This window comes from Micromys minutus (assembly GCF_963924665.1).
Source record: "Micromys minutus genome assembly, chromosome: 20".
Lineage (NCBI taxonomy): Eukaryota > Metazoa > Chordata > Mammalia > Rodentia > Muridae > Micromys > Micromys minutus.
The window spans coordinates 1,986,770-2,058,858 of record NC_137955.1 but is presented as its reverse complement, the minus strand read 5'-3'; positions in this window follow the sequence as shown (position 1 = coordinate 2,058,858).

Here is a 72,089-nt window from a genome sequence, read left to right as displayed (position 1 = left end):
CTACAATAACCCTCAGAACTAAACCACACAAAGACCCTACAAGGAAAGAGATATTCAGACCAATCTCACTTATGAACATTGATGCAAAAATACTCAACAAAATCCTTGCAAACCGAATCCAAGAACATATCAAAATGATCATTCATCATGACCAAGTAGGCTTCATCCCTGGGATGCAGGGATGGTTTAACATAAGGACATCCATCAACGTAATCCACCATATAAACAAATTCAAAGACCAAAATCACATGGTCATCTCACTAGACGCTGAGAAAGCATTCGACAAAATCCAACACCCCTTCATGTTAAAAGTCCTGGAAAGAACAGGAATCCAAGGCTCATACTTAAACATAATAAAAGCAATATACCGCAAACCAACAGCCAACATCAAACTTAATGGCAAGAAACTTGAAGCAATCCTACTAAAATCAGGGACTTGACAAGGCTGCCCACTCTCCCCCTACCTATTCAACATAGTACTGGAAGTCCTGGCTGGAGCAATTAGACAGCAAAAGGAGATCAAGGGGATACAAATCGGAAAGGAAGAGTTAAAAACATCACTCTTTGCCGATGACATGATAGTGTACTTGAGTGACCCCAAAAATTCCACCAGAGAATTCCTACAGCTCATAAACAAGTTAATCAAAGTTGCTGGGTATAAAATTAACTCAAATAAATCAGTAGCCTTCCTATACTCAAAGGACAAACATGTGTAGAAAGAAATTAGGGAAAAGGTACCCTTCACAATTGTCACAAAAACTATGAAATACCTTGGTGTGACTCTAACTAAGCAAGTGAAGGACCTGTATGACAAGAACTTCAAACCTCTAAAGAAAGAAATTGAGCAAGATCCTAGAAAATGGAAATATCTCCCATGCTTATGGATTGGAAAAATCAACATCTTAAAAATGGCCATCCTACCAAAAGCAATCTACAGATTCAATGCAATCCCCATCAAAATTCCAACCCAGTTCTTCATGGAATTGGAAAGATCAATGTGCAATTTCATATAGAATAACCAAAGACCTAGAATAGCTAAATCCATCCTCAACAACAAAAAAACATCTGCGGGAATCACTATTCCTGAACTCAAGCTATATTACAAGGCAATTGTGCTGAAAACTGCATGGTACTGGTACAGAAATAGGCATGTGGATCAATGGAATAGAATAGAAGATTCAGAAATCAGCCCTCATGGATATGGTCACCTGATTTTTGACAAAGGAGCAGTCAACATTCAATAGAAAAAGGACAGCCTATTCAACAAATGGTGTTGGTCCAAGTAGCACTCATCATGCAGAAGAATGAAAAAAAAAAAAAACTTTCTTATCTCCTTGTACAAAGATCAAGTGTAAGTGGATCAAAGATCTCAACATTATACCAGGTACACTGAAACTATCAGATGAGAAAGTAGGGAAAACCTTAGAACACATAGGTACAGGAGAAAATTTCCTGAACAAAACACCAATGGCTCAAGCTTTAAGGTCAAAGATTAACAAATAGGACTTAATGAGATTGCAAAGTTTCTGTAAGGCTAAGGACATTGTCAAGAAAACAAAATGGCAACCAACAGAATGGGAAAAGATCTTTACCAACACCACATCAGATAGAGGCCTAATATCCAAGGTGTACAAGTAACTCAAAAAGCTAGATACCAGAGAATCAATAACCCTATTAATAAATGGGGTACAGAGCTAAACAAAACGTTTTCAGTTGAGGAACACCGAATGGCCGAGAAACATCTGAGGAAGTGCTCCACATCCTTAGCAATCAGGGAAATGCAAATCAAAACAACCCTGAGATTCCACCTCACACCACTCAGATTGGCCAAGATCCAAAACTCAGATGACAGCAGATGCTGGTGAGGCTTCGGAGAAAGAGGAACACTTCTCCACTGTTGGTGGGGTTGCAAGCTAATACAACCACTCTGGAAATCTGTCTGGGGATACCTCAGAATATTGGATATAGTACAACCTGAAGACCCAGCTATTCCACTTCTGGGCATATACCCCAGAGACACTTTAATACACAACAAAGTTATATGTACCACAATGTTCATAGCAGGTCTATTTATAATCGCCAGAAGCTGGAAGGAACCCAGATGTCCTTCAGAAGATGAATGGATACAAAAATTGTGGTACATATACACAATGGAATACTACTCAGCCACCAGAAACAATGACTTAACCAAATTCTTAAGAAAATGGCTGCATCTAGAGAATATCATCCTGAGTGAGATAACCCAGTCACAAAAGAACAGACATAATATGCAGTCACTGATAGTGGGATGCTAACCCCAGAGGCTTGCACTCCCCAAGAAACAACCAACAGACTGTATGAAGTCCAAGAAATAAAGAAAACAAAAAAAAAAACAAAAAAAATATTTACAAAACAAGAAAACTTTAACTATTTTCATGTTACATTTTATTTTACATGTACTTTAGTTCATTATGACTATTAAGTTTTCAAGGCATACAATCAAACCTTGAAAAATATCAAGTACTGACTAAAAAATATATTCATATAGTTTTATGTAAAAATTATGTTAAAATCTGAAAAAAAGTACTGACAAAAATGTACAATTTTAAGCAAAAAATTTTTAAAATCTGTACATTTATCTTTGTTTTGTCAAATAAAGTTGTTTAAAAAAAACAAAATAAAGGAAAAAAATGGGGTGCAAAGCTAAACACAGAATTCTCAACTGAGGAATTTTGAATGGCTGAGAAGCACGTAAAGAATTGTTCAACATCTCTAATCATCATGGAAATGCAAATCAAAACCACCCTGAGATTCCACCTCACACCATCCAGATTGGCTAAGGTTTAAAAACTCAAGTGACAGCAGATGCTAGGGAGGATGTGGAGAAAGTGGAACACTCCTCCATTGCTGGTGAGATTGCAAACTGGTACAACTAATCTCGAAATCAGTCTTGTGGTTCCACAAAAATTGGACATAGTACTACCTGAGGACTCAACTACACTACTCCTAGGCATATACCCAAAAGATAATCCAACATATAACAAGGACATATGCTCCACTGTGTTCATAACAGCTTTATTTATAATAGCCAGAAGCTAGAATGAACCCAGATGTCCATCAACTGAGGAATTGATACAGAAATTGTGGTACATTTACACAAAGGAATACTACTCAAGAATTTAAAAAAAAAGACTTCATGAAATTCCTAGGCAAATGGATGGAACTAGAAGTTCTCATTCTGACTGAGGTAACTCAATCATAATAGAACATGCATGATATGCACTCACCAATAAGAGGGCACTAGCCCAAAAATCTCAGAATACCCAAGAAATAATCACAAACCTTATGAAAGCTAAAAAGAAGGAAAGCCAGAATGTGAGCTCAGTCCTTCTTAGAAAGGAGAACAAAATACCCATTGGAAGAAATATAAATAGAGGTACAGGGATTGAAGAAAGATCATCGAGAGACTCCCTCACCTGGAAATCCATCCCGTATGTAAACACCAAATCCACGCACTATTGCTGATGCCAAGAAAGCTTACTGGCAGAAAGCTGACATGAGTGCTTCCTCAGAGGTTCATCTACTGATATAGATGAGCATGCTTGCAGCTAACCATTAGCCTGAACACAGGGAACCCGATGAAGAAGCTAGAGAAAGGACTGAGAAACTGAAAGGGTTTGCATCCCCGTGGTAAGAACAATATGATAAACCAAACCAACCTTTTAGATTTTCCAAGGACTAAAACATCAAACAATGAGTTCACATGGAGGGCCCTATAGCTCCAAGTGCCCTATGTAGCAGAGGATAGCATTGTCTGGTACCAATGGGAGGAGAGGTTTTTTTTGTCCATTGAAAGCTCCTTTTCTCACTGTAGGGCAGTGCCAAGTTGCTAAGATGGGAGAGATTGGTTCAGAGAGGGAGCACCTTCATGTAGGCAAGGGGAGGGATTGGATTGGGGAAGGGGATAACATTTGAAATGTAAATACAGAGAATATCCAAGAAAAGTAAATAAATAAAAATTAAAATATAAAAAAGTAAGCCCATGAATTTGAAAGAGAGCAAGAAGGTAAAAAGGGAAGGGTGAAAATTATATAATTACATCATATTATCATCCAAATGCTAATCAGTGGCTCTAAGAAGATTGTTCTTCCAAAGAACTAAAATTAAGCTTCCAGAACCCATATTAGACAGGTCACAGCTGCATGTATCTCCAGCTCCAGGGGATTTTGCCATCTTTTAACACACACACACACACACGCACACACACACACATGCACTCACGCATACATGCACACACACACACAAGCATGTACATGTGCACACAAACAAAAAGAGCATAACAGCACATATTTGTACAGAGACATACTCATAAAGAAAAGGATAAAGAAGTCATTTTAATGTTGGAAATAGAGGCAAATGAGAAGATCTGGTTGCTAAGAAGAAAAATTCACATTTTTCTAGCTGGAAAATTAAGTTTATAAGACAGCCCAACAAAAACATTAATTTAGGCATAATTAGAACTGAAAGGAAAATGGTAGTGCATCACAACTTGCAAAAAAATTTTTTGTACTGCAATAATAACTTTTTTTTCAGTACTTAAATATACCCCTATCTAAATGCTGGTTTCTAAATGCCAACCTTCAATAAAAGCAACCAGGGTTTCTTGGAAAAATACCTATATCCATGGCTAGGAAGAAAAGGCCCAAAGCACTGGACAAGTCTAAATTTTAAGAAATTTTCAGAAAATTTGGAGAAAAAAAAATGGAGAGGGCAGACTCTTTAATGTGAGTATCTACTTGTAAAGCAATAAACTGAGTCACTTAGCAAAAAACTTACAAAATTTTAATTCACAATGTATAAAATTTAAACTGTATCCACTATAGCATAATTCCAAATAAAAACCAGGACAAGTTCTGTGACCTTGAGTTTGTCTGTGATTTCTCAGGTATGATACTGAAAAGGTAGCAACAAAGAAAATTAGCAAGACTGCACTGCAATGAAATAAAAAAATATGTGCTTCATCAAAGATATTCAAGAAGAAAAATCAACTCTGCACAGTGAGCATAAGTCCACAAATGATATATCTGATAAGGAGATGATACCAGGAATCTATGAAAAATAGCACAAACTAATGCAAAAGGGACTAACAACCTAACTAAAAAGGTTTGCCTATTTGTGCCTGCAATAAATGAGCCAAAATGGCAGAAGAATGTTCCTAGAGATAATCAAAGGCATTAGCCAAAATACAAAATTTTATATCTCACTCACTAGGATCAACTATAATAGAGTTGGTAAAGAGCTGAGGAAGCTGAGGCCCTTGTATGTTGCTAGTTAGCACATAATGCCGGGAGATCCAGGGACACAGGACCTGCGACAAAATGATCTGAGAAGCCAGGGGGCAGAGAGATCTCTGCTGAGTGAGCAGAAAGTGCACCACTGCCCTGCTTGATCCAGGGAAACAGGAACCAGGCACTGGGCCCTCTGCTCCCAGCCAGCAGAATTTGGGTGCAGAACAGATGCTCGGAACATCTGACACCAAGAACAGCAGACATCCAGGGGCACAGGCCAAGTACAAGGAACAGGTGAGAACCAATCTCTGACGACAAGATGGCAAGAAGAAAGCATAAGAACATACCCCAGGGAAACCAAGACAACATGGCAACACTAGAACCCAGTTCTCGCATAACAGCAACTATTGAAAAGCTAAACACTCCAGAAAAAGAAGACTCAGACCTGAAATCCTACCTCAAGATGATGATAGAGATTCTTAAAAAGGAATGGGAGGAAAAGCATAAAGAATTAGAAGCTTATAAAGAAGAAACAAGAAAAACACTAAAAGAACTGAAAGAACTAGAAAAAAACAGAACCAGAAAGATGAAGAAATGGAAGAAGGAATTTAAAACCGAAATGGACACAAGAAAGAAAACACTAAAAGAGACAACCCTAGAGGTAGAAAACCAAAAAAAAAAAAAAAAATAATAATAATAATAATAATCAGGAGACACAGATGCAAGCATTTCCAAAAGACTAAAAGAAATGGAAGAGAGAATCTCAGCGACTGAACTGAAGACAACATTGAAAACATAGACAAAACAGTGAGAGAAGATGATAAAACCAAAAGTTCCTAACCCAAAATGTCCAGGAGATGCAGGACTCATTGAGAAGACCAAACCTAAGGATAATAGGAATAGAAGAGGGCGAAGAATAGCAACTAAGAGGCACAGTAAACATCTTCAAAAAAATTGAAAAGAAAACTTCCCTACCCTTAAGAATGAGATGACCTAGAAGATAAAAGAAACCTACAAAACTCCAAATAGGTTGGACAAGAAAAGAAATTCCTCCAGACACATAATAGTCAAAACACCAAGTGCCCAAAGCAAAGAAAGAATACTAAAAGCAGTAACGGAAAAAGGTCATGTAACATTAAAGACAGACCAATCAGAATCACGCCAGATTTCTCAATAGAAACTATGAAAGCTAAAAGAGCCTGGACAGACATCATACAGACCCTAAGAGAGCACAAGTGCCAGTACAAGCTGCTATACACAGCAAAACTATCAATCACCATAGATGGACAGGCTAAGATATTCCAAGACAAAAACTAAATTTACTCAATATCTGACAACAAGCCCAGCACTACAATGAATTATAAGTTGAAAACCCAATAAAATGAGGGAAACTACATCCTAGTAAAAACAAGAAAACTGCTAAGCAAGAAAACCAAAAGAAGAAATACACACAGGCACAATTCAAACTACAAAAGCAATAATAGCAAGAAACAGCAACCACTATTGCTTGATATTTGTTAGCATAAATGGACTCAACTCCAAATAAAAATACATAGCTATCAGACTGGATAAGTAAACAAAACCCAGCATTTTGCTGCATACAGGAAACTCATCTCAGAGACAAAGACAGACACTATCTCAGAATAAAAGGTTGGAAAAAAACTTCCAAGCAAACAGCCCCAAGAAGCAGGGTGGAGTGGGCATTCTAATATCGAATAAAATAAATTATCAACCAAAAGTTATCAAAAAAGATAAGGAAGGACCCTTCTTACTCATTACAGGGGAAATCTTTCAGGAGGAACTCTCAATCCTTAACATATATGCTCCAAATAAAAAAGCACCTGTATTCATAAAAGGACCCCTATTAAACCCTACAAATGTTACTTAATGAAATTGCAAAATTTCTGTAAGGCTAAGGACACTTCAAGAAAACAAACAGGAGCCAACAGAGTGGGAAAAGAACTTTACCAACCCCACATTAGATGGAGACCCACTATCTAAAGTATACAAAGAACTCAAAAAGCTAGACACCAGAGGATCAAACAACCCTATTAAAAATGGGGTACAGAGCTAAACAAATAGTTCTCAGTTGAGGAATATTCAATTGCTGAGAAACATCTAAGGAAGTGCTCCACATCATTAGCCATCAGGGAAATGCTAATCAAAACAACCCTGAGATTCCACCTCACACCAGTCAGATTAGCCAAGATCTAAAACTCAGATGACAGCACATGCTGGCAAGGATGTGGAGAGAAATGAACACTTCTGCACTGTTACTGGTTATGTAAACTTGTACAACCACTTTGGAAATCAGTCTGGCAGTTCCTCAGAAAATTGGACATAGTACTACCTGAAGATCCAGCTATTCCACTTCTGGGCATATACCCCAGAGACACTCCAATATACCTCAAAGACACATGCACCACAATGTTCATAGCTCTATTTATAATAGCCATAAGCAGGAAAGAACCCAGATGTCCTTCAGATGAATGGATACAAAAATTGTGGTACATTTACACATTGGAGTACTACCCAGCTATCAGAAACAATGACTTAAAGAAATTCTTAAGAAAATGGATGAATCTAGAGAATATCATCCTGAGTGAGATAACCCAGTCACAAAACAATAGATATAATGTGCAGTCACTGATAATGGGATACTAGCCACAGAAATCTCTGAACATCCCAGAAACAACTCACAGACTGTGTGAAGTTCAAGAAAAGAAAAAAAAAAAAAAAAAAGAAAAGAAAAGAAAAAACCATTATGCTCAATCCTTACACACCAAGAATACTTTGACTAATTCTGGGTTACATATCTTGTTTTACATGTACTTTATGCTCATTGTAACTAGTAAGACCTTAATGCACACTTTCAAACCTTTAGGGGAAAAAAGCCAAGAACTGAAAAAAATGTTCATATACCTATATGCAAAAATGCTTAAAATTTGTACATTTATCTTAGTTTTTTAAAATAAAGTTGCTCAAAAAAATAAAAAATGAATATAAAATTCTCCAGTGTTTATAGAAAGCTGTTATTCAAAAAAATCTGGAATAAATGCTTTGAATGTACAGAGTACCTCATTTGGCAGAGTGCTTGTGTGAGATACACACAATTACATTCAACCTTCAGCATTACCTAAACTGGACGTAGTGGTACATGCCTATAATCCCAGCACTCAGCAGAAGGAAGCAGGAGGATCAGAAATTCAAGGCCATTCTCAGCTACATAACAAGTTTAAGATCAACCTGTGCTACGTGAGACCCTTTCTTTAATGGGCAGAGGGTAGGAATAGATATACATTATGACATTATAAACCACAGGATAAATAGAAAACCATGAGTCCAAGGAAAGAAAAAACTTCTTTTCAGTGAAATTTTAACAGAGGAAGAGTGAGAGAATTAGAAAATGCCATTTGGTAAGCATGATAGTAAAAACTAATCCAACTAAGAAGTGCCCATAGGGAAAAATCAAAGTTTAGAGAAAAAAAAAAAAAAAAAGCCAAAACATTTCCCTCCAAAACTTACCAATCCCAGAAGGAAAATAACAGACTCTTTCGTGAAAAGATTCTGACAAACATCTTTTGAATAGAGTAACTAAAGTGTCTCAGTGTTTCTATTACTGTAACAAAGTCACCACAAGTACAGATAACTTGTGGAGAGTTTATTGGGCTTAACATCCTGATCATTATCCATCATTGAGGGAAGCCAAGGGAGGAACTCAATCAAAGCAGAAACGTGAAAACAAGAGCTGAAGTAGAGATCATAGAGAAATGCTGCTTACTGGCTTGTTCCCATGGCTTGCTCAGCCTGCTTTCTTATTTAACCCAGGACCACCTGTGTAGAAATGACACTGCCCATCAGTGGCCTTTCACATCAATTATTAATCAGGAAAATGCCCCACCAAATGAGGCTACTAGCCAGTCTTATGAAGGCACTTTCTCAGTTGAAGATCCCTCTTGCCAGATAATACTAGCCAGTAGCAGTTTGACACAAGGGTAACCAGTACACGTATTTTTATGCCAGCAATGAAACAAATAAACAAAACACACACACACACACACACACACACACACACACACACGCACGCACACACACACACACACACACACACACACACACACAGCTCCTGGCTTCACTGTCACCCATCAGAGGTATGAACTTGGCCAAATAGCTCATCTCTTTATTCTTTCTGCTTCTTTTCTGCTTTCTTCTTCCTCCTTTGAAAGAGAGACAAAACAGAACAGACAATGTCTAACTTTTTCCTGGTCTAATATTTATTAAACTCAAGTAAATATGTACCATCTTGAGCAGAATTTGGCAAGAGGAAGAGGCCAGCTTTTCTTTGGAGTTAAGAGGTTGGTGTTCTTACATAGCAATTCAGAAAGTACATAAAATGACATGTGTAGCAAGGCTTTTTAACTTGGACTCATAATAGAGAGAATGCTTGCTGAGAAAGTCCAAAATTGAGAGTTTTAAAGCAATAATAATTCCTTTTAAGGAAATACAACAATTCAAACCAGGGTAGGAAAATGATTATATGGTAATGAGTGCTTATATAAATAAGCTCCTGAAAGGTTTATTTCCACTCTCTCCCTCTCTATTTCCTTAAGCAATCTTGAGCATAACTATTTCACCTTGTGATTCCAGTCAGGATCTTATGAGTTTTTAAGGAGTGGGAAGAGCTCCAGGTCTTTCAGGTAAAGCACTCGCATTCCAGTGACTAAAATCAACTTCTATACTTAGAGAAATCTCTACTTAACCCACAGTTCCTGCTGTCTGAAGAGTAAGATTAATGTTATTTAGTTGAGCAGGATATATCAGTGCTGTAAAATAACTAAAGCCCTCACAGGGCAATTCAAATGACCAGCAACTTTATAAATAAATGCAGTCACACCAATATTCACCTGGCAGACCATCAAAAACTGAAGTCTGAGCTGATTTAAATAATTTCACTTCAGCTACAGGCCTTTGTACAAACAGGAACATATTAATCAGCTAATTAGCTATCTTTTGAGAGTTGAAGAACCAATTCCCTATATCTTTTGTTAAAATTTTTATTATCCAGTCAATATAAAGAATGAAGTTTGTGGAATTAAACTATCAGTATTTTACTGGTTGTAACCTCTAATGGTGGCAGAGACCAGAGGGTTTAGTGCAGAGATAGAGCATTTGCCTACCACGTGCAAAGCCCTGTGCCCTGTGTTCTTAGCACTGCTTCAAATAAAAGAGAAAAAGAAAACATAAGGAAGGAATATCACACAGATGGGCATGCAACTCTATTCATTATAATGTGGTTATGTTGCAACCACAGAATCATAGGTTTAATCACTAGCACTACAAATGATGATATGGGCCTATAACTCAAGCACGCATAATGTATGGGAAGGAGGCAACTTTCATACATAGTGAAGTCAAGACTAGCCTGCAATGCATGAAACCCTGAGAGAGAGAGAGAGAGAGAGAGAGAGAGAGAGAGAGAGAGAGAGAGAGAGAGAGAGAGAGAGAGAGAGAGATGGTTGCTAATGGTTTCCTTTTAAAATTATTCTTTCTGGTCCATACCCATCTACATATGTTCAGAACTAATTGGGTCATTAATCAAAAATGGGATATGAATTTGGGAGGAAACATATTAGAAGGATATGAGATTGAGTGGCAAAGATAGAGGTGGGTATGATCAAATATTATTGTATACATGTATGAATTTCTCAAAAATATGGAAAAAGTTCAAAACAATCCTAAAGTAATGATATTGTTCTTAAACCACACAAGGCTCCGTTCTTTACTCATCACTTATGCCCAGCCAATCTTAAGACCCTGTCAACTCATTCTTTTCAAACGCCTCTGGAATGAGGTCCTCTTACAGCTACCCCTTGCCTGACCCTTACCATACCCCACTTTCTTTAGCTATCAGACTTTAACAGAGAGCATCTTCTGTAGCTTGCCAAGTCTTTCAAATTCTACTCTAATATTGATGTATAATAGTCTCCCCATTTTTATGTTTGACCCAACCTCTTTCCACTCAAGAAATCCTGAAACTCATTTGGGGATCAAAAGCAGGACCTGAATATTCTCCCATAGGTCTTCTTGAGGTCCCAACTAATCCATTCATAGACATTCCTTTGTTACATATAATCCTAACTACATTCCCTGCTAGCTATCCCACATAATTCTTCATTTCCTACTCATAATAACAATCCTACTGAATTGCTAAAAAAGAACCAATAAACTGTATCTTCAAAAGCTCTCCAAGTAAAAAGCCCTGGTACCCACTGACTGGTATTCTTTCTCACAGGCTGTCATTCTTCCTCATAGGCTGGCACCCTTCCTCAGCTAGCCCTGTAGAAGATGGAATTCTCCAGAGTCGGACCCTCAGCATTCTTCTCCTTTCTATTTTTATCCCATCCCTTGATATCTTTCAGTATCATAATATCTTTACACTGTTAATCCCCAAATTTACACCTTCATCCCAGCTCTCTTCTTCTGAAATTTAGAATCAGGCTTCCAACATATACTCAGAATGTTCCCGGACATACTAAACATGGTAAGTCCAAAGATTTCCCTATTCCAATTAATTATATCACATATTAGAGTAATTACTCATGTCAAAATATTTGGTTACAGGGTGTAGAAGCACACATAAGTAATCTCATCAATTAGGAGGAAAGACAAGAGGACCTGGAGTTCAAGGTCATCTTCAACTATGCAATGAGTTAAAGATCAACCTGGGTCTCAAAGACCTCAAAGAACCTGCCTCAAGATGAAAATTTGTGGGATTTTTTTTTTATTTGCCTTTCATATTATCTCATTTAACATTTAAGTACATAATATCCCTCTATATCTCTAAATTTTAATATCCAATACTGAGCCTTTGAAATTTGCCTTGATCTAAATTATCTCCCCAAGAATTTTATAAAATACTGTTTATTTAGAGTGTCAAAGCTAAGTCAAGAAGCATAATTTGGCATGATAGTCAATTATTGAAGGCTTGATGTTGATCTAAATTCTACTTATCTCCACTTCCAAACCTGGGGATGGAATCCAAGGTACCAAACATGCTAAGCAAATGTTTTACCACTGACCTACATCCTAAGCTCCTTCTTTTACTTTGAAACAAGGTATCCGAGTGGAAACCCAGAAACACAGGCCTAGTGAGAAGGGGGTCTGACTAGCCAGGGTACAGAGAGAACTGTGCCAAGAGCTCAGAAATTGCACCCTTGACCTGCTTTGGGCCCACTGTTCCAAGCTAGCAGCTTTTGGGTGCTGAACAGGTGTTCATACCATCCACCACCAGAAAAAGCAGCGATCCAGGGATATAGGTCAGGTACAAGGGAAAGGCGAGAACTACTCACTGACGACAAGATGGCAAGAGGAAAGCAAAAGAATGTACCCCAGGGAAACCAAGACCAATTGGCAACACCATAACCCAACTCTCTCATCACAGCAAACAGCGGAATGCCAAACACTCCAGAAAAAGAAGACTCAGACTAGAAATCTTACCTGAAGACGATGATAGAGATCCATAAACAAGAATGGGAGTAAAAGAATAAAAAATTAGAAGCTTTTAAAATAGAAACAAGAAAAACACTCAAAGAACTGAAAGAAGTAGAAGAAAACAGAAAAAAAGAGATGAAGGAATGGAAGAAGAAATTTAGAATGGAAATAGACACAAAAAAGAAAAGACTAAAAAAGACAACCCTAGAGGTAGAAAACCTAAAAAAGAAATCAGGAGTCACAGAAGCAAGCATCTCCAACAGACTACAAGAGATGGAAGAGAGAATCTCGGGGACCGAAGACAACATTGAAAACAGACAAAAAAGCCAGAGAAAATGCAAAATCCAAAAAGCTTCTAACCCAAAATATCCAGAAGATCCAGGACACAATGAGAAGACCAAACCTAAGGATAATAGGAATAGAAGAAGGAGAAGAATATCAACTAAGAGGTACAGTAAATATCTTCAACAAAATCATAGAAAAAAACTTTCCTACCCTTAAGAATGAGATGACCATGAGCATAAAAGAAGCCTAGAGAACTCCAAATAGAGTGGAACAGAAAAGAAATTCCTCCTGACACATAATAGTCAAAACACCAAGTGCCTAAAGCAAAAATAGAATACTAAAAGCAGTAAGGGAAAAAGATCGTGTAACATTAAAGGCAGACCAATCAGAATCACACCTGATTTCTTAACAGAAACTATGAAAGTTAGAAGAGCCTGGACAGACATCATGCACACCCTAAGAGAGCACAAGTGCCAGCCCAAGCTGCTATACACAGCAAATCTCTCAATCACCATAGATGGAGAGACTAAGTTATTCCAAGACAAAACTAAATTTACACAATATCTGACCACAAACCCAGTACTATAACGAATTATAGGTGGAAAACCCAATACAATGAGGGGAACTACATCCTAGTAAAAACAAGAAAACTCCTAAGCAAGAAAACCAAAAGAAAAAATACACACAGGCACAATTCAACCTACAAAAGCAACAATAACAGGAAACAGCAACCACTATTCCTTGATATCTGTCAACATAAATGGACTCAACTCCCTAATAAAGAGACATAGACTCTCAGACTGGATACATGAACAAAACCAGCATTTTGCTGCATACAGGAAACTCATCTCAGAGACAAAGACAGACACTATCTCTGAGTAAAAGTTGGAAAAAAACTTTCAAGCAAACAGCCCCAAGAAACAGGCTGGAGTGGCCATTCTAATATTGAATAAAATAAATTTCCAACCAAAAGTTATCAAAAAAGATAAGAAAAGACACTCTTTAAACATTACAGGGGAAATTTGTCAGGAGGAACTCTCAATCCTTAACATATATGCTCCAAATACAAAAGCACCAATATTCATAAAAGAAACCCCACTAAAGCTCAAAAAAATACATTTTACTCCACACAATAATAGTTGGAGACTTTAGTACCCTACTCTCACCAATGTACAGAACATGGAATCAGAAACCAGACAAGAACACTGTAAAAGTAGCAGAATCTATGAACTAACTGGAATTAATAGGTATCTACAGAACATACCATCCAAAAACTAAAGAATATGCCTTCTTCTCAGCACCTCATGGCACCTTCTCAAAAACTGAGCACATAATTGGACACAGAACAAGCCTCAATAGAAATAATAAGAATGAAATACTCCCATGCATCCTATCAGATCACCATGGTCTAAGCCTGGTCTTTAATAACAACAAAGACAACAAAAAGTCCATATAACATGGAAACTAAACTATGTTCTCTTAAATAATATCAGGGTCAAAGAAGTAGTAAAGAAAGAAATAAAGGATTTTCTACAATTCAATGAAAATTAAACACAACATACCCAAACCTATGGGATGCAATGAAAGTAGTAATGAGAGGAAAACTCATAGCTCTGAGTACTTCCAAAAAGAAACTGGAGAACATACACTCGCAACCTGACAGCACAGTTCAAAGCTCTAGAACAAAAGGAGGCTGATACACAGCAGAAGAATAGACTGCAAAAAAAATCAAACTTAGGGCAGATAGAGATGAAATATAAACAAAAAGAACCATTCAAAGAATCAACTAAACCAAGAGCTGTTTCTTTGAGAAAATTAATAATATTGATAAACCTTTTACCAGACTAACTAGAGGGCAAAGAGAGCATCCAAATTAACAAAATCAGAACTGAAAGTGGAGAAATAATGACTGAAACTGAGGAAATTCAAGAAATCATTAGGTCCTACTACAAAAGGCTATACTAACAAAGCTGTAAAATCTGGAGGAAATGGATGAATTACTAGACAGATACAAGATATCAAAGTTAAACCAGGACCAGGTAAACCATCTAAATAATTCCATGACAGCTAAAGAAATAGAAGCAGTCATCAAAAGCCTCCCAACCAAAAAAGCCCAGGTCCAGATGGGTTTAGAGCAGGAATTTATCAGACATTTAATGATGACATAATACAAGTACTCTACAAACTATTACACAAAATAGAATCAGATGGAACACTACCTAACTCACTTTTTTGAGGTTACAACAACCCTTATTTCTAAACCACACAAAGACCCTACAAGGAAAGAGAAATTCAGACCAATCTCATTTATGAACATTGATGCAAAAATACTCTACAAAATCCTTGCAAACTGAATCCAAGAACACTTCAAAACAATCATTCACCATGACCAAGTAGGCTTCATCCCTGGGATGCAGGGATGGTTTAATATAAGAAAGTCCATTAAATCAATCCACCACATAAACAAAATCAAAGAAAAAAAAAAACCACATGGTCATCTCACTTAATGTTGAGAAAGCATTTGATGAAAACCAACACCCCTTCATGTCAAAAGACTTGGAAAGAACAGGAATCCAAGGCCCATACCTAAACATAATAAAAGCAATATACAGGAAACCTACAGCCAACATCAAACTTAACAATGGGTCACTTGAAGCAATCCCACTAAAATCAGGGACTCAACAAGGCTGCCCAATCTCCCACTACCTATTCAAAATAGTATTGAAAGTCCTGGCTGAAGCAATTATACAGCAAAAAAAAAAAAAAAAAAAAAAAAAAAAAAAAAAAAAAAAAAAAAAAAAAATCAAAGGGATACAAATTTAAAAGGAAGAAGTAAAAACATCTCTATTTGCAGATGACATGTTAGTGTACTTAAGCGACTCCAAAAATTCTACCAGAGATCTCCTACAGCTGATAAACAAGTTCAGCAAACTTGTTGGATATAAAATTAACTCCAACAAATCAGTACCCTTCCTATATTCAAAGGACAAACATGTGGAGAAAGAAATTAGGGAAAAGATACCCTTGACAATAATCACAAACAATATAAAATGCCTTCGTGTGACTCTAACTAAGCAAGTGAAGAACCTGTATGACAAGAACTTCAAACCTCTAAAGAAGGATATCGAGAAAGATCTCAGAAAATGTAAAGATCTCCCATGCTCATAGGATCAACATTGTAAAATTGTCCATCTTACCAAAAGCAATCTACAAATTTAATGCAATCCCCATCAATATTAAAACCCAGTTCTTCATTGAGTTGGAAAGAGAAATGTGCAATTTCGTCTGGAATATCTAAAGACCTAGAATAGTGAAATCCATCTTCAACATCAAGAAAACATCTGCAGGAATCACTATCCCTGACCTCAAGCTATATTACAACGCAATTGTGCTAATAACTGCATGGTACTGGTACAGAAATAACCAAGTGGATCAATGAAATAGAATAGAAGATCCAAAAATGAGCCCTCACATATGTGGTCACCTGATTTTTGACAAAGGAGCTGTAAACATTCAATCAGAAAAGGACAGCCTATTTAACAAATGGTGTTGGTCCAAGTAGCACTCATCATGCAGAAGAATGAAAAAAAAAACTTTTCTTATCTCCTTGTACAAAGCTCAAGTGTAAGTGGATCAAAGATCTCAACATTATACCAGGTACACTGAAACTATCAGATGAGAAAGTAGGAAAAACCTTAGAACACATAGGTACAGGAGAAAATTTCCTGAACAAAACACCAATAGCTCATGCTCTAAGATCAAAGATTGACAAATGGGACTTAATGAGATTGCAAAGTTTCTGTAAGGCTAAGGACACTGTCAAGAAACCAAAACAACAGCCAACAGATTGTAAAAGATCTTTACCAACCCCACATCTCATAGAGGCCTAATATCCAAGGTATATTAAGAACTCAAAGAGCTAGACACCAGAAAATCAAACAACCCTATTAAAAAATGGGGTACAGAGTTAAACAAAAAGTTCTCAATTGAGGAATATCTAATGGCTGAGAAACATCTAAGGAAGTCTCAACATCCTTAGCCATCAGGGAAATGCAAATAAAAACAACCCTGAGATTCCACCTCACACCAGTTAGATTGGCCAAGATCCAAAACTCAGTGGACAGCAGATGTTTGCGAGGATGTGGAGAGAAAGGAACACTTCTCCACTGTTGGTGGGGTTGTAAACTGATACAACCACTCTGGAAATCAGTCTGGCTATTCCTCAGAAATGTGAACATAGTACTACCTGAAGATCCAGCTATTCCACTTCTGAGCCTATACCCCTGAGACACTGCAATAAAAACAAAAATACATGCACCACAATGCTTATAGCAGCTCTATTTATAATAGCCATAATCGGGAAAGAACCCAGATGTCCTTCAGTAGATGAATGGATACAAAAATTGTGGTACATTTACCCAGTGGAGTACTACTCAGCTATCAGAAACAATGACTTATCGAAATTCTTATGAAAATGGATACATAGAGAGAATATCATCCTGAGTGAGATAACCCAATCACAAAACAACAGACATAATATTTAGTCAATGATAATGGGATACTAACCCCAGAAAGCTCGGAAAACCCCAGAAACAAGTCACAGACTGTGTGAAGTTCAAGAAAAAAGAAAAGAAAAGAAAAGAAAAGAAAAGAAAAGAAAAGAAAAGAAAAGAAAAGAAAAGAAAAAAACATTATGCTCAATCTTTACACACCAAGAAAACTTTGACTAATTCCCCGGGTTACTACCTGTTTTACATGTACTTTATCCTTATTGTAACTAGTAAGACCTTAATGCACACTTTTATACCTTAGGAAAAAAATAGCCACGCACTGACAAAAATGTATTTGTATACCTTATCTAAAAATGCTTAAAATTTGTTCATTTATCTCTGTTTTTTTAATAAAGCTGCCCAAAAAATAAAATAAAATAAAATAAAAAGAAACAGGTGTCCAAATAAATGTATCCAAGCTTACCTTAGATTTGTAGTCCTTATGCTTCCAGCCCTGAGTATCTGGAATCACAGGCATGTGCCACCACATGACCTTTGTTGTCTTAATAAACAACTAGGCACAATACATAGTAGAAAAGACTAGAAGTTTAAATAAAAATGTTTATTTCTGTGGGAGGTCGTGGTCTAAGAAGGATGTCTGAGTTCACCTGCTCTTCGGCCCCTCTTTTGTCTATTAAATGAAGATGTTAGACTAGATGGTTTCTGAAACCTCTTAAAGTTCTAGAAATCTGTTCAATCTGTTTGAGTAAATTATTACCTTTCTGCTCTTAAAAGTCAGGAAACTCAATATTTCCTATTTCCCTGAAGAACAATAGTCCACATGAGTGAAGGGACTCGAGAGCTCTGATTATTATTCAATGTTTCCTTTAATAGAGTTCAAGCAAGGAAAAGGTTTGGTTGCCAAGGAACTTATCTGTTGGTTCCTTGTTTTGTGTAACAGATTAAATTAGATAACCACTATTCTACTGTACATGTCCCTTCCCATGATTCATCTAAATTTAATCACATGCACACCCAATTATACAAAAGCAAGTTATGGTAAATAAAAGAGGACCCCTAAAAGTTCACTAGAGGATAGAGTCTGCCTTTTGCACATGTATCCAAAACCAATCTAGATTGACTGATCATTGCCCATAGTTCCCAAGTTGAGATGCATGAGTAGACTCTGATGGTGTTAAAAAGAGAAGAAACTCATTACATTGCTTGGAGTGTGTTTGTATGCAGCTTAATGCAGATAGGAGTCACAGTTGCTAGCAGAATGCTAGGTGCATCATGCAGAGGGTATTTATTTGAAAAGTGTTTGCATTATTCTAAAATGAATGAATACAAGCCCAAGTCAGGTGGAGACCCAGGCTACTGAGCTATTTCCTATGCTTGTCTGTTTTAGTACCTCTCTGTTGGAATTCTATATTCCTGCAGCAGTTTCACCCTTCTAAAACCTCTTACACTGGCAATACATATGGCTTCTGATGTCCTACAAACTATACACTAACCTCCTCCTGACCCAACAGAGTCAGCTTCACTAGGAGTGTTTGAAGTTGAGATTTTTGTTTTACAGTATCTAGTAGAAGACATTTGGGCACCTGGTACATGCCCTTGATTGGTGTCTTAGTGTTTTCTTGAAGTGAGGAGACATCAGGAACAAGGAAACTCTTATAAACGCAAACATTTAGTTGGAGCTTATTTACAGTTTCAGAGGTTTGGTTCATTTTCATCAAAGCAGGAATCATAGCACTGTACAAGCAGCCATGGTTCTGAGGAATAAAGAGTTTAATATCTTCATCTTAAGGAAGTCAGAAGAAAACTGTTTTCCCCAGACAGCCAGAAGGAAGGCCTCTTCTGCACTGGACAGAGCTTGAGCAGTAGAAGACCTCAAAGTCCTTTCCTATAGTGACAGACACACCTACTCCAACAAAGCCACACTTCATAATAGTGCCACTCTCGAAGGGCCAAAGAATATGAGTCTTTGAGGGACAAAACATATCCAAACCACTGCAACTAATGAAGGCACAGTAAAAACTCAGCTTATCCATCTAGAACTGCTTATTGCAAACTCAGTGCTACAAAGTAAAAGGCCAGGATGGGGTTGAAATATTATGACAAGAGGAGAGGGATATGTTCAGAATTCAAAAACCAAAGTGTCATTTACATAATCTCATTACAATTTTCAGAAAACTAAGAGAGCTGTTGGGAAAGCACTGATACCCCTAGAGGATTGGCTTAGAAAATGAATTAAAAAATCGGTTTAATTAAGACTCTAGGTATTTAAGTGAAATTACAGGTCAACACACTTATGGAAAAAGTTTGCTTTTTAAAATGCTTCAAAAGATGTTCAGAAGTAAAATTTAATTTGCAACCTTTTTTCCTGAGCTACATCAGAGCAGAATTGGCACTTGGGTAGGTTTATTACCTGAAGAACCAATGCTTTTCCTAGCCAACAGAATCAATTGGCAGAGTCTCTGAAACTCTGCCCAAAATTTCTCATAGAAGTCCCATTGGGAAAATAGAAAGCCCTTCCTGAACTGAGATTGCTAAGTATTCAGGCATCTCTCAGTCAGTGACAAAACTCAGTGAACTGACTAACATGGAAAGATCATTCATCCTTAATCCAATCCCGAGGGTTGAACCTGTAAAGTTTCTCAAAATACCATTAGAAAGACAGAAAGATCCAGACTACTTTCTGGGAAATTCTTCGGCTCCAGAGAAGAGATGGTGAGGAATGAGGAAGGAGAAAGCATACAATTGTTCCAAGGTCATAAAGGTGGTAGGCATGACCTTCCAACTGAGGCTGCTAATCCTAAGGACAAAGGCAATTGGAAATGGTACAATGGATATCTGAGAAGCCAAGGGTCTTTCCGGATAACATCCATTAGTCAAAACCAAACCAAGGCAGAGAAAGAGTTTGGGAGTTGAAGGTGACACAAAAGAGTTGAAGTCTCAAGGATACTGCCTAGAAAGTGCTCACAGTCAAAATGATCATGACCATTATTACTCTGATCAGATGTTCTAGGCTTATTTCCTTAAATTGGTGTAATCTGGAAAAAGACAATTAGAAACACCATCAGTAATAGTAACATATCTACTGTTTCTTATATGTTCTAAATATAAACATTTCTCTTCCTGTCTAAGAAATAGCAACATAGAGTAGCTCTTTTTATTGTATTTAATTAACATCTGCACACAGCTAAAAATAAAAGAAATTAACCCCCAAAAAACTCATAACAATGACAACAGCAAAAATTTAGGTAAACAAACATACTCCTCCCTTCCTTTTATTCAAGAAAGGTAATATTACTGACTCCCCAACCTCTCAACAAACATTAGACACTTTAATGCATACCACAGAAATCTCATTTTTTTCCTTCTTCCCTTGCAAAACGAACTTTTAAATTCCAATTTTCTTCAAAGTACACTGACATGTAACATTCTGAGCCATCAACAGGAAGCATAATGGAGAGTGTAATATCTATAATTAAGTATGTTTGTGTACCATACACATTACCACAAATATACCACAGAGAAAGCCCTGAAAGATTGCTGAGTCTTCAAAAGAGGTTTATCTATATGGTATTTGTCAAAAGGACAAAGATGTGCTGTAGTTCCTGTCTGAAAAATATTTTCTGAAATAATGTAAGGTCAGACATTTACCAAAGGGGGAAATTAACCATTGCTGTGCAGTAAAGTATACTGAATTTCAGCTGTAGACCTTTGCAATAACCTACCATAAAAACAGAGCATATATAAGGGCCAGCAAAATCATGTCATCTTAAATTTCACTTTTGGCACCCATTACTGAGAAAACATTAAAAAAGGAAATCTCCATACACATGTGCCCTGCTCCTACTACCTGCTCAAAATGAAGCTAGAATTTGAAACTGAAATCTCCCATGTCTTTATAATCCCTGTCTTAATGGGTTGGGTTAATATTATTCTCCTTCTCAAGCTTGTCCAATACCTCTTAACCTTGGCTGTTGGGAGATAAAAAAATTTTTTTCAGCATTCCTGCTTGTGTTAATGCTCACGTTGCTCCTAAGTTTTATGACTATAAATGTGGCATTCAATGTAATTCAGCAGAAGTGTTTACAAAAATTAGCTTAAGTTACATTCTGTAATATAGTTTTGAGGAGACCCTGAAGTCCAACTGATTCAGTCTGGAAATCAGTCTTTTTGGTCAAAGTATACCTGAGCAAATCATTTATCTCTATCTTCCTATATAGTAACCTAGTAACAGAGCATAGCTGGTAAGTGCTGGTATGGCACAAACTACAGTCATTTGGGAAGACAGAACCTTAATTGAAAAGATGTTTCCATGACACTGGCTTGTACAAAAGTCAAGAGCATTTTCTTGATTAATGCATGATGTGGAATGGCCCAGCCAACGGTGGGCAGTCCTGGATTGTATAAACAGCAAGTTAATGAGCCATGTCATCTGATGAAGTCTGCTTCAGCTCTCAACTTCATGCTCTGTCTTGAGTTTCTATCCCAACATTTCCCCAGAAATGGACTGTATATGACCTGAGCTGTAGAAGTTAAGTAAACTCTCACATTCCCAAATTGTTTCTAGTTATGATGTTTATCTCAGCAACAGAAAAAACAATCTGGAACACAAGTTTGTCAAAAATAAAATGTTCCCAGGCACGGTGGTGCACACCCTTAGTAACAGCAGTTAGGAGGCAGAAGCAGGAGGGTCTCTACTGAGTTCAAGTCCAACCTGATTATTATGGTTTTTATATGCTTGTATCAGGGAATAGTACTATTAGTAGGTATGGCCTTGTTGGAGTTGGTGTGTCACTGTGTATGTGGGCTTAACACCTTCATCCTAGCTTCCTGAAAGTCGATCTACGATAAGCAGCCTTCAGATGAAGATGTAGAACTCTCAGAATCTCCTATACCATGCCTGCCTGGATACTTTCATGCTTCCCTTGGATGATAATGGATCAAATCTCTGAACCTGTAAGCCAGTACCAATTAAATGTGTCCTGTACAATATTTGCTTTGGTCAAGATGTCTGTTCAGAGCAGGAAAACTCGAAGACAGAAGGTGGTATCAGGGACTAGGGTATTGCTGTGGATAGGCCTGACCATGCTTTTCTTTGGAGGTATGTGGATTTGGGGACCTTGTGGAAAGCAGCAGAATGTTTTCCTTTGAAATAAATGAGCTATCCTAGTATGAATAAGGAAGACATTGTCGCTGAGTGTGATTTGAACTGTGCAGACCTGGCCCAAGAGGTTTCAGTGGATAAGAATTTCAGAATGTGGCCTAGAGACTGTTTTGTGGTATTTTAGTGAAGAATGTGGCTGCTTTTTGCCCTTGTCTGAAGAATCTGCCTGAAGCTAAGGTAAGAGACTCAAATTAATCATATTTACAAAGGAGGTCTCAAAAACTTTGACAAAGAAAGTCTCATCATAGACTTTGTTGGCTGGTTTAGTCTCGTGAAGAACATTTTAAACAAGCATAGCAAGCTGAGAAAGAAAAAAATATATAAAATATATGATTCAGGTATTAATGGCATAACAGGAAGTAAAATGGAGGTGAATCCTGTGTTAGAAGAGATAACAAATTAAGGGAATGGGACTTTGGGGCAAGATTCTATCCAGCTAAATTTAGATCAAGGCATGGTGGTACACACCTTTAATCTCAGAAAATAAAGCTAAACACAGCTCCAAATTCAAGGCGAGACTGAGACAAAGCATGTTCTAGATGAAGAAAAGCTTAAATCCAGGCATGAATTTATTTCCAGGAGACAGTCATGCAGATCTCTGACTTCAAGGTCAATCTACAGAGCAATATCCAGAACAGCCAACCTTATGCATTGAAAGAGTAGGAAAAGGGGAAGCTAGTGATAATGTAATAAAACAAGGGAGCTGTGTTCCAGCTCCTGCAAGCAGCAGAACTCAGCAGTTTCAGCCATCTATCTCTGGCTTAATAGTCAAGAGGAGAAGGAAATGACTAGGGCAATTGATATTGCTTAGCTAGAGCTAAGACACTAGTAATGATTAAGAAAAGATCAGCATCACTGAGGCAAAATCTGGAAAGTGTTTTCCAAGTTCACAAAGAAGCTATGTTCCAGAAATAGCCATGGTTATACCTCCTACAGCAGCTACACATGGTAATGTATAAAAGTTACCCAGGTGGTACTGGTTTTGAAGGCATTAAGGCACCATGAAGAGCAACTGAGATTTGGCACTGCGAGAAGCCATGGAAGTCTATTCGCAAAAGTACAGCCTCAGTTGCAGTTAATAGTCCAGGACTGAAGGGGTCATGCAAAGACATTGAGGCTTGGCGCCATGAGGAGAGCCTATGAGAGGGTTTTAGTGAAGCCTAATTGTAATGGAAGACCTCAGTGTATTTCAGATGCCAGTACCATGGGATGACCATCAAGAAAAACAGCAAAGGTATAGTGTATCAATGAGAGATTAGAGTGCTAAAGTGGGCAGATCTGGAAATGTGATGCCAATTTTTGTCATCCCAGACACTGAAACAAGAAGCTTTGAAACTGAAGTTGAGTTGGAGACCCCAAGATATTAAAGATGCCAGAGCTATGGGATGCGTATTGACAAAGGCTGCTAAAAAGGTAGTGGAAGCAGCCAGGAGAAAGCAGTTTGTTTCAGTTAACACAGATGAAAAAGGAGTGGAGATCTGACAACTCCTTTGAATCAGCCATGGAGATACAGAATATGGACTTTTCCCAACTGGCTCCCTGTTTTGTTTGGGATTTATAGTTAAGTGACTGGATGAATCACAGAAGACTTTGAACTTTGAGCTTTTGACATTGTTAAGACAGTTATAGACTATGGGGACTTTTGAAATTGGACTAAATGTTTTATGCTATGTTTAGGTATGGCCCCCATAGACTCATGATTGAACAAGCCTGTGGGTTCCAGGTAGTCAAATCTTATGATTTGTATATGCTTAGCCCAGCATATATACTAGTAGCACTAGTAGAAGGCATGCCCTTGTTGGAGTAGTTGTATCACTATGTATATGGGTTTATCACCCTCATCCTATCTTCCTGGAAGTCAGTCTTCCACTATCAGCCTTCAGATGAAGACATACAGCTCTCATCTATGACTGCACAATCCCTTCTTGACAATGCCATCCTCACACCTTGATGATAATGGAGTGAACTTCTGAACCTATAAGCCAGTCCCAATTAAATGTTGTCCTTAATAAGATTTGTTTTGGTCATGGTATCTGTTCACAGCATTAAAACCCTAACTAAGACACTGATTTACACAGCAAGTTTCAAGTCAGCCAAGGTTACATAATGAGATAGTGTCTCACATAGTAAACCAAAAAATTTAATAAAAAGATAAAATACAATATAACTACCAGTTACCTGAATTATCTTGGTTTTGGAATTAGTTTCATGGAATTTCATGAAGAGTATCTTCTGTATAACAGTCACTGGCATGTGAGAAAGGGTCAGCTTATCCATAGACTCTCTAGTTACTATCACAGCTCACCATGAAGTTTTGGGTAAAACACATCTATGTACAAGATCCTCACTACCTGCCCTCATTCACATTGTTGAGGTCCAAGAGTCGTCACCCCACAAACTACACAAACACTGATCTCAGTCAGACTAGGACCATTAATTGAACATACATTCTAAGACTGGTTTACCATGGCTAAAGCTCAGAATTTGGGAGCTGAGGCTATGACTGCATTCAATTTTCTATGTCACCTTATAAAGGCAAACAAAACAAAACAAAACAAAACAAAACAAAAACACAGTGAGCACATATGCAAGTGATGGAAGTGGTTGGCCCTGACTCAAGTATTTTTTTAAACAACTTTATTTTACAAAAACAAAAATGTACAGATTTTAAGCATTTTTTGCATAAAATTATACAATACATTTTTGTCAGTACTTGTTTTTTTTTAAAGGTTTGATGGTGTGATAAAGATCCCACCAATAACAATGAGCATAAAGTACATGTAAAACAAGAATCAACCTGAAAATAGTCAAAGTTTTCTTAGTATGTAAAGATCATTTTTTTTTAACAAAGAGCAGACAGGACATGTAATACAGGGTACAACCCGGAATTTCACAATGTGTTTTTGGTGGGTAAAGATTGAGCATGACTATATTTCTCTTTTGTTTTATTTTGTTTTCAATTTTCTTGGACGACATACAGTCTGTGAGTTGTTTCTGGAGCAGTGCCAGCCTCTGGGGTTAGCATCCCATTATCAGTGAGTGCATATTATGTCTGTTCTTTTGTGACTGGGTATTCTCACTCAAGATGATATTCTCTAGATGCAGCCATTTTCTTAAGAATTTGGTTAAGTCATTGTTTCTGGTGGCTGAGTAGTATTCCATTGTGTAAATGTACCACAATTTTTGTATCCATTTGTTTTATAAGGACATCTGAGTTCTTTCCCACTTATGGCTATTATAAATAGAGTTGCTATGAATATTGTGGTGCATATAACTTTGTTGTATATTGAAGTGTCTCTGGGGTATATGCCCAGAAGTGGAATAGCTGGGTCTTCAGGTAGTACTATATCCAATTTTCTGAGGTATCGCCAGACTGATTTCCAGAGTGGTTGTATTAGTTTGCAACCCCACAAACGGTGGAGAAGTGTTCCTCTTTCTCAGCAGCCTCACCAGCGTCTGCTGTCATCTGAGTCTTGGATCTTGGCCAATCTGACTGGTGTGAGGTGGAATCTCAGGGTTGTTTTGATTTGCATTTCCCTGATGGCTAAGGATGTCCAGCACTTCCTCAGATGTTTCTCGGCCATTCGGTGTTCCTCAACTGAGAACGTTTTGTTTAGCTCTGTACCCCATTTTTTAATAGGGTTATATGATTCTCTGGGGTCTAGCTTTTTGAGTTCCTTGTATACCTTGGATATTAGGGCTCTATCTGATGCGGTGTTGGTAAAGAAATTTTCCCATTCTGTTGGTTGCCATTTTGTTTTCTTGACAATGTCCTTAGTCTAACAGAAAATTTGCAATCTCATTAAGTCCCATTTGTTAATCTTACACCTTAGAGCTTGAGCCATTGGTGTTTTGTTCAGAAAATATTCTCCTGTGCCTATGTGTTCTAAGGTTTCCCTATTTTCTCCTGTAATATTTTCAGTGTATCTGGTTTAATGTGGAGATCTTTGATCCACTTACACTTGAGCTTTGTAAAAGGAGATAAGAAAGGGTCTATTTTTATTCTTTTTTTTAAACAACTTTATTTTACAAAACAAAGATAAATGTACATATTTTAAACATTTTTTGATTAAAATTATACATTTTTTGTCAGTACTTTTTTCAGATTTTAACATAATTTTTACATAAAACTATATGAATATATTTTTTAGTCAGTACCTGATTTTTTTCAAGGTTTGATTGTATGCCTTGAAAACTTAATAGTTACAATGAGCTAAAGTACATGTAAAACAAAATATAACATGGATATAGTTAAAGGTTTCTTGTTTTGTAAATATTTTTTGTTTTGTTTTCGTTATTTCTTGGACTTCATGCATGCAGTCTGTGACTTGTTTCTGGGGGAGTGCAAGCCTCTGGGGTTAGCATCCCACTATAAGTGATGGCATATTATGTCTGTTTTTTTGTGACTGGGTTATCTCAGTCAGGATGATATTCTCTAGATGCAGCTATTTTCTTAAGAATTAGGTTAAATCATTGTTTCTGGTAGCTGAGTAGTATTCCATTGTGTATATGTACCACAATTTTTGTATGCATTCATCTTCAGAAGGACATCTGGGTTCCTTCCAGCTTCTGGCTATTATAAATAGAGCCGCTATGAACATTGAGGTGCATATATCTTTGTTGGGTATTAAAGTGTCTCTGGGGTATATGCCCAGAAGTGGAATAGCTGGGTCTTCAGGTAGTACTATATCAAATTTTCTGAGGTATCACCAGACAGATTTCCAGAGTGGTTGTATTAGTTTGCAACCCCACCAAGAGTGGAGAAGTGTTCCTCTTACTCCACAGCCTCGCCAGCATCTGCTGTCATCTGAGTTTTGGATCTTGGCCAAACTGACTGGTGTGAGGTGGAATCTCAGGGTTATTTTGATTTGCATTTCCCTGATGACTAAGGATGTCGAGCACTTCCTCAGATGTTTCTCGGCAATTCGGTGTTCCTCAACTGAAAACGTTTTGTTTAGCTCTGTACCCCATTTTTTAATAGGGTTATTTGATTCTCTGGTGTCTAGCTTTTTGAGTTTCTTGTATACATTGGATATTAGGCCTCTATCTGATGTGGTGTTGGTAAAGATCTTTTCCTATTCTGTTGGTTGCCGTTTTGTTTTCTTGACGATGCCCTTAGCCTTACAGAAACTTTGCGATCTCATTAAGCCCCATTTGTTAATCTTTGACCTTAGAGCTTGAGCCATTGGTGTTTTGTTCAGGAAATTTTCTCCTGTCACTATGTATTCTAAGGTTTTCCCTACTTTCTCATCTAATAGTTTCAGTGTATCTGGTTTAATGTGGAGATCTTTGATCCACTTACACTTGAGCTTTGTACAAGGAGATAAGAAAGGGTCTATTTTCATTCTTTTGCATACTGAGTGCCAGTTGGACCAGCACCATGTGTTGAAGAGGCTGTCCTTTTTCCATTGAATGTTTACAGCTCCTTTGTCAAAAATCAGGTGACCATATCCATGAGGGCTCATTTCTGGATCTTCTATTCTATTCCATTTATCAACATGCCTATTTCTGTACCAGTACCATGAAGTTTTCAGCACAATTGCCTTGAAATATAGCTTGAGGTCAGGGATAGTGATTCCCGCAGATGTTTTTTTGTTGTTGAGGATGGATTTCGCTATTCTAGGTCTTTTGTTATTCCATTTGAACTTGCACATTGATCTATCCAATTCCATAAAGAACTGGGTTGGAATTTTGATGGGGATTGCATTGAATCTATAGATTGCTTTTGGTAGGATGGCCATTTTAAGATGTTGAATTTTCCAATCCATGAGCATGGGAGATCTTTCCATTTTCTGAGATCCTCCTCAATTTCTTTCTTTAGAGGTTTGAAGTTCTGGTCATACAGGTCCTTCACTTGCTTAGTTAGAGTCACACCAAGATATTTCATAGTTTTTGTGACAATTGTGAATGGTACCTTTTCCCTAATTTCTTTCTCCACATGTTTGTCCTTTGAGTATAGGAAGGCTACTGATTTGTTTGAGGTAATTTTGTATCCAGCCACTTTGCTGAACTTGTTTATGAGCTGTAGGAGTTCTCTGGTGGAATTTTTGGGGTCACTCAAGTACACTATCATGTCATCGGCAAAGAGTGATATTTTTATCTCTTCCTTTCTGATTTGTATCTACTTGATCTCCTTTTGCTGTCTAATTGCTCCAGCCAAGAATTTCAGTATTATGTTGAATAGGAGAGGAAGAGTGGGCAGCTTTGTTGAGTCCCTGATTTTAGTGGGATTGCTTCAAGTTTCTCGCCATTAAGTTTGATGTTTGCTGTTGGTTTGCTGTATATTGCATTTATTATATTTAAGAATGGGCCTTGGCTTCCTGTTCTTTCCAGGACTTTTAACATGAAGGGGTGTTGGATTTTGTCAAATGCTTTCTCAGAATCTAGTGAGATGACCATGTGATTTTGGTCTTTGAGTTTGTTTATAAGGTGGATTACGTTGATGGATGTCCTTATGTTAAACCATCCCTGCATCTAAGGGATGAAGCCTACTTGGTCATGATGAATGATCATTTTGATGTGTTCTTGGATTCAGTTTACAAGGATTTTGTTGAGTATTTTTGCATCAATGTTCATAAGTGAGATTGGTCGGAAGTTCTCTTTCCTTGTAGGGTCTTTGTGTGGTTAAGGTACTAGGGTTATTGTAGCCTCAAAAAATGAGTTGGGTAATATTCCATCTGATTCTATCTTTTGGAATAGTTTGGCTAGTATTGGTGTTATATCCCCAATAAATGTCTGATAAAATTCTGCACTGAACTCGTCTGGACATGGGCTTTTTTTGGTTGGGAGGCCTTTGATGACTTCTTCTATTTCTTTAGGTGTTATAGGGTTATTTAGAAGGTTTACTTGGTCCTGGTTTAACTTTAGGATCTTTTATCTACCTAGGTATTCGTCCATTTCCTCCAGATTTTCTAATTTTGTGGAGTATAAGTTTTTGTAGTAGGATGTTATGATTTCTTGAATTTCCTCAGTTTCAGTTGTTATGTCACCACTTTCTTTTCTGATTTTGTTAATTTGGATACTCTCTCTTTGCCCTCTAGTTAGTCTGGCGAGGGGTTTATCAATCTTGTTGATTTTCTCAAAGAACTAACTCTTGGTTTTGTTGATTTTTTCAATGGTTCTTTTTGTTTCTATTTGGTCTATTTCTGCCCTAATTTTGATTATTTCTTGCCGTCAACTCTTTTTGGGTATATCTGCTTCCTTTTGTTCTAATGCTTTTAGCTGTGCTATCAGGTCGCTTATGTGATCTCTCTCCAGTTTCTTTTTGGAAGCACTTAGGGCTATGAGTTTTCCTCTCAATACTGCTTTCATTGCATCCCATAGGTTTAGGTATGTTGTGTTTTTCTTTTCGTTGAATTCTAGAAAGTCCTTAATTTCTTTCTTTATTTCTTTTTTGACCCTGCTATCCTTTAACAGAGCATTGTTTATTTTCCATGTGTATGTGGGCTTTTTGTTGTCTTTGTTGTTGTTAAAGACCAGCCATAGACCATGGTGATCTGAGAGGATGCATGGGAGTATTTCAATCTTCTTACATTGATGAAGGCTCGTTCTGTGTCCAATTATGTGGTCAATTTTCGAGAAGGTGCCATGGGGTGGTGAGAAGAAAGTGTATTCTTTTACTTTAGGATAGTATGTTCTGTATATATCTATTAATTCTAATTGTTTCAAAGTCTCTGCTGGTTTTGCAGTGTTCTTGTTCAGTTTCTGTTTCCCTGATCTGTCCATTGGTGAGAGTGGGGTATTAAAGTCTCCCACTATTATTGTGTGGGGTGAAATGTATTCTTTGAGCTTTAGTAGGGTTTCTTTTATGAAAATCGGTGCTTTTTTATTTGGAGCATATATGTTAAGGATTGAGAGTTCCTTCTGACAGATTTCCCTGGTAATGAGTAAAAAGTGTCCTTCCTTATCTTTTTTGATAACTTTTGGTTGGAAATTTACTTTATTTGATATTAGAATAGTTATTCCAGCTTGCTTCTAGGAGCTGTTTTCTTGGAAGTTTTTTTCCCACCCTTTTACTCTGAGATAGTGTCTGTCTCTGTCTCTGAGATGAGTTTCCTGTATGCAGCAAAAGGCTGGATTTTGTTTATGTATCCAGTCTGATAGTCAATGTCTCTTTATTGGGGAGTTGAGACCATTTATGTTAATAGATATCAAGGAATAGTTGTTTCTGTTTCCTGCCATTATTGCTTTTTTGGGTTGAGTTGTGTCTGTGTTTTTTTCTTCTTTTAGTTTTCTTTTTTATGAGTTTTGTTGTTTTTGCTAAGCTGTACTTTCCCTCGTTTTATTGGGTATTCCACCTATAATTCGTTGTAGTGCTGGGTTTGTGGTCAGATATTGTGTGAATTTTGATTTGTCTTGAAATATCTTCGTCTCTCCATCGATGGTGATTGATAGTTTTGCTGGGTATAGCAGCTTGGGCTGGCAATTTTGCTCTCTTAAGGAGTGCATGATGTCTGTCCAGGCTTTTCTAGCTTTCATAGTCTCTGTTGAGAAATCGGGTGTGAGTCTGATTGGTCTGCCTTTATATGTTACCTGACCTTTTTCTCTTACTGCTTTTAGTATTCTTTCTTTACTTTGGGCACTTGATGTTTTTACTATTATGTGTCGGGAGGTATTTCTTTTCTGGTCCAACCTATTTGGAGTTCTGAAGGCTTCTTTTATGCTCGTGGTCATCTCTTCTTGAGGGTAGGAAAGTTTTCTTCTATGATTTTGTTGAAGATATTTACTGTGCCTCTTAGTTGATACTCTTCTCCCTCTTCTATTTCTATCATCCTTAGGTTCAGTCTTCTCATTGTGTCTTGGATCCTGGACATTTTGGGTTAGGAGCTTTTTGTTTTTTGCATCTTCTCTGGCTGTTTTGTCTATGTTTGCAATGTTGTCTTCTGCCCCCGAGATTCTCTCTTTGATCTCTTGTAATCTATTGGAAATGCTTGCTTCTGTGACTCCTGATTTCTTTTTTTGGTGTTCTGACTCTAGCGTTATCTCTTTTAGTGTTTTCTTTATTGTGACAATTTCTGTTTTAATTTTTTTCTTCCATTCCTTTATTTTTTTGGTTCTGTTTTCCTCTAGTTCTTTGAGTTTTTTAATTTTTTTTTCTTGTTTCTTCTTTAAAAGCTTCTGAATCTTTTTGCTTTTCCTCCCTTTCTTGTTTAAGTATCTCTATCAGCATCTTGAGTTATGATTTCAGGTCTGTGTCTTCTTTTTCTGGAGTGTTTGGAATTCCGATGTTTGCTGTTATGGGAGAGCTGGGTTCTGGTGTTGCTAGATTGTCTTGGTTTCCTTGGGATATACTCTTTCTCTTTCCTCTTGCCATTTTGTTGTCAGTGATATGTTCTTGCCTTTCCCTTGTCTCTGGTCTGTGTCCCTGGTTCTCCACTGCTCCAGGTGTCAGAAGGGCCAAGCCCTGTTTTATGCCTCAGAGTTATCTGGTGTGAGCAGAAGTTCCAACGTTCTGTTTCTGGTTGCTGGATCAGGCAGTGCAGGGCAGGTCAAGTTAGGGGGAGCACTTTCCGTGTGCACTCTGCAGTGATCTTTCTGCTCCCCGGCATCCCAGGTCTCCCACCCACTAGTTGCTCAGCCTCTACGAGCCGCCGTTCCTGGTTTGGGTTTTGAAGATAAGGTTTCACATTTTTCATGCTGGCCTCAAACTCTCTAAGTAGCCCAGGGTGATATTTAACCCCTAATTCTTCTACTTCCTTATATTCCAGTATATACCAGCTCACAGGTACTGGGATAGTAACACTCCCCAACACACTTAGCATGATGTATTTTTTAGTGAAGAGAAATTTAAATTGTAGCTATAGAGAATACTTTTCCAACTTAGAAGAACTATTTGCATGTGGACATATTGCTGAGTATGAACACATCCACAGTATCATCCCAGTTAAGTTAATAAAACCTGCATACTTAAATACATATACATATTTGAGTGTTAAAAATCACCAAACAATAGTTCCCTCTGAAGAGAGAAATAAAATATAGGAAGAATGAAGTCAGGGGGTTGACTTTTTTATCCATGTTATTTAAACATTTTGAGACCAGGCTTAATGAAAGAAAGTTAACATTTTAAGGAAAACATTCTCAAGTATTATCCAATCCCCTTACCATTCTAAACTATGGAACCTCTTGCAGCTTTGACTAATCTTTACTGTTCACTGACATTTTTTGTTAAATCTACCCACATAAATATAGAGACTTGTCCTTACCTGAGAAAACTGTAGATCCTATGTCTGTGTCTGTGTCATTCTCTCTGGGGACTTTTCAGTTACAACCATGATTTTAGGTACATGATGTGCTCATTTGAATGAGAACGGGCTCCCATGAGCTCCTTTGTTTGATACTTGGTAGGCAGTAGGTGAAACTATTTAGGAATGATTAGATGTGGCACTGGGAACACACTTTGAGGGTTAAGAAGCTCATGCCATAGCTCTCTCTCTCTCCCTTGTATATGGATCAAGGCATGAGCTCTCAACTACTGATCCATTGCCATGCTTGCCGGCGTGCTGCCAGGCTCCCATCAATGATCATATTCTCTAACCCTTTAAAACTGTAAGACCCCAAAAATCCTCTCTTTGATAAGATTCTTTGGCCATGCTGTCTCTACATAATAATGGAAACATATTAAACATAGGTAAAAGACATGGTTTAGTATTTTCAGTAACAGGTCTGTATTCAGTTTAGGCTAAATGGCCTACATGTGGCATGTGAAATATGAAAGTATATGAAATCATCCCATTTCAAAATGGGAAGTAGAAACAATAAATACACTACATTGCCTGTCTCAGTTAGGGTTTTGCTGCTGTGAACAGACACCAGGACCAGGACAACTCTTATAAAAACAACATTTTTTTTTTTTACTATTTTATTTGGATATATTTTATTTACATTTCAAATGTTATCACCTTTTTCAAATTCCCCTCCATATATCCTATCCCATTTGTCTGCCCTTTGATTCTATGAGAGTGTTTACCTACCCACTCACCCCCTCCATCTCTACCATGACATTCCCTAAAATCGCAGCATCCAGCCTTGGCAGGACCAAGGGCTTCTCCTCCCATTGATGCCGGACAAGGCCTTCCTCTGCTACATGTGCATCTGGAACCATGTGCACTCTTTGGATAGTTTTTTTAATCCCTAGGAGCTCTGGTTGGTTGTTACTGTTGTTCTTATGGGGTTGCAAACCCCTTCACCTCCTTCAATTCTTTCTCTCACTCCTCCACTAAGGTCTCTGCTCTCAGTTCTATGGTTGGCTTGAGCACTGGGGCTGGCTTCCAGGTTCAGAGGTTTAGTCTATTATCACCAAAGCAGGAACATGGCAGCATCCAGGTAGGCATGGTTCAGGAAGAACTGAGAGTTCCACATCATCATCTGAAGGCTGCTAACAGAATAATAGCATCCAGACATCTAGAAGAAGGGCCTTAAAGCCCAGACCCACAATGACTCATTTAATTTTACAAGGCCTAACCTACTTTAATAAAGCCACACAAACTATTACTGCCACTCCCTGTGCCAAGCATATTTAAACCACTAAATGACCTTGCTAGATACCACTTTGCCACTAATCCTCCTGTAATAGCCATTCCTTTCACCCTAGATTTCCTGAGGTCACTCAGGTTTTAACCCATAGAAGTTCTTTCCCTCACATTTTCTGCTGTTAGGTTGCATTTATGACTCTTAGGAGACATATTACTGTTTTTAAATTCAAACATGTTAGAGTTTTAAATTCCCAAATAAATGGCATTTGCCTGACCCTTCCACTGCTTTGCTAGAACGGTGGCCTCATGGGAAGGCTTAAGTTGCTGGAATTCACTATACAATGAAGCTAGCAAATGACAGATTCATTTTCCCTTTTCATATTTATAAATCCTGGCCATACTGGTCTTCAACACATTCCTGTGGGAATCACATCAAAATTTTCAGCCCTAAGTCGGTCCTTCTTAGTTATATACCAAGTTTTATGTTGAGGGTCAGTGTACCTATGAATTAACTGGGAATACTAGATTTTTCACCTTTATATCACTTTCTGGGCCTGAATCCTTTCAAAGCAGAACACCTAAGCCAGTGCCTTCATACAAAGACAAACAGAAATGGTTCTGTTTCCACATTTAATGACAGTGGAGGACTTGTTTTGTTAACCCCATAAACACAACCAGACTGTAACCTACCTGTACATATCTGTAAAGATGACCAGTGAGTACTAGCTCATGTTCTCCAAGGTCCTCAGGCAACAGTGATTCATTCAAGTTAGGATCCATTTTACATGATAGATACAGCTTTATGCATGCCTTGTCTAAGCCTGTTACTCCAGCCCATGCATGTTCTTTCACAAAATGCACCCCCATACCACAGACTTTAACACATCCTAGAACACAGATTACTATGGATAGTGTTCTATGGCATTCCAGACCAAGTTAGTTAATTGTTCATCTAAAGATCAAAAAATTGGTCTCTACAAGCCACGACAAAAAATGGAGAGCTATCCATTATTAGGTGTGTTTTATAGTGAGTTTGCTGGAGAATGACTACCTGGAAGTCTTTCCTTAACATGGATAACCTAAAACGGGTCTGCTAAGTTTATTTAGCCCAGCTCCTACCTCTTTCTGCTGCAGAAATAAAAAAATATATATACACCAAGAAAATATGTTTCTTGCTACACACTTGACAGCTACATTATTTCCCTAGGGTTAACCCCCTGGAAGTAGAACAAGAGGCCAAATATAAGAGAAGTTAGGAGGAAAAAAACATCCCTGGGGATGTATAATAAAGTTGACTAACACATGAATAAGTAAAGCAGAAGAAGAAGAAGAAGAAGAAGAAGAAGAAGAAGAAGAAGAAGAAGAAGAAGAAGAAGAAGAAGAAGAAGAAGAATCTCATCTGAAGAACTACAGGCACCCTCCTCCAACCTGGTCAATACAAATGAATCAGCCAGGTCATTCCAGTGCAGTACCTTGGACAGAAATGAAAAGGTAGAGGGCTTAATGCTATTTTCCCATTTCCAAATGCTCTTAATCCACAATCCCTGGGTGGCTTAATCATTAACAGGCTGAAGTAATGGTATATAAAAATGATAGGCTAATTATGCTCTTTAGGTTGCCAAGGACAGAAGTAAATTAAGCTACCTCAAGTAATAATGGTTCAGGGTTCAGCTGTATATAACCATGTGTGTATCATTTTCTCTCTCTACCTATTAATCTTTACCCTTCCTTCCCCTAACCTCCCAAACTATCTGGCTAATTCTTTCCAGGAATCTCAGATCAAACTCCAGGGAAAGCCTGTTTGCCAGTGTGATCACTTATTACTCCTCAATCAGAGTAACTCTTAAAGCTTTACACCATCCTACAAACTGCAGGTGCTTATAGTACCTTACCTGTGGCCAAATCAGCAGACATCCATTATACAAACTGTTCAGGCAGCTTCGTGGGGCAAGAAGCTATAGACTAAAGCAGACTTATTATGTACTCTATGGCTCATTACAAAATATCCTCCCCCCTCAAAGATTCATAAATGAAAAATAAATGGATCACAAGAGCTGTCCTAATAAGTGGATAAATCTACTCTTGGAATCATAATTTCCTGGCGTACTGGAAGATGATGAACATTCCAGAGATGGTACCTAACTGGAAGATGTAGGTCAGTGAGGCTTGTGTTATCCAGTTGCATCTTGTCCCGAGTTCCTTTCTGGTACCTCTGCTTTCTGGTAGCCATGAGGGGAACAACTTTGTTCCATTTCACATCACAGCTGCCATGATGTTCTGCCTCACCATAGGCCCACAACCGTGGAGCAAACAACCATGTTCTAAATTCTTTGACACTGGAGAGCCAAAAGGAACCTTTCTTCCCTTACATTGTTCTCTAAGTATTTGTCACAAAAATAAGTTGTTCAATATTGAATCAGACAAGTGTTTGCCAAGCCACCACCAAATCCTTTGGAGGAAGTAGTAGAAAGAATCTAAATGTGAGATCATTTTTCCAAACATTCATCTGACAAACAAACAAATGAGATCAAAGGCTAGTGGGCTGACTCACACAGGGAGTCTTGGTAATGTTTGCCTAGTCCACACTTCTCATTCTCCATGTGGCATATTTCCTCTTATAAAGGAATGTCCGACAGGGAGTTTTGGTAAAGTATTTAGAAATCTCATTGAATACAAGCTTATATAAAAGCGCAAATTGGATCCTTTCCTTCTTCAGGATTGCAACTTGTTTTTCACCTATAATGTCCTCAAAACAGATTCCATTAGTAATCCCCAGTATCTAACACAGAAGCTAAGCAGGAGGGTGTACAAAGCTCAGGGTCTCTAAGGAAGATCAGTTGGGAATCACTGTAAGAATTGTAATGCTTTTGCTCCCAGATACACAATTTCTAGATATGGTTGCACAAATGTACAAATATGCATTGTGAAGTTGCTTAGAATAGTAAAAGATTGGAACCAAACTAAAACATCCATAACACAGAACTGATTTTTTAAAGAAAGAAAAGATTGTATTGTGTTCATGTAACATAATACCATATAGCTTTGGGCTGAGAGGGGTAAACTAGGTTCATCTATACTCACTGACTTGAAAGGGCTGTTTACAATTTGTTTGATAAAAAAGCAAGGTACAGAAGAGGAGATGATGTGCATCTATTTTGGTGGAAATTTATATACAATTGCATCCTACATTTATGCATATACATACATAGAGAAATGAATTATTTGTATATGTACAGAATTTTTTAACAACTTTATTTTAAGAAACAAAGATAAATGTACAGATTTTAAGGATTTCTTTTGCATAAAAGTATACAATACATTTTTGTCAGTATTTGTTTATTTTTTTAAAGGTTTGATAGTGTGATCAAGATCCCACTAGCTACAATTAGTGTAAAGTACATGTAAAACAAGATGCAACCTGGAAATAGTCAAAGATTTCTTGGTGTGTAAAGATTTTTTTTTTACAATGAGCAAACAGTACATGTCAAACAGTGTGCAACGCGGCATTTGTCAATGTGGTCTTGGTGGGTAAGGATTGAGCATGATTTTTTTTTGTTTGTTTGTTTGTTTAGTTTTCTTTTTATCTTGGACTTCATACAGTCTGTGAGTTGCTTCTGGTAGAGTGCCAGCATCCCACTATCAGTGACTGAATATTATGTCTGTTCTTTTGTGACTGGGTTATCTCACTCAGGATGATATTCTCTAGATGCAGCCATTTCCTTAAGAATTTGGTTAAGTCATTGTTTCTGGTTGCTGAGTAGTATTCCATTGTGTAAATGTACCACAATTTTTGTATCCATTCGTCTACTGAAAGACATCTGGGTTCATTCAAGATTCTGGCTATTATAAATAGAGCTGCTATGAACATTCTGGTGCATATATCTTTGTTGTGAATTAAAGTGTCTCTGTTGTATATGCACAGAAGTGGAATAGCTGGGACTTCAGGTAGTACTATGTCCAATTTTCTGAGGTATCGCCAGACTAATTTCCAGAGTAGTTGTATTAGTTTACAACCACACCAGCAGTGGAGAAGTGTTCCTCTTTCTCCACATCCTCGCCAGCATCTATTGTCATCTGAGTTTTGGATCTTGGCCAATCTGACTGGTGTGAGGTAAAATCTCAGGGTTGTTTTGATTTCCATTTCCCTGATGGCTAAGGATGTTCAGCACTTCCTCAGATGTTTCTCAGCCATTCGATATTCCTCAACTGAGAAGGTTTTATTTAGCTCTGTGCCCATTTTTTTAATAGGGTTGTTTGATTCTCTGATGTCTAGCTTTTTGAGTTCTTTGTATACCTTGGATTTTAGGCCTTTATCTGATGTGGAGTTGGTAAAGATCTTTTCCCATACTGTGGGTTGCCATTTTGTTTTCTTGACAATGTTTTAGCCTTACAAAAACTTTGCAATCTCATTAAGTCCCATTTGTTAATCTTTGACCTTAGAGCTTGTGCCAGTGGTGTTTTGTTCAGAAAATTTTCTCCTATGCCTATGTGTTCTATGGTTTTCCCTACTTTGTCATCTAATAGTTTCAGTGTATCTAGTTTATGTGGAGATCTTTGATCCACTTACACTTGAGCTATGTACAAGGAGAAAAGAAAGGGTCTATTTTCATTCTTTTGCATGCTGAGGGACAGTTGGACCACCACCATTTATTGAATAGGCTGTCCTTTTTCCATTGAATATTTACAGCTCTTTTGTCAAAAATCAGGTGACCATATACATGAGGGCTCATTTCTGGATCTTTTATTCTATTCCATTGATCCACATGCCTATTTCTGTACCAGTACCATGCAGTTTTCAGCACAATTGCCTTGTAATAAAGCTTGAGGTCAAGGATAGAGATTCCCACAGATGTTTTCTTGTTCTTGAGGATGGATTTCACTATTCTAGATCTTTTGCTGTTCCATATGAAATTACACATTGATCTTTCCAACTCAGTGAAGAACTGGGTTGGAATTTTGATGAGTATTGCATTGAATCTGTAGATTGCTTTTGGTAGGATGGCCATTTTTAAAATGTTATTCTTTCCAATCCATGAGCATGGGAGATCTTTCCATTTTCTGAGATCATCCTCAATTTCCTTCTTTAGAGGTTTGAAGTTCTTGTCATACAGGTCATTCACTTGCTTAGTTAAAGTGACACCAAGGTATTTCATAGATTTTGTGACAATTTTAAAGGGTACCTTTTTCCTAATTTCTTTCTCCACATGTTTGTCCTTTGAGTATAGGAAGGCTACTGATTTGTTTCAGTTAATTTTGTATCCAGCCACATTGCTGAACTTGTTTATCAGCTGTAGGAGTTCTCTGGTGGAATTTTTGGGGTCACTTAATTACACTATCATGTCATCTGCAAAGAGTGATGTTTTTAACTCTTCCTTTCCGGTTTGTATCCCCTTGATCTTCTTTTGCTGTCTAATTGCTCCGGTCAGGACTTCCAGTACTATGTTGAAAAGGTAGGGGGAGACTGGGCAGCCTTGTCAGGTACCTCATTTTAGTGGGATTGTTACAAGTTTCCCACTGTTAAGTTAAATGTTGGCCGTTGATTTGCTGTATATTGCGTTTATTATGTTTAGGTATGGACCTTGGATTCCTGTTCTTTCCAGTACTTTTAACATGAAGGGGTGTTGGATTTTGTCAAATGCTTTCTAAGCATCTAGTGAGATGACTATGTGATTTTGATCTTTGAGTTTGTTTATATGGTGTATTACATTGATGGATTTTCTTATATTAAACCATCCCTGCATCCCAGGGATGAAGCCTACTTGGTCATGATGAATGATCATTTTGATGTGTTCTTGGATTTAGTTTGCAAGTATTTTGTTGAGTATTTTTGCATCAATGTTCATAAGTGAGATTGGTCTGAATATCTCTTTCCTTGTAGGGTCTTTGTGTGGTTTAGGTATGAGTGTTATTGCAGCCTCAAAAAATGAGTTGGGTAATATTCCACCTGATTCTATCTTTTGGAATAGTTTGGCTAGTATTGGTGTTATATCCCCAATAAATGTCTGATAAAATTCTGCACTGAACTCGTCTGGACATGGGCTTTTTTTGGTTGGGAGGCTTTTGATGACTTCTTCTATTTCTTTAGGTGTTATAGGGTTATTTAGAAGGTTTACTTGGTCCAGGTTTAACTTTAGGATCTTGTACCTACCTAGGAATTTGTCCATTTCCTCCAGATTTTCCAATTTTGTGGAGTATAAATTTTTGTAGTAGGATCTGATGATTTCTTGAATTTCCTCAGTTTCAGTTGTTATGTCACCACTTTCCTTTCTGATTTTGTTAATTTGGATACTCTCTCTTTGCCCTCTAGTTAGTCTGGCGAGGGGTTTATCAATCTTGTTGATTTTCTCAAAGAACCAACTCTTGGTTTTGTTGATTTTTCAAAGGTTCTTTTTGTTTCTATTTGGTCTACATCTGCCCTAATTTTGATAATTACTTGCCGTCTACTCTTCTTGGGTATATCTGCTTCCTTTTGTTCTAGGGTTTTTAGCTGTTCTGTCAGGTTTTGATGTAAGCTCTCTTCAGTTTCTTTTTGGGAGGACATTGGTCTATGAGTTTTCCTCTCAGTACTGCTTTTCTTGCATCCCATAGGTTTGGGTATGTTTGGTTTCCGTTTTTGTAAAATTCTAGACAAACCTTAATTTCTTTCTTTATTTCTTCTTTGACCCTGCTATCGTTTAACAGAGCGTTGTTAACTTTCCATGTGTATGTGTGCTTTTTGTTGTCTTTGTGGTTGTTAAAGACCAGCAATAGACCATGGTGATCTGAGAGGATGCATGGGAGTATTTCAATCTTCTTATATCGATTGAGGCTTTTTCTGTGTCCAATTATGTTGTCAATTTTTGAGACAGTGCCATGGGGTGCTGAAAAGAAGGTGTATTCTTCTACTTTAGGAAGATATGTTCTGTATATATCTATTAATTCTAGTTGGTTTAAAGTCTCTGTTAGCTTTGCAGTGTCCATGTTCAGTTTCTGTTTCCATGATCTGTCCATTGGTGAGAGTGGGGTACTAAAGTCTTCTACTATTATTGTGTGGGGTGAAATGTATTTTTTTAGCTTTAGTAAGGTTTCTTTTATGAATGTGAGTGCTTTTTTATTTGGAGCATATATGTTAAGGATTGAGAGTTCCTCCTGACAGATTTCCCTGGTAATGAGTAAAAAGTGTCCTTCCTTATCTTTTTTGATAACTTTTGGTTGGAAATTTACTTTATTCGATATTAGAAGAGCCACTCCAGCTTGCTTCTTGGGGCTGTTTGCTTGGAAGTTTTTTTTCCACCCTTTTACTCTGACATAGTGTCTGTCTTTGTCTCTGAGATGAGTTTCCTGTATGCAGCAAAAGGCTGGATTTTGTTTATGTATCCAGTCTGATAGCCTATGTCTTCTTATTGTGGAGTTGAGTCCATTTATGTTAATAGATATCAAGGAATAGTTGTTTCTGTTTCCTGCTATTATTGCTTTTGTGGGTTGAGTTGTGTCTGTGTCTTTTTCTTTTTTTTGGTTTTCTTGTTTAGGAGTTTTCTTGTTTTTGCGAGGCTGTATTTTCCCTCATTTAATTGGATTTTCCACCTATAATTCGTTGTAGTGCTTGGTTTGTGGTCATATATTGTATAAATTTAGATTTGTCTTGAAATATCTTCATCTCTCCATCTATGGTGATTGATATTTTTGCTGGGTATAGCAGCTTGGGCTGGCACTTGTTCTCTCTTAGGGTGTGCATGATGTGTGTCCAGGCTCTTCTAGCTTTCATAGTCTCTGTTGAGATATCGGGTGTGATTCTGTTTGGCCTGCCTTTATATGTTACCTGACCTATTTCTCTTACTGCTTTTAGTATTCTTTCTTTGCTTTGGGCACTTGGTGGTTTGACTATTATGTGTCGGGAGGTATTTCTTTTCTGGTCCAACCTATTTGGAGTTCTGAAGGCTTCTTTTATGCTCGTGCTCATCTCTTCTTGAGGGTAGGGAAGTTTTCTTCTAGGATTTTGTTGAAGATATTTACTGTGCCTCTTAGTTGATACTCTTCCTTCTCTTCTATTCTTATTATTCTTTGGTTCTGTCTTCTCATTGTGTCCTGTATTTCCTGGACATTTTGGGCTAGGAGCTTTTTGTTTTTTGCATCTTCCCTGGCTGTTTTGTCTATGTTTGCAATGTTGTCTTCTGCCCCCGAGATTCTCTCTTCCATCTCTAGTAGTCTATTAGAAATGCTTGCTTCTTTGACTCCTGATTTTTTTTTTAGGTGTTCTACCTCTAGGGTTATCTCTTTTAGTGTTTTCTTTATTGTGTCAATTTCTGTTTTAAATTTCCTCTTCCATTTTTTCATCTCTTTGTTTCTGTTTTCCTCTAGTTCTTTGAGTTCTTTGAGTGTTTTTCTTGTTTCCTCTTTAAAAGCTTCTGATTCTTTTTGCTTTTCCTCTTGTTCTTGTTTAAGTATCTCTATCCCTGTCTTTAGGTATGATTTCAGGTCTTTGTCTTATTTTTCTGGAGTGTTTGGCATTCCAATGTTTGCTGTTATGGGAGAGCTGGGCTCTGCTGTTGTCAGCTTGTCTTGGTTTCCTTGGGATATACTCTTTAGCTTTCCTCTTGACATCTTGTTGTCAGTGATATGTACTTGCCTTTCCCTTGTATCTGGTCTGTGTCCCTGGATTTCCAGTGGTCCAGGTGGCAGATGGGCTGAGCCCTGTTCTGTGCACCAGAATCGCCGTCTGGAAACAGAACTTCCAATGTTGTGTTCCTGGTCCCTGGTTTGGGCAGGGTGGGAGCGTGCTTTCCTTGCACACTTCGCAGAGATCTCTCTGCTCCCTGACTGCCTAGATCTCCTACTCACCAGTCTTTAAAACTTTAGGAACTGCTGGCCCGGGTGGCAGATGGGCCGAGCTCTGTTCTGCGCCCCAGATTCGCTGGGTGAAAACAAGAGTTCCAAAGTTGTGTTCCTGGTCCCTGAATTGGGCAGTGCGGGTGCGTGCTTTCTGTGCACACTATGCAGAGATCTCTCTGCTCCCTGACTGGCTAGATCTCCTACTCACCAGTCTTTAAAACTTTAGGAACTGCTGGTCCAGGTGGCAGATGGGCTGAGCTCTCATGTGTACAAAATTTGACCAGAGGATATACCAATGAAAAAGTCTACTTGCCCAAAGAAAGGAACCTGGGAGACTGAGGAAAGAGAATATTAGAGATACTTTTATTCTGTATCCTACTGTTCCTCTAAAGTATATATTGTGTAAACAAATTCTCTTTTAAACATTAACTGGTGTGTTGGGATGTTGGTTCTGTAGATAAAATATTTGTTGCTCATGCATGAGTTCCATAGGGTAGCATACATCTATGTATGTGGCTAACAGCACCAGGGCAGAGAGTCAAGTGGATCTTGATAAGTGGCTGCTGGACAACAAACCCAGCTAAAACTGCAAGCTCTGGGTTCTGTGAGAGATATTCTCAAAATACAAGGCCAAGAGTGATAGAAGAAAAAATGTTGACATCAGTCTTGGCCTCAACATGCACTTTCATACCTATGTGTTTACGGGCACGCATGCACAGGCGCACATACACACACACACACACACACACACACATGCACTAGCACACTTGGTGAGGTTAGAGAAGGTGAGCAGAAAGTAAAGGAGAAGAGAAGTTTATTTAATTAGTTGTAAAATGAAGAAAGGGACCCATGCAGTGGCTTCCAGTATTGTGTTGTAGCTACAGTTAGAAGGCAAAACATCTGTTCCAGTGTTTGCTATGTTCTGTACTGTACATAGAGTTATCAACAAAAGAAATTAAATGTAGTATCATTGGAGTTTTGAAGAACAGTTCTAGCTCTCACCTACCCTGCTCTGTACAAACTTAGAAATCTGAAGGGCTTTCAAGCCTGCATAGTCCATTGTTTGTTTAGTCACTGGCACGCTATGAGACAGTGGAAAAAACAAGAAATATTCCCAACTCTTCCTTCAGAACACTGTCTTCAGGCAGAGGAGAAGAAAGACAGTCCTCCCAGTGGCCCCATTCACTTGGGAAACCTGATTCTTTACTACTACTACAGACACAGGCAAGGATGTCTCTCCTTATTAGAGTTCTCATTCTTGCTCTGTCTCCATACATTTTCGTGTTTGTTTTGTTTTGTATTTGTTTTGTGTTTGGTGTTTGGGTTCTTTGGGTTGGGGAGATGAGTTTGGGAGATTTTTGGGTTTTTTTGTTTTTGTTTCTTGCTCTTTGGTTTTTAAATTTTGGAGACAGGTTTTCTCTGGCACTTGTAGACCAGGCTGGCCTTGAACTCAAAGACTCACATGCCTCTGCTTCCCAAGTGCTGGGATTAAATGCATGTATCCCCACTGCCGTGCCATATTATTACCTTCTTATTCTGGGCTTGCATGCAATGGATTTAACCACAGACAGTTAATGAAGTGGATACATCATCTTTTTTTATTAAATATTTTTTGTTTACATTTCAAATAAACACTCTATTCCATCCCCTGCTTCTCTGAGAGTACTCCCCCACCCACCAACTCCTGGCTCTATGCCCTGGCATTCGCCTACACTAGTTAACTGAGCCTTCACAGGACCAAAGGCTTCTTATCCCACTGATGTTCAACAAGGCCATCCTCTGCTACATTTGCAGCTGGAGCCATGGGTCACTCCATGTGTACACTTTGGTTGATACATTATCAATTCTGAGTTTAGTCTTTCAGAGACTTAGCCAAATTCTGACTGAGACATTATATAAAATCCCAATGGCTTTTTTTGAAGACTACCTGTGGAAAGATCCAAAGAAAGAAAATGGGTCCTAAGTCTATATCCATTAGCATAAGACCCAGTCACATGAGTGAACCCATTGTAGATCTTTCAGTCCACATTGGACCACTATGGTTGAATTATTGAGTTGAGCACTTGCTCAAATTTCTGACCCACAGACATATGCATATACTTACAATGTAATGACACTAATAATATGTTTGGAGGGCATTATGTCATACAATGAAACATAACCTACACAGTCCAGCATCACTTTTAAACATACTGACACCTCCAAACTTCATTCAAAATTCAATCTAAATTACGTCAGAAAAATAATGTAACCTTGGGCTTTTCTACCCATGTCTCAAATAATGACTCAGAAACTTCTTTATGTACAATGCATAGGCCTTAGTTTGGGTTTGTTTCTAGTGTAGCTTTTAATTTATTTAACCAGTTTAAATTATTGTATGCCTGCCATTTCTTCAAGCCCAAGGTTGAATCTTTTGCCTCTATCTCCTGGACTTCCCCTCTCTGTGCCAGAATTCTCACCAACTCATTGCCCATCAGCTTTTTATTGACAGGTGATGTTTTTACACAGTGCACAAGACATTATCCTGAGAGAGAAACCATATAGCTACCCATGACTAGCATCCATGATTATTGGGAGGAAGGTAAAGCCAAGTTAGGACAACAAAATTTCTCCAGTACTTGCTTCCCATACTAGCAGATATTAAATCCCCACTAACAAAACCAAGACCACTCCTTGCCTACAAGACCTCAGGGTTCATGACCTAGTTTGCTAGCCTAACAAATATCATAATATCATCAATCTTGAAGGGTCCATTGACTGGCCACATATGCTCCAACATTCTCCCCATATCAACCCAGTACAACCATCTGGCTGTCCTTGGAATATCATCCAGAACCTTTAGCATAGCCCTTGCCCTCTGAGGCTGGGTTTACAAAAAAAAAAAAAAAAAAGTCTTAAAGAGAGGTTCCTGGACTTAACTTTCCTCAGCCCACAGAAACTGGCAGTTGGCACCCTCTGAAGCCCATGTGCCCATTCTCACCAACCCACAGGGTTGCCAAGGCCTGAAAGAGGCAGCACTGAATTTTTTTCATGTGCTACAACTCCATGAGAACACATTCTTCCTTATAATATGCAAATCTTTTGTTTGACTTTGAAACATCTTACTAACTTTTAAACATACCATCAGAAAGTCATCAGCTGCAAAAAGGAAGAAAATACCTGTTCTGAATTATAGACATGGCCTTGAGATTCAGAAAGGGACATTTGGGCTTCTAGTAAGAATGGAAGATTCAAAACGTATCATGAGGGGAAACAGTAAGGTCATCAAACACAGTTCAGCAAAAAACAGACTGACAGGCAAGCTTGGCAGAGAAGCTTCAAGCAGAGAAAAAAAAAAAAAAAGAGATGCAAAAAGGATCCCAGCCATCCTCAGCCCTCACTTTTATGAGAAAAAATTCCATTGCATAGACTTTCATCACTGTTGAGCTAGACAAAAAGAAAGAGGCAAGTTGATTGTGGATACTGTAAGAGATGTGTGCTTCTAGAAACCATAGGCGGGTGCTGTTTGGAGGGGTGACTTTCTCCTTAATCATCTGATTCATTTTTATAACCCCTCACTACGAATCAAATATTTACAAACTAGTGCCATGGTATTCTTGGATCAGGTGTATGCATTCAGACTAAGCAAGAACAATGGAGAGGGAAGGGCAGATCAGAGCCACCCAGGTCACCTGCCTGGTTGCTTGCAATGTTTCAGTGTCTTTAAGACTCTCACAAACCTCTCCATTCCCTCTGCTGTGTTCACCTGGCCTTTCTTCCATTTCTTTCTTTCTTTCTTTTTTTTTCTTTACCCCAAAGAAATAATCTAACCACTCTGGGTTCCTTTGCATACAAAATGTAACTGTTCCTTTTTCTTCTTTCAGATAAAGGCAGGCTCTGGGAGGGAGAAGGGAAAAAAAGCCCCTGGCTTCTTCAAATTAGCTCTGAAATAAAAGTCACTGCCAGATGTTATATAAAAGGTGACGTAATCCTAAAGTACTTCATTACATATGCAGCTCAGCTCTTCAGCCCAGGGGGATTTTATTACATTTTGTCGATTTCATTTTCTATACTCACATAATTTTTACATAATTTTTTCTGCCTGACAGGCAGCTTCACATTTTCACAGTAACTCATCAAGATAGCAGCGTTACAAGAGTGCAGGAAACCAGGTTAGCAGTTTACAAATACCAGCACTAACGGGTCAGATTTGTCCCGGAGATACAAATCAGAGGTAAATGGTCCATCCATGCGTGAAAGAAGCAAATCTATTTTAGAATAATAGAGAATAACAGGACACTTTTCAGCCAGCACTGTGTTTTTTCAAAGCATGTACTGAATCTTTCGCAAAAGTAGGGAAATAGAGATGTGCCCATCTAAAGTTATGCTTTCCTTTCCTTTGTTTCCCTAATAAATTCCTGGCTCGAAATGAACTAGATAGCTGTAGAACATGCATTAAGATCAAAGTTACTGCCTTTTCAGATTTCCACAAAAATTAGAAGAGGACACACCATTGGCGCCAGTGAAATATCTCAGTACCGAGATGCTTCAAGTCCAAATACTGAGAGATACTTCCTCCCACTCTCCAGGTGCTAAGAAGCATTCTTCTCCCACTCTGTTCTTGGGCTCTCGCGCCTGCACTGCCCTCTAATGGCTAAATATGGAAGTGCAGGCTGAACCCTTGCTCCTTGAGAACTAAAGATTGCTGAGAGTCATTTGCTAGAAGCTCTTGGTTCTGGTGAACTCTCTAATTCCGAGAGGAATAAGAAGATTCCTAGGACTCCTACCCCAAGAACTAGTGCTTACCTGGGCCAGAGAGATAGCTCATGGGTACACACATTTACCATCAAGGCTTAATGACTTTTAGTTCCATCCCTTGGACTCACATAGTAAAAAGATAAAATCAAATCCTTACATACAAGTTGTCCTCTGACTTCCACATTTGGGCTGTGATATATGCCTTACTACCACCCCCCAAGGCACACAATCAATAAATTAAATGTTATAGTTTTTTTCTAAAAGACTGATCTTACCAAAGTTTCATCTTCATAGGTTTCAGTTTTAAAGAAAAATTTGGTAAAACAGAACTTGATTGTTTTCAAACAGTTATTGCAAAAAAAAAAAAAAAAAAAAAAAAAAAAAATCCAGCAAGACACTTTCATTCTATATCAAAGTAGTATTTGAATTTGGGATAGGGGGAGTTATAAAAATTTTAAGAACAAACTATATTCAGCATTTCTTCAGACCCAGAGAACAGAGAAATTAACAACCATTCCTCTCCCCCAAATAAAATGTATCTAAGTTCAAAGTTTGTCTCCAAAATCAACACATTTTTTTACTTTTATAGATTTCTTATTTCATACACCAATAGTTTTTCTTCTTTCTTTATTTTATTTTAGCTTTCTATGACAATGTTTTTATTTCATTTTATGTGTATGTATATATGCTAGCATGTATGTCTGTGTGTTGCTGTAAATATTGAAATATGATTCTGTTGCTACTGGCCCCCACGGTCTTGCTCCATGGGAGCTGCTCCAGAGTGGAGGCAAGCATTCGGACTTTGTCATACTGTCTGCAAGCCACCCTCTCCATACGGTTTCCTTCCCAGGTGATTCACCCCACCTGCCCTGTAGCTTCTGGTAGATATGACTGTCCCAGGCATGTTCCTTTGCTCCACTGCCTGGCACAAACAATACGGCAAAGCTCATTAGCTTATCAAACAGGTTTATAGATTAAATTCTCAATCCACAAACCCTCTACACAATATGCTTAAAACCAATGGACAGAGATACAAACTTCCTTTCTATATGATATAATATGACCCATAGAAACTCTTAGAAATAATAACAACCTCATCAAGCTAGAGATGCCTCTGGAGAAGCATACACATCTGTCTTCATCGGCATTCCTCCCGGAATCTCCTCCTCTCCTCTACCATTTTTCTAGCTTTTTCCTGTATACCTCTCCACTGTCCAATAATGTATCCCCTTAACATCAACCTACACTGCACCACTTGTGTGCCTGGTGGTAGTAGTAACCAGAAAGGGTGTGGTATCCCCTAGAAGCAGAATTGTAAATCTTTGTAAGCCATTATGTCTGTGCTGAGAATCAAACCTGAGGCTTCTAGCTTAGCAACCACTTCACTAAACTACTGAGTGATCTCTCCAGCCCTTATTTTAACATCTTAATTATATGTGGGGGGAAATTGTAGACATGGTTTTCTGGGGAGGCCAGAAGACCACATTACATCCCCTGGAGCTAGTGTTAGGTTATGACCCACCTCACATAAGTTCTAGGAACTTAACTCTGGTCTTCTGCAAGAGCAGTATGCACTTTTAACTGCTGAGCCATCTCTCAGTGAGTCCTGAGAACTCCTTTTTAAATCAGCTTTTCATCACAGAGAAGTTATTCATGAACATAGTATATAAGTCACTCCACAATCTTGTTCCTAAACACACAGTCCAGGCAATCTCATGTCCTCCTTACCCGTGCAAATCTAAGATGCTTCTGTCATAGCTCCTTGAGTTCTGAAGCTCACATTATGTATTCCGCACCATGGAAGATGACTTCATGTGTGCACATTAACCTGTACACTCATATTCATGCCACATACATATTCTTCCCAATGGATTATAATTTTGCTAAGAGTGATCATCAATGTATATTGGATGATGAATATTAAACTTTAACAGTTCTATCATGTATTATGTCATGCTCACCTGCCCTTATTTAGAAAAACTGTTATTCTCTCTGGAAAGGAAGGCAGGAAGGCAGGGAGGCAGGGAAGGAGGCAGGGAGGTAAGCAGGTAGGGACACAGGCAGGGAGGCAGGAATAAGGCAGTGAGGCAGGAAAATGGGAAGAAAGAAAGGAAGGAAGGAAAGAAGGGAGAAATGAAGGAAAAAGGGAGGGAAGGAGAGAGGGGGGAGGGAAAGAAGGATGGAAAGAAGAATAGAAAGAAGGAAAGAAAGCAGCAGGCTGGTCTTTTTACCCACCTTTAGTTTTGTATGTTTTTGTTGCACTAATTTTTTGAGGTTACCATGGCAAAACATGTGAAACAACTAATGACTTAAGCCATTCAGGATTTATTATTCATAGCTCTGGAGATAAAAAGGCTGAGATTCACAAATCATCTGTCTCTGCTAACTCTGTAGTCTTCTCCTCACTTATTCCTAGTCTCCCCTGTTTCTCAGAAGTCCCTGGAGTTCCTCAGCTTGTTGACTGTCATGTAACATGTGTGTGTGTGCATGTGTGTACATGTGTGTGTATGTGTATATGTGTTTTCACACACATCAATATCTATATGTTTTTATACATCTCTCTCTTCTGACTTTGAGCTTCTTCTCATGCTATTATGATGTATGGCACCTTGAGATGATGACTAACTCAAGTTTTGTATAACCACATCTTAATCTGTGTCTCAATCAATAAGGTGACATTCCCCAGTTCCTAAGTTAGAACTTGAACATATTTTTGAGGGAGAGGGACATAGTTTAACCAAAACATAGATTCACTATTCACCCACAGCTCTGCCCAATCGTCTGAGTCTTCTCTAATAATTAAATATTTTCTGCTTTCTCTCCAGTTTTGTATTCTATGTCAGCTAATTTTCAGCTGACTTTTTCCTTTGTAGACTGCAGCTCATATCCTTTCAGGTTTTAAATGAAAAACAAGAAGTTATTTAATTCCAACCTGGGGTTTCTACCCCACTCTAGACCAATTAGTTCCCAGATACACAACCTTTATATTTACAGTGAGTCTTAAATAGCACAAGAGCTGAGCAGATATCTACCTTTCAAGCTATTAGAATCTACTTTCCTACAGATAACTCGCCATGTTATTACTTGCCATGTACTATGTTTTATCTGGGCTGCTCTTAAGTCCAATTGGCCAGCCCTCAGGGCCACATGTTTTATGGCTCACCTAACCCATGATGACTTTTTCTTCTCACGCTGTATCCCCCTCCCACTTTGTGGTTCACTCCAGATCTCAAGCCTGTCTTTTCTACCCAGATATTGACTGTTGGCACGTTTATTTTCCAATTATAAATAACTTGGAGGCAAAATAATGAGTCTATATGCAGACTCCAGGTCTGACCCCCTGCCCCACACTTAACATTATGATAGACAACAATACCAAACCTCAATTGCTAGTCCCTCAGCTGTTCCATTGACTCCACATAATTATGTTCCACACCAATCACTAGAGGGAGGAACTCAAAACCATGCAAAATAATACTTTAAAAGACTTAACTAAGATCCTCTTGAAGTGGAGGTAGGGCACAGATTTTTTTCTCTACAGAGAAGTACATTATTATTTTCTCACTCCAGGTTGGTTAAAGAAATTAACACAAAGGAATAGCAGAAATATGTCTCCATCTATGTTACTGCATCTGGTGCTTTATTAAGGGAGGAGGGTATTTGGTAATGGCTGAAGAATAAATAACATGCCACTTTAATATAGTTTCCTGATCCAAAAAATTGGGAGAAGGGATTATCCCAAATCTAAGATGCATATAAGTAGAAAGAAATGTCCTCCCTTTGAGACCACATGATTCCACACAGTATGATCAGAGATTCTGGTTGTTTGGTTGGTTTTTGTCTTGTTTTTAATCTACCTAGCTATATTATCAATGAACAATGTTCTTAAGAGGCTAGCAGAAGCTTCCTTCAAATTGTCTCTACACTACAGACTGATGGTCTGATATTATCTAATCCCACATAAGATGAGTTTGAGAAAAAGGCAGTATACTCAAGACAACAAAAGAAGAAAAAAACTAAAACAAACAAACAAAAAAACAAGAGTGAGGGGAGGCAGAGTCAAAACTAATCTAGACTAAGAAGAAAAAAAAGAGAATAAAACAGAATACAAGAATGGAGAAAGGAGCAGGAATTAAAAATAAATAAATAAATAGATAGATAGATAGATAGATAGATAGATAGATAGATAGATAGATAGATAGATAAAAAAAACAGAAACCCAGAGAGAGGACCAGGTGACCTCTATCAGGACTCAAGACCTGCCTGCAGACAGTTGAGCTCCCAGAACAGAGTCTCAAGTGCTCTTCCACTTGGGCCCACGGAGAAAGAATGGAGTTACTGCTACCAGAAATTACTGCCTGCCTACAAAGAGCCAAACACCCAGGAACAAACTTTGTCCTGAGGCCACAGGACCTCAGACTCATGTGAAACACAAGCTATAGTCAGAGACAACAAGATCACCTAAAATCACATATAACAAGATTGCAAGAGGAAAGTGAAAGAACCTAAGCAATAGAAACCAAGACAACCTGGCAACATCAGAACCCAGCTCTCCTACCCTAGCAAGTAGTTGATTTCCCAACATACCAGAAAAACAAGACTTAGACTTAAAATAATACTTTATAATGATGATGATAGAGATCTTCAAGATCACAAGAACAAAAGTAAACAAATAAAAGACCTTAAAAAGGAAACACCAAATCTCTCAAAGAATTACAGGAAAACACAACCAAGCAGGTAAAGAAATACAAAATGGAAATAGAAACAATAAAAAAACACAATAAGAGACAACTCTGGAGATAGAAAACCTAAGAAAGAAATCAGGAGTCATAGATGCAAACATCACCAACAGATGACAAGAGATGGAAGAGAGGATCTCAGGGGCAGTAGACAACATAAAAAACATTGACACAACAGTCAGAGAAAATACAAAAACCAAAAAACCCCTAACCCAAAACACCCAGAATTTCCAGGACACAATGAGAAGAACAAACCTAAGGATAATAGAGGTAGAAGAGGGTGAAAAGTCCCAATTAAAAGGCACAGTAAATATCTTCAACCAAATCATAGAGAATAAAAAACTTCCCTATCCTTAAGAATGGGATGACCATGAACATACAAGAAGCCTACAGAATTACCAATAGATTGAACCAGTAAAGAAATACCTCCTGACACATAATAGTCAAAACACTGAATGTTCAAAACAAAGAAAGAATCTTAAAAGCAGTAAGGGAAAAAAGACAAGTAACATATAAAGTCAGACTAATCAGAATTACACCAGACTTCTCAACAGAGACTATGAAAGCTAGAAAATCTTGGACAGAGGTCATACAGACCCTAAGAGAACACAAATGACAGCCCAGGCTGCTATGTCCAGCAAAACTGTCCATTACCATAGATGGAGAAACCAAGATATTTCAGGACAAAACCCAAATTTACACAATATCTGTCCATAAATCCACTAGTACAAAGGACAATAGATTGGGCAATACAAAACAAGGAAGAAAACTACACCTAAGGAACGGCAAATAAATAATCATGCAAGAAAACCAAGAGACAAAAAGCACATAAACATAAGTCTACCTTTAACAACAAAAATAATAAAAAACAATAATCACTATTCCTTAATATTTGTTAACATCAATGGCCTCAATTCCTCAATAAAATGACAAACTATCAGACAGGATACATAAACAGGATCCAGCATTTTGCTGCATACAGAAAACTCATCTCAGAGACAAAAACAAACACTACTTCAGAGTAAAAGGCTGAGAAAAAAAAAAAAAAAAAAAAAAAAAACCTTCCAAGCAAATAGTCTCAGGAAACAAGCTGCACTAGCTATTCTAATATTTAATAAAATAGAATTTCCAATAAAAGTTATCAAAAAAAGAAAGAACATGTTTTATTCATCACAAGAAAAATTTATCAAGATGAACTCTAAACCCTGAACAACTATATTCTGAATACGAGGTCAACGACATTCATAAAAGAAATCCTACTAAAGCTCAAAGCATATATTTCACCACACACAATGTTGATGCAAAAACACTTAATAAAACTCTTGCAAACCAAATCCAAGAACACATCAAAATAATCATTTACTATGATCAAATAGGCTTTATCCCAGTGATACAGGGATGGGTCAATATACTGAAATCCATTAATGTAATTTATCATATAAACAAACTCAAAGTAAAAAAAAAAAAAAAAAAAACGTGATCGTCTCACTACCTGCTGAAAAAACATTTGACAAAATTCAATACTTCTTCATGACAAAAGTCTTGCAAATATCGAGAATCCAAGCAATATACAGCAAACTCAGCAAACTAGTAGCCAACATCAAACTAAATGGTAAGAAACTTGAAGCAATCTCATTAAATCCAGGTATTAGACAAGACTTCTCACTCTCCCCCTACCTATTCAATATAGTACTAAAAGTTAAGGTCAGAGCCAGACAACAAAAAAAAAAAAGCCATGGGGATAAAAATGGAAAGGAAGAAGCCAAAATATTACTCTTTGCAGATTATAAAATAGTATACTTAAGTGACCCCAAAAATTTTACCAGAGAATTTTTACAGCTGATAAACAACCTCAAAAGTGGCTGAATATAAAATTATCTCAAATAAATCAACTGTCTACACAAAAAAATAAACAGGCTGAAAAAGAAATTAGAAGATTGATACACTTTACAATAGCCACAAAGAATATAAAATACCTTGGGGTGACAAGACAGTGAAGGATCTGTATGACAAAAACTTCAAATCTCTGAAGAAGAAAATTGAAGAAGACCTCAGAAGATGAAAAAAAATCTCCCATGCTCATGGACCAGAGAGATCAATGTTGTAAATTGGCCATATTACCAAAATCAATCTACAGATTCTATTCAATCCCCATAAAATTTTTAACTCAATTCTTCATAGAGTTGGGAAGTGCAATTTGCAAATTCATCTGGAATAACAAAAAAACTAGAATAGTGAAATTTTTTCTCAACAATAAAAAAACTTCCAGGGGAATGACCAACCTGACCTCATGCTATATTACAAAGCAATTATGATTTTAAAAATCATGTGATATTGGTACAGAGTTAGGCAGGTAGATCAATGGAACAGAAACGAGCCCATACACCTATGGTCACATGATCTTTGACAAAGGAGCTGAAAACATTCAATGGAAAAAGAACAGCATCTTCAACAAGTGTTGAACTGGCAGTTAGCATGCAGAAGAATGCAAATCAATCTTTTCTTATCTCTTGTACAAATCTCAAATCTAAGTGGATCAAAGACCACCACATAAAATCAAGTGCACTGAAACAATTAGAAGAAAAAGTGGGGAAGAGCTTAGAACACATAGGCATAGAGGAAATGTTCCTTAACAGAAAACCAATGGCTTATCCTCTAAGATCAATAATCAACAAATGGTACCTCATGAAATTTCAAAATTTCTGTAAGACTAAGGACACTGTCAAGAAGACAAAATGGCAGCCAACAGATTGGGAAGATATCTTTACAAATCTTACATCTAATAGAGAGCTAGAATCCAATATGCACAAAGAACTCAAAAAGTTAGACTAAAGAATCAAATAATTCTATTAAAAATGGGGTACAGAGCTAAACGAAGAATTCTCAACTGAGAAATATTAAATAACTGAGAAGCCCCTAAAGAATGCTCAACATCCCTAGTCATCAGGGAAAAGCAAATCAAAGCAACCCTGAGATTCCTCCTTACACCAGTCAGAATGGTTAAGATAAAAAACTCAGGTGACAGCAGATGCTGGCAAGAATTTGGAGAAAGAGGACCACTCCTCCACTGTTGGTGAGGTTATAAGCTGGTATATCCACACTGAAAATGAGTCTGGCAGAACTCAGAAAATTGGACATAGTACTACCTAAAGACACAGTTATTTCACTCCTGGGCATATATCCCAAAGATGCTCCAACATATAACAACACATGCTCCACAATGTTCATAGAAATCTTATTTATAATAGCCAGAAGCAGGAAAAAAAACCCACATGTCCTTCAACAGAGGAATGGATACAGAAAGTGTGGTACATTTACACAATGGAGTACTACTCAGCTATTAGAAACAATGACTTCGGTGCAGAATAGACTCTCAGGCCAACTGCCACCAGGAACAGTGAAGATCCAGGGACACAGGCCTAGTGAGACAGTGCTCCAAGTAGCCAAGTGGTCCGGAAACAAAGAGGACTGTGCCGAGTACGTGAAAAGTGCGCCCCTGGCCCCACCCCTGCATGGTTCAGGGAACCAGGAACCCTGCATTGGGCTGTCTGTTTCCAGCCAGCAGTCCTTGTGTGAAGAACAGGCACTTAGGCGATCTACAACCAGGAACAGCTCTGCAACCAGGAACAGCAGAGATCCAGGGACACAGGCCTGGCAAGAAGGCATTCTGAGTAGCCAGGGAGCAGAGATATCTCTGCCGAGCGCTCGTAAAGTACGCCCACCCCGACTAGTTCAGAGGAGCAGGAACCCTGCTTTGGAGTTGTGTGTTTCCAGCCAGCGGCCTGTGCATGCAGAACAGGCACTCAGGCCATATGCCACCAGGAACAGCTGAGATCCAGGGACACAGGCCTACTGAGATGGTGCTTTGAAGCCAAGTAGAAGGGAACAGAGATATCTGTGCCGAGATTGTGGAAAGTGCGTTCCCTACCACCCCCCTGCTTGGTTTAGGAAAGCAGGAACCTTCCTTTGGGCTGTCCATTATCAGTCTGCAGCCCATGCATACAGAATAGATGCTCAGGACATCTGCCACCAGGAACACGCAGAGATCCAGGGACACAGGCCAGGTACAAAGGAGAGGCAAGAACAAATCACTGACAACAAGACCACGTATGAACACAGAATAAAAGATGGCAGGAGGAAAGCAAAAGAACATATCCCTGGGAAATCAAGACAACCTGGCAACACCAGAACCCAACTCTCCCTTAACAGCAAACAGCAAAATGTCAAAAACTCCAATAAGAGAAGAATCAGACCTGAAATCATACCTCAAGAAGATGATAGAGATCCTTAAAGAAAAAGAAGAGGAAAAGCATAAAGAATTAGAAGCTTTTAAAGAAGAAACAAGAAAAACACTCAAAAATGTCAAAGAACTAGAGGAAAACACAACCAAAGAGATGAAGGAATGGAAGAAGGAATTTAAAACAGAAATGGATACAACAAAGAAAACACTAAAAGAGACAACCCTAGAGGTAGAAAACCAAAATAGAAATCAAGAGTCACAGATGCAAGCATTTCCAACAGATTACAAAAGATGGAAGTGAGATTCTCAGGAGCCGAAGACAACGTTGAAAACATAGACAAAACAGTCAGAGAAGATGCAAAAATCAAAATCAAAAAGCTCCTAACCCAAAATGTTCAGGAGATCCAGGACATAATGAGAAGACCAAACCTAAGAATAATAGGAATAGAAGAGGGTGAAGAATATCAACTAAGAAGAACAGTAAATGTCTTCAACAAAATAGTAAAAGAAAACTTCACTACCATTAGGAATCATATGACCATGAGCAAAAAACAAGCCTACAAAACTCCAAATAGGTTGGACCAAAAAAAAAAAAAAAAAAAAAAATCACACAACACATAATAGTCAAAAAGCCAAGCCCTCCCCCCAAAGATAAACAAGAATACTAAAAGCAGTAAGGGGAAAAGGTCATGTAACATATAAAGGCAGACGAATGAGACTCACACCCGATTTCTCAACAGAGACTATGAAAGCTAGAAGATCCTGGACAGGCATCATGCAGACACTAAGAGAGCACAAGTGTCAGCCCAAGCTGAAATATCCAGCAAAACTCTCAATCATCATAGAAGGAGAGACTAAAATATTCCAAGACAAAACTAAATTTAAACAATATCTGTACACAAACCCAGCACTACAACAAATTATAGGTAGAAAACCCAATACAATGAGGGGAACTACATCATAGTAAAAACAAAAAAACAAAAAAACAAAAAAAAAACAAAAAACAAACAAACAAAAAAAAAAAAACTTCTAAGCAAGAACCAAAAGAAGAAAGATACACAGGTACAATTCTACCTCAAAAAACAAAAATAGCAGGAAACAGCGACCACTATTATTTAATATCTGTTAACATAAATGGATTCAATTCCCCAATAAGAAGATATAGGCTATCACTGTATACATAACCAAAATCCAGCATTTTACTATATACAGGAAACTCATCTCAGAGACAAAGACAGACACTCTCTCAGAGTAAAAGGTTGGGGAAAAAACTTCCAAGCAAAAGGCCCCAAGAAGAAAGCTGGAGTGGCAATTCTAATATTGAATAAAGTATATTTTCAACTAAAAGTTATTTTAAAAGATATGGAAGGACACTTTTTACTCATTACAGGGGAGAATGGTCAGGAGGAACTCTCAATCCTTAACATATATGCTCCAAATAGAAGAGCACCCATATTTATAAAAGAAATCCTACAAAGGCTCAAAAATACATTACACCCCACACAATAATAGTGGGAGACTTTAATACCCCACTCTCACCAATAAACAGATCATGGAAACAGAAACTAAACAAGGACATAGTAAAACTAGCAGAGGTTATGAACCAACTGGAATTAATAGATATCTATAGAACATATCATCCTTAAACAAAAGAATACACTTTCTTCTCAGCACCTCATGGCACCTTTTCAAAACTTGAGGACATGATTAGATATAAAATAAGCCTCAATAAATATAAGATAATTGAAATACTCCCATGCATCCTTTCAGATCGCCTTGGTTTAAGGCTGGTCTTTAATAACAACAAAGACCACAAAAAGCCCATATACACAAGGAAACTGAACAATGTTCTATTAAACAATAGCAGAGTCAAAAAAGAGATAAAGACAGAAATTAAAGATTTTCTAGAATTCAATGAAAACACAATAACAGTTTGCTGACATACTTTTAAGCAAATTTTCTTATGCAGCTATAAATTTTCACTTTCTGAAACTTTGCAACAAAAACTCTAACTTACAATATATTGAGCAATGTATCAAAGAACATAGTCTCTACTGTGTCTAACCAACGGGATGGCCCTGTGTTAGACAGTATTTTTAGTCTCTAGTGTATCTTACCCACAGGGTGACCCTCTGTACTAGGTACTACAGGTACTGGTATGTTTGATCTACAGGATGGCCCTCTGTACTAAACACTACAGTCTTTAGTGTATATGACTCACAGAGTGATCCTCTGTACTAGACATTATGGTTTCTAGTGTGTTTGGAACACAGTGTGACCCTCTGTGCTAGGCACTACAGTCTCTAGTGTACCTGACCCACAGAGTGATCTTCTATGATAGGTATTATAGTCTCTAGTGTATCTGACCCACAGGATGTCCCTATGTACTAGGCACTATGGTTTCTGATGTTTTGACCCACAGGAAGACCCTATCTGTGATAGACACTATAGTCTCTAGTGTGTTTGACTCACAGGATGACTTTCTATACTAAACACTACAGTCACTAGTGTATCTAACCCACAGAGTTATCCTCTGTACTAAACACTACAATCTCTAGTGTACCTGACACACAGGATGGCTCTACGAAACTATCACAACTTTCCTAAGTTTACAGGTGTGAAGCATCAAAGCTAATAAGTTTTGGAGCTGAGATTCAATTTCAGGGTCTGGCTGGCTCTAAAAACAAACTTCACCATGTTCTCCTGCCCACAGATAACCTGTGAGAAGGGTAGTAATGCTTCTATTCAAACAATAAGAATAAATATTTGTATAGTAAAGAGCAAAGACACTCTAATGTTCATGCCTACCTGAGCCATAGAAACACTCTCAAGTCTCAGCTTGCCATTCACAAGCTCATCACAGGCACCTCTTTCACAAATTCAGGTCTTCTGAAAACTGAAAGACTTTCTGGTTAGCTTGTGGGGTGTGTCATAAGGCATAAGTTGTTGTATAACCAGTTCCTACAGACACTTACTTCTTATACACATCTCCCAAGAGAGAGATAGCATCTTTTTGAGTATAGCAAGAAAACAACCAGTCTGTGTGAGTTCTCACTCAGACCAGAATCCTCAGGAGATAACATATATACATTAAGGACAGATACACTCAGTCCTGGTCTTTGCAAAATGTTTGGTCTGATAACTGAAATTAGCCGAATTTATCTCACAAACATGACTGTAACAGTGTTAGGAAGCAAAGGCATGGGACCCTTTGCTAACTTGTAATAGGCCATCTACCTTCACCAGGAACAAGGAAAGTCATGTCGAGTGAAGAAGACCTTCCCTTAAAAAAAATTAATTTCCCAGTAAGAAACAACTATTCTCAGGATGACTGGTGACCCTTTCTGGGTTACTTATCAATGATGGCTAGATATGAGCTATTCTCCAAGGTGTCTTTAAAGTTCACGTGATGGCAGAAATATGCCATTTGGATACTCCTGTCTTCTTTTCTACAATGTGAAATTCTAGGACTTTTAACATCATGAGCCTCATTGAGCTCTTTTCCTGCCACCCCCCATTCAGGTCTTCCCAGCTTGCTACACATAGCCTAGCAACTTCATATCTATAGGTTCCCAGTAATCCCCATGTCCAAATGAAATCTGTGTTTTTGTTAGCTCTTTTGAAATTAAAAATAAAAGTTTCCCATAGCTCTCTACAAACTGAGTTGATAATAGAACTAGTTTAGTTAGCTACATTTACCAAGAGCTATCTTACCAAATTCGGAAAAGACCAATAATGTCATGACACTCAGCTCTGACCTCCCTCATTGTCATTTAAAAACAAACAAACAAACAACAACAACAACAACAAAAGCACTGATAGATCTTAGTAGGGTTGACAGCTCTCACAGTGGTAGCTCAGGCTTAAAGATAAGCTGCCCAACTCTTCTCAGCTATTAGTAGGCAATGGCTGCCTCACTGCCCTTTCCAGAGTTGGGAAAAGGCTGCTATCTACCTTGTGGGTTTAGTGAAGCAAATAGAAGTTTTATTTCTTTTCAGATTAAAGAGATGATGCAAATGAGAATTTTATCTTGCATGGAGGAGAGACAAAGTAGGAAAATGAATCCTCCTTGATTACAATCCTTTATCATTCTCATTTTATAATTACTGAATGGAATCAATCAGCTTTCAATTGTTACCTTGGTAAAATATTAAAACACCATTACTTGCCCTACATATTTCACACTTTAGCAAATTTTAATGAACTGAATGCATGAGAAATTGTTATATTATCTTTCATGATATTGGGATGCTAATGACATTGCTATTGATTTTAATTCATATTCACTGGTTAAAATGAGTCAGATTCCATTGAGGCATGGCACCTATAATCCACACTAACAAATGAAGGGTACTAAGTATTGACATAGCCAAAATGGAATCATTAATCAGAAATATCACAAAATGATTGCCAAAAACACTAAGAAGGGCTTAATCTTCATAAGGAGCATCGTCTATGGCATAATGGTTCATATGTAACTTTTGCACATTAGTGATTTCTCTAATAAAATATTTTAACTAAGTAAAAATGTCCTTGCAAGATAAATTTTGAGGACTATCAATTACCAATGGGTAGGGTCACAGGCTGAAGGAATGAAAATGAACCCTGAAGAGCAGAGAGTACATGTTATTCCTTCAGACCATTCAGGGGCTGGAAGTCTGAGTCCATGAGGAGTGCTTGCTGGACATATCTGAGGCCTTACTTATATTAACCAAAAGTTCAAACAACCCAGATGTCCTTCAGCAGAGGAAAGGATAAAGAAATTGTGGTACATTACACAATGAAGTACCATTCATCTATTAAAAACAATAACTTCATGAAATCCCTAGGCAAATGGATGGAACTAGAACCTATCATCCTGAGTAAGATAACCCAGTCACAAAAGAACACACATGCTACACACTCACTGATAAGCAGATACTAGCCCAAAAGGCTCGGAATAACCAAGAAACAATTCACAAACTTTATGAAGCTCAAAAACGAAAACAAAACAGAATATGAATGGCTCTACTCCTTCTTTAGAAGGGAGAACAAAACACTCATGGGAGGAAACAATGGAACAAATAGAGGAGCAGGAATTGGAGAAACGATCATCTAGCGGCTGCCTCACCTGGGGCATATGCAGCCACCAAATCCACAGACTATTGCTGATGCCAAGAAGTACTTACTGGCAGGAGCCAAATATGGATACATCCTCAGAGGCTCTGCCAGAGCCATACTGATACAGATAAGGATACTAACAACTAACCATCAAACTGAACATGGGTGACCCCAGTGAAGGAGCTAGAGAAAGGACAGAAGGAACTGAAATGGTTTGCAACTCCATTGGAAGAATAACATTATCAACCTACCTATTATTACAGAGTTCCTAGGGAATAAAACACCAACCAATGCATACTCAAGGAGATTACCTATGGCTCCAGTTGCATACGTAGCAGAGGATAGCATTGTCTGGCATCAATAGGAGGAGAAGCCTTTGGTTTAATGAAGGCTCATTTTCCCATTGTAGGGAGACACCAAGACACTGAGGTGGGAGAAGGTGGTTAGGAGTGGGGACACCTTTATGGAAGCAAGTGGAGAGGATGGGGGATGGAAGTTGGGGTAAAGGAGATACCATTTGAAATATAAATACAGAGAATATCCAATAAATGTTTTTAAAAATAAAAGTGAGCTTGAAATACATAGTGAGTTTAGGCAACCATGGCTGTATAGTAAGTTCCTGTTTCAAAAGAGATGGAAGAGAGAGAGAGAAGAAGATAAATAGGGAGAGAGAGAGAGAGAGTGGGTGTACATAAATCATAAAATTACTAGTGGGGTTAGGGAGATATCTCCTGGGCAATGTGCTTGCCATAATGATTTATGAACTGGGTTCAATCTCCAAGTCCTAAAAGTTGTTCTCTGAAATATAATATGTGTAGCCACACACATATACACATATAATAAATAAATAAATAAACAAATAAATAAATAAATAAATAAATAAATAAATAAATAAATAGTTTTTGAGACAGGGTTTCTCTGTGTATTCCTGAAGTTCTGTTTTCTAGATCTGGCTGGCCTCAAACTCAGAGACCTACCTGCCTCTGGTTCCTGAATTCTGGGATTAAAGGTCTGAGTCACCACTGCCTGTTAATTATTTTCATTTATAAATACTAGTGAAATTATAGTTTATTCTTTAAGTGAATATTCATTTTAAAAGTCACAATTTTTTAAATCTATATTAAGACAAATATCTTTTCTTTATATTATATACAGTAATATTTATATAATAAAGGTATATATTTGAATTAACTAACATATAGAGTCCCAGACTGATTTTTTTTAAAAAATCATTACATTTGTGATCTTTAATGTTGTTAAAGCCAGAGAAATAAAGTTTGACCCTATTATGCGTTATTATATATAATATTATATTAGATATACTCTTATAAGTGTATCTATTCACAAAGGCTATAAAGTCAAGTTGAGAGTGAACACAAATACATAGAAAGCTTCACTTCAAGAACTGAGGACAGGTTCGATTTTTCAGAATCATCCACAAGTCCTTCATGAATATACATGCCTTCAATGTGAGTTTCACTCTGCTCATAGCAAATATGCCTGTTTAGTTTCCTCCTCTTGAGTCTGGGATGAATTCTGACTTCCCCAGGGAGTGACATTATATACTTCTAAGAGTGGTTAACCCAAAGTTCATAGCTTTTGTCTGCTTCTCTCAGGATGCTGTTTTTGGACCCAGCTACTATGCTATGAATAAAGCCAACTATCAAAGTTCCAGGCCAGAACAAGCTGTTCCATCTCATGTCCCCCACTGAGGTTCCACAAATAATGAGACACAAACCTACAGATGTAGAAATGAAAGAATGTTGGGATGTTTCTAATTCACAGTCATCAGGCTAACCACCAACATCAAGTCTTCCCAGTGGCCATTCCAGATATCACAAAGAAGAGATAAACTTCTTACACTGTGCTAATTGTACCCTTCCCAGATTGCTGACTGGCATATTCATGGATGTGATAAAATGATTACTGATTCATAGTAAGAATGATTTTATTCAGCAATAACACCTGGAAAGAATTCAACAAACATCATTAGTATTTACTGATCAAGCACCAAAGCATAAAAACGCAAAATTGGAGGTAGCCCCGAGAGTCAGATTCATTTTTATTAGGTGAATCCTTCAGCTTGCTTATATCTTAGAAACACCAAAGGAATGGACAAGAAATTAGAGAGCCTTATTGCCATGACAGTTAGGCAAAGGGATTTGTAAGACTTGGTCATATCTCTTGGCCTCCATTTCCTTTTGGGTAAAATGAGGTTCATGGCCATCTTCCTGAATTCTTATAAAAATTTGCTCTATAAGAAAAATATTAGTTACTACATAGTGGTGGCTCATTCCTTTAATTCCAGCGTTTGGAAGGCAGAGACACTTAAATTTCTGAGTTCTAGGCCAACCTGGTCTACAGAGCACAAATTCCAGGTCAGTCAGGTTACACAGAAAGAAACCCTGCCTCAGAAAGAGAGAGAGAGAGAGAGAGAGAGAGAGAGAGAGAGAGAGAGAGAGAGAGAGAGAAGGGAGGGAGGAAGGAAGGGAGGAAAGAAGGAAGGAAGGAAGGAAGGAAGGAAGGAAGGAATGAAGGGGAGACAGGGAGAAGATTGGACAGCATCTAATGCATGTTATTTGGCCTATTTTATTTCCTAATGACAGCAGTTTACTAGGGCTATGCAATATTGAGTGATTAAGTACAAAACTACATCATCTCATAGGTCTAGGGTCTAGAAGTACAAAATCAAAGACTGACAGGCCCTGCATATGCTGAATCTGTACAAAAGAAGCTGCCTTGTGTCTTTCTCTTCCAGTGGCTTGTCAGCAATTTTAGACATTCCTAGGCTAGTAGACCTATCTATCACTCCTAACTCTTCCTTAATAGTTTCATGGTGTTCTCTCTTGTGTGTATCTGTGGCCAAATCTCCCTTTGTTGTAAAGACAATCCATGATATTGGACTGGAGCTCACTGTAATGACCTCATTTTAACCTGATTAGCTTTATAAAGACCTATCTCCAAATAAGGTCAGAATATTGAAATCCTGGGGATTAGAACTTTCTTCTTAAAAAGTATAGGAAAGATGCAATTCACCCTATAATATCAATAAAGGTAATGATCCAAAATGTATACTGGGGTCATTTAAAGAGAGCACAGCATAAATTCAGCAGACAGCAACAACTTTCTTGATATAAACAAAAATGAACAAAAACTCTTCTTTTGAAATTCCAGACTAGTGGCTCTGGCTGGATCCCTTTGTGAACCTTATGCTCAGCTCAGGTTCATAAATTCTGGAAGGAAATCCAAGCCAATTCCATAGTTTCTAACAAGCTCCAGAAGCTGAATGGATCAGACAGAATTTCACTTGGAATTTAGGTTTATTGAGTCTAATTTCAAACTTAATACAAATTTATGAGACACAAACTCCTTACAAATTGAATAGAACCCAGTATAGAGTGTCCCTTGGCCACTGGGAACACACACAATGAATATTGGAGTTTCCCCATCTTGGAAACAAAGGGACAGCACAGGACAGGCCACCTTAGATGTGTAGCACATTTGCATCTCATGAATTATTCCAAGCATAAAAGAACATAGGGTAATGATGAATAAAATTTAAAGCAATATAAATCTCCTTATATAAACATGTGTCAAAACTTGCAAAACTTTGAGATGGGTAAAACCAGAGGCTTGCAAACTAGATTTTTATTGAAATGTCAGAAAGCATGATGGTTAATCCTTACTGTAAACTTGACTAGATTAGAATCACCATGGAAACAAACATTTAAATGTGTCTATGATGTGTTTCAGAAAGGTTTAACTAATCTGGGAATACCTACCCTGAATATATGGATAGTACCAGTCCATGTGCAAGGGTCCAGGTAGGAGGGTCCTTAGATGAATAAAAAGGAAAATGAAAGCTAAACATCACATCTCTCTATGCCTTTTGTGCTCTCTAGCTCCAGCGCTCTATTGTTCTTGTGCTCTCTCACTTTCTCACTCTCCCCGCCATTTCTGACTATTATGAAAACAATATGACTACCTACTTCATTCTCTTGCTGCTGTTCCTTCTCCACCATAGTGGTCTGCAGCCCCTTGAACTTTAAGTTAAAATAAACAGGGTATCTGGTCCTAGTGATTAGAAAAGTAACTAGTAAAGAATATGTCAATGTAACTGATTATGATTAGCAGAAGTAAATGCAATCTTTAATCTACATGAGGTACTATGATATGTACAAACTAAAATTTGTCTAGGGTTCTTAGTAGCCGTCTCATCTTTAATTTGACTGTTATGAAGAATTAAAATCTTTTGATTAGTAAATAGCAATGTCATCTAGATGGGCCACGAAAATAATAGTGACACTGCCAAGAAACAACACTGTGAAGTCAATAGCTCTGGACTAGCAGTTATATGTGTTTAAAATATTTAAGGAAGTCTGGATTATCAGCCTGGTTACTAGGAGGGATCATGTGTCACAGATGTAAAGATGAAGAAGGTCAGTGAAATGTCTGAGCACATAAAGATGCTTGCTGCCAAGGCTGATGATCTAAGTTCAGTTCCTTTAAATTCCTGGAACCCATGTGGTAAAAGCAGAAAACCAACTTGCACAAGTTGTCCTCTAACTACCACATGCTAAATATGTCATACACACACAAACACACACACACACATACACACACAAAGAGAGAGAGAGAGAGAGAGAGAGAGAGAGAGAGAGAGAGAGAGAGAGAGAGAGAGAGAGAGAGAGAGAGAGAGAATTTTTAAAAATATTTTCAGGGGCTGGAGAGATGGCTCAGTGGTTTAGAGCGCTGACTGCTCTTTCAGAGGTCCTGAGGTCAAATCCCAGCAACCACGTGGTGGCAACCGTCTGTAATGAGATCTGATGCCTTCTTCTGGTGTGTCTGAAGACAGCTACAGTGTACTTATATTTAATAACTAAATAAATCTTTTAAAAAATATATTTTAAGAGAGAAGAGAAGCTTAAGTAAATAGGCCATAATTGGCAGGTTTGCATTTTCATTTTATGAATACATTCCCCAGGGCTGTTGAGGTGGCTTGGAGCTAAAGAGCACTGGTTGCAGAAGCACAAGGAATGGAGTTCAGATAACATAACAAGCCACACCAGGTCCCAGGCAGTCCTCTAACTCTAGCACTGAGAGTGACACAAACAGAAGGATGGCTAGGAATTTATGTCAACCTAGCTGAGAAAAGCAAGCTCTGGGGCCAGTTGAAAGTCCTTGCCTCAAAGGAATAAGGTACAGGACACTTGACACTGTCCTCTGGCTTCTGCACATGAGCCTGAAACACATGTGTACATATGCCTCACACACATACAAATGCACCAAAAATTAAATAAAAGCGAATAATACATTTCCTCCTTTAAAATTGGTCCTATGGGAAAATTAACTTGTTCTACATTTATTCAAATTAAATTAGAGGCCATTGCCCCATGGTTTAACAACTTTATTTAAATATGATTTGCATGTCATCAGATTCCCTGCTTCTGAGTATAATTCACCAGTTTTTGGTAAACATATGGAAATTTGCAACCATCTCTGCATATCCTAATTTTAGAGCATTTCTATCACCTCAGTAACACCCTCGATGCTCATTTACAATAAGTACCACCTCCTCTCCTAGTTTGAGCAACCACAAGTCTTCTCATTGTATTTTCTTCATCTCCTCAGAGCTGCCTTTTCTAGCCATTTTAGACAAGTGAACCTATAGATACACTCAGCCTGGCTTGTAATGGTTTCATGCACATTATATCATATATTTGTATTTTCTTCCTTTTAATTCTTGAATTTCTTTCCATTGTATGCATCCTATAGCTGTTACTAGGCTGCAGATTAGATGGTTTAGACATGTATCCAGTCCTTTTTACATGTGACAGATGTGACTGTAAACATAGCACTATGTTTCTCTTCTAACACTCATTCAAGCCTTGTAATCCATCTTGTCCCGTAGGATAAATTGGCAGCAATGCTCTAAGATTTCCAAGCTCAGAGCTTAAGGAAATTGGCAGCATTTTCTTCTCTCTTTAGAAAGCCAGTTGCTGTGCATACAAAAGTCTTAGCTGGCCTACTGGACAATAAGGCATCACTAGCAGAAAGCCCTGGACAATGAAAGGCCATCTTTGATGTTCCAACTCCAGCCAGGCAGCAGGCTGACCAGCCACATTTATAACATATGGAGCTGAGAGACCATCCAGAATAACCCAGTCAATCCACTCAGTTATGAGATAATAGATGGTTATTGATTTTCTACTACTGCATTTAGACTGATTTGTTATGTAGCAAAAATATAACAAAATAGTGTCATCATTTAACTAGTCTCTTCATATTTTTGTTGATTTTTGCTGGCTTGGGCTCTCTCTCTCTCTCTTTCCTTTTATTTCTGTAGTTGTATACTAGTCAGTGAGTGTTCTTTCTGGCATTTTGAGATAACACTTTTTAAATGTTCTAGAGAGCATTACAAAAATAGGGGTTCTATCTTCCTCTCCACTCTTTCACCATGATGCATAGGGAATCAGTATACAGCTGTTCCCCTAATAGTGTACACATTATCTAAAGGAAAATCAGCATGATGAATTCTATATAAAGATACAAACACTGTCATCTGGGCTATGGTGACATGAGCCTTTAATCTCAGCACTCAGGAGGCAGAGGCAGGCAGATATCCATGAACTCAAAACCAGTCTGGTCTACAGAGTTCTAGAACAGCCAGAGATACTTTATTTTGTCTTAAGAGCAAAGATACAAATATTGTCAAAACATAATCTTCACTCTCAAAAAAATTGAATTATGTTGCAAAAAAGGGAAAAATAACATAAAAAATAACAGATTAATTTAACGATATATTAATGTAACCAGACCACCTTCCAAATTGCACAACTTTAGGGAACATCACTTGATGCTTCTACGAGCTGTTTAATGGATGGCATTCAATAGAAAAGACAATGAGCTATGACTGAATCGTTAGAGTTAGGACTTTGTCATTTATCTTTGTCACATCATTCCCCAGCACAATACGGGTACCAAAGAAGCCTAATTTCATTACTGTTGTTGAGAATTTTACACAAGCTTCAGTGGTCAAAGCAATCTTCACCAAAAAGAGTAGTCTAAAATTGCACCTTGGAGAAAGGGGGACAGTGAAACAGGCCGAACAAGGAGGCTAGACAGGCTTATAAACATCTCCTTCTAATTAAATCCTGGAATAGGTATGGTGGCTCACACCTTTATTCTAGTATTCAGTATGCAGAGGCAGAAGGATCACTGTGAGTTTGAAGCTAGCCTGATCTACATAGCAAGCTCCAGGAGTATCAGAATGACATAGAGAGATCCCATCTCAGACAAGACTCAGGATTATTATAATTTAGGAGTCTTGAAAATTGTCTTACTCAGTTCCCATCATCTCCACTCATTTTGTGTAAGATATAGAAGAAGGCAAATAATGCCATTAACAACACCCTTCACTTTAGGGTCTATCTTCTAACTTGAGGCACTTTGCTCACTAGAATCACAGATCCAGAGAATCTAAGGATTCTGTATTTACAAAGGCAGAACAGAGAATGCAGTGTTCGGACCATACCTTAGGGGCAGAGAGTTTATCTTGAAAGGATATCACAGACCTAGAAGGCAAGAGGATAAATTAACAGCTTGGGTCTGCAGCAAAGGGGGGAGATGCTGAAAGCAGCTGGGCTGGTGTGAGCTCTTTAGGAAGAGAGGTTTGTAAAGACGCTGCTGAGTGGCATAGAGTTTCCATCTGCTCTCTGTTCCGGGGGCATCTATCCTGAAACACATGCTGCTTTCTGAAAAGAAGGGGATAGTATTTCGCTTCAGTTTGGGCTTTGGTTTTTTTCCAGCCTTGGGTTTCTTTGGGATGTAACACAATGCTGAGACCAGCCTTACTTTATCCAGGTTAAAAGACACTGTGACTGGCTGAGTAGAGCAAGGAAAGGAGCACTTCCCAACATGTTTTGAAGAATGCTGCTATCCAGTTGGAAAACATACAGAATAAATTAACATTGCAGTCAGGGTTATGGGGTTAAAAAATAGGTCAGCACAAAAACCAATATAACTCTAATCCAGCACCCTCCAAATTTAATTTAGCATAGAGCTTTTCATGGAAGACACTTTGAGAACCCTGGTACAAGGGATAAAACAGTAAGGCTCAAAGTTATTACATGATGATTTAGGGAGTAACAGAGTGCTGGATATCATTGGCAGAAAATGTCATAGCATTTATACTATGCTTGTGATATACCTGTCCCCACTGCAGATTCATCTCACAATTAGCTGTTTTTCCTTAACTTCAATCAGAAAACTCTTATCATGAAAAATCTTGCTAGAGGTGTAGGGGAAACTGAGAAGGTAGTCGAAATGATATGCCTGGCCACAAAGCTGGGGGATGCTGGCCTTGGAGGAAAAACAGCAATAAGTTAAGCACAGGGTTTTTACCTCTCAGAAAGATGAGGAGTTTTGCACAGCTAGAGCCTGAAGCCGCTGTGTTAGAGAGAAGCCTTCCGTGAAATCAACCAGAAAAGACTGAATAGGCGAAGACCATATAAACCCCATTAGCCCTGGAAGCAAGGAGAGTCCTGACCCAGCCAAAGAGACACACATTACTTCAGTGTCACCCCTGGTTCCTCTATGAGGAGGTCCAGGAAGATGATTGAAGAGCCAGACTGACATTAGTGTCTGCTGTTCTTCATCATTATGACTTGCCATGTCTTTACTCTTTGGACAATTATATTAAAAAATAAAACCTGTATATTCCACTGAGAGCAAAGCCTGTCTTGTTTTCCAGAAGTTCTGAGTTAAACCCACAGTCAAAATGCTAATATACCAATTAACTAGAAAAGCCACTGAAGATACATATAATCATTGAATTGTTGAATGGTACCTAGTCTGCAAGTTTGGGTTCACATACATACCAAAAGTGTTAGGCACATTTGTTTTTTCATTTTCCCAAGATTTCGTTTTATTTACCAAGGTATCAAAAGAACTGCACACTATCTTAAGGCTTCTATTTAAGAATCGTGGTCGTGGCCCAGTGTTATGATGGTGAAGATTGTTTTGGCCTAAGTGTGAGTTGCCTGTTGGAAAATGAGAATTCACATTCTAAACAAGGATGGTCAGCAGGCAGGGAAGTAACACAAAAGGAATGTGACATCAAGAAATCTATCAGAGTAGCCTGGCAAGTAGGACTCAAGCAGATGTGCTAATTAAGCACAGAAGGACTTAGGAATTTAAAATCATCTTTGGCTTCATACAGAAGCCAGTCTGGCCTGTGTGTGTGTGTGTGTGTGTGTGTGTGTGTGTGTGTGTGTGCGTGTGTGTGTGTGTGTGTGTGTGTGTGTGTGTGTGTGTGTGAGAGAGAGAGAGAGAGAGAGAGAGAGAGAGAGAGAGAGAGAGAGAGAGAGAGAGTCAGGCAGCAGTATAATGAGTGGGTTTAACTGATAAAAAGCATCTCTATTTGCTGGCATTTAAATGTGATCTTTAAAGACGGAAATCAATTACAAAGTGCCTAGTTATAGTCTGCTGTTCTTTGAGTATACCAATAGCAATCTAGTTATTAGGAGTAAGCTCTACAATGTTCCTCCTGTACGAAAATGATGGTAAATTAATATATTAGATCAAGACCTTAGCTGACAAAAATGCATTGCAAACTGGATCTTTTTTTTAACAACTTTATTTTACAAAACAAAGATAAATGTACAGATTTTAAGCATTTTTGCATAAAATTATACAATACATTTTTGTTAGTACTTTTTTCAGATTTTAAAATAATTTTTACATAAAACAGTATGAATATATTTTTTAGTCAGTACTTGATATTTTTAAAGGTTTGATAGTATGCATTGAAAACTTAATAGTTACAATGAGCATAAAGTTCATGTAAAACAAAATGTAACATGGAAATAGTCAAAGTTTTCTTGTTGTATAAAGATTTTTTTGTTTTGTTTTATTTTGTTTTCATTATTTCTTGGACTTCATACAGTCTGTGAGTTGTTTCTGGGGCAGTGCGAGCCTCTGGGTTTAGCATCCCATTATCAGTGACTGCATATTATGTCTGTTCTTTTGTGACTGGGTTATGTCACTTAGAATGATATTCTCTAGATGCAGCCATTTTCTTAAGAATTTGGTTAAGTCATTGTTTCTGGTGGCTGAGTAGTACTCCATTGTGTAAATGTACCACAATTTTTGTATCCATTCATCTTTTGAAGGACATCTGGGTTCTTTCCAGCGTCTGGCTATTATAAATAGAGCTGCTATGAACATTGTGGTGCATATGTCTTTGTTGTGTACTAAGCAAACTGGATCTTTTAAA